At 34.7% G+C, this 72089-nt stretch overlaps 1 pseudogene; it reads left to right on the top strand.

Annotated features, from left to right (window-relative positions):
- The first annotated feature begins 34412 nt into the window (after positions 1-34412).
- LOC149564197 (uncharacterized) lies at positions 34413-43801 on the top strand (annotated as a pseudogene).
- The last annotated feature ends 28288 nt before the right edge of the window (positions 43802-72089 follow it).

The following is a 72089-nucleotide window of genomic DNA, read 5'->3' as shown; positions in this document are numbered from 1 at the left end:
ATCCCTCTATCTATTTCTTTATATCCACATCTTTCCCTCCCTTTATATGCATCCCTTTCTATACATATTTATATATTCTTATCTCTCTCTCTCTCTCTCTCTCTATATATATATATCACAAAATGCATATCTTTACCATGGTATCTTCCCTCTCCTTATAGATCTCTCCATTAGTTCATCTACATCCTTCTCCATCTCTCCCATCTATATCTACTCCTCTCTCCTCCCTATCTCTATCTGTCCATTTCCTCTATCTTTATCTCCATCTCTATCTATCTCTTTCTCACCCACCTCCTCCACCCCCCACCCCTGCAATATCAACTCAACTCAACGATTTTATTTTAGTTATGATTGAATCCTTATAAGTGGATGTATAAATGTTTTGATTCAATCACTTTTCCATTGAAACCTTTATTATGTAAACAACATCATGGCCTACCAATTGATCTCATGTACTACATAAATTTATGAAAAGTAGACCATGAGGATGACCATCACTATAAACTTGACCATTGATTTATGTTATTCTAATTGACTAAATTTTTTCTTGTCAAACATCCCACAAATTTTGATGTAGTCATTTACATTGCCATACTGATGAGGAATCAAATATTATTATCTTAATAATTATAGATTATATATATCTCAAATCCATCTATTAAAGAAAAATATCAATTTAAATTAAGTTATTTTATTTTATTTATAAATGTTTTGTTGATTTTTTTTTTAGCTATTTAGAAAATACAATTTTAGCATAACAATGTACTTGTATCAATAAATTTCTTTTATTTTTATAAATGGTTTTAAATTTTACTATACTACTTTTTAAAAGCATATAAGTAAAATTATATATTTAATTATTCTCTAAATAGATTTTTAATTTTTATTCCAATCAACCACATTATTTTACCACTTCAAAATATTAAGGACAACAATAGAAAAAAAATTAAAATATGGGGAAGACGTCAACTACATACTCTAAAGATGGGAAAAGGGAGGATTAATGCATTGTTTTCAAAAATCTTTTTAATCCCTTATTGGTGTGAATGGATGCATTGTCACCATTTCTTCTATGGTTTGTGTCTTGTTGCATGTAAAAATAGCTAACCTTCAAATCGCAGTGGATCATCATTTCAGAAGCTCTTTATACTATAAAATGCAAACCCTTTTATGTCTTCAAACCCTAAAATTCATGCAAATTTTTACAAGGAATATTCATTGGAATGGAGAAAAAATACAATGAGAAGACAAAAATCATTTGAACAACCACAATTTTTTTTTATGATCGTCCATGTCTCTAAGCAATTTTACACTATTGATTGAAATTTTTAACGTAATGGAAACTCGACAAGTGACAAAATCCTTTGTCGATGGAATCAATATAGTCAGCAAGAAATACCTAATGTGAATATCTCATGCGTGACAAGTCACCTAGTGCTTGCATTAATTCCTCCACTCCCAATTTCGTATATGGTTGAACAACTTAGATCTCTTCGATGGTCATCCACCCTTACCCTTTACTTATGACCATTGATTTTCAAAATTAGGTCATGCACGTCATGTTGGGAACACCCATAGAGTAATTAAAATTTGGTCTTTTAAGAGAAACTTTTCTAAATTTATTTTTATTAATTTCATATGTATGAAATCTTTTAATTTATTATTTTATTTTTTAATATTTATTAAAAAAAAATAAAATTAGTGGGAACTTTGTTACCTTAAAATTAGTATTTAGGCCAAAAAATTGTCAGCCCTTGTCGAATTTTATTTCCCAGTCAACATTTATGTCAATCCCCTTTTAAATATGATTTTTGGTTTTAGTAGATGTTATGGGTTGCTTTAAACTTGTCATGAGAAGTCAAAAACTACACACTAATTGGAAAAATAATATCATGATTTTTTAAATTAATTTTTTAATCTTATTTTTTAAGCTTTATTAGTTGTTATGGGTTGCTTTAAATCGTTAACCATTGATTTAAGACAAATTATCTTTATAATCAAAGCTAAGCTAGATATTTCTCATTAATTGCTTAATAAGACAACCATTCTTCAACTTTATGTGATCTACACATATGTTTCTTCATGGGAATTATTCATATTTAACTTACAATATATTTACATATGGCATAAAACTTTTTGATATTTTATCATTGTTACTCATTTTTATTATATTTTTATTACCAATTATTCTCATTGTACAAAAAAAATACTCACATTGGCTCTTTGTTGCATGTATAAAAATGTGCAACTATTAGTATATATTTAAAATTTTACGTTATTGTACTTTTTGTAGGCTTGTACTATTGCATTCACTTTGATCAATTAGTGAATTAGTTCAATATCAATCAACCAATAAGAATGAACTATTTTTTACATAATGAAATATTTATAAAATTACTATATTAATTTGTTGTTTTAGAATCTTATATGTATTATTTATCTCAATGATAATTGGTTGATTGCTTTAGGTGTTATAGGATCCCTTCTTCTAGAGGCTATCTCATATTGATTTTTTTTTGCCTAGATTTTCAGCTAGTTAATACATTTTATTAATATTGATATTTTTACTTTTTATGAAATTATTTATAGATTACTTTAATATACTACTATATAAATAATTACTTTTAATGTTGAAATTAGATTAGCTCAATTTAAATGACTACTATCATTTTAGTGGTAAAAGGAATAATTTAAATTAACAAAACATATTAAATTAATAAAAAGAAACTTTATAGTACTAAAATATAACATAATACATAATTCAAAACTAATAATAATTTGACTATACACCTATTTTTAAATCTTGCTTTATCTTTAATTATTACAAATTTAATTGTGTTTGGATTTACTATAACAATTTTATTTTAACAACTATTATCCTACATATTGTTTTTAACAATGCACTTTAACAACAAGTGCATGCCACTATGGAGCACTTGTTTGTTAATATTGATCACTACATTAGCATTTTTAATTTTTTTGTATAATTCACAATTGTAAAGATTTGTAATATATATATATATATATATATATATATATATATATATATATATATATATATATATATATATATATATATATATATATATATATATATATATATATATATATATATATATATATATATATATATATATATATATATATATATGTTATTTTGTTTAAATGTATTTTTGAAAAAAATGGTTTGAGACTAAAGAATAATTTTCCAATATTGGTGAAATAAAAAAATGAAATTAATTAACCTGAATAATATAAAAAAACTAAAATACTTCTAAATAACTTGACTTTATAATAAGACTAGAGATAAACTTTGTCATTATCTAAATTCTAATAAATAGTTGTTTTAAAAAGTGTGTGAATATTTTCATTAATAAATAATTTGTTTTAAATTATATCTACATGAAAGTCTTTATATAATCATATTTTAATAACAATATAGGTGGGGCAATCAAAATTTAAAATGTGTATTTTAAATGATAATAAATAAAGAAAAATGTGCCTTATAGAATAATGTTCTTTTACAAATTAAAATTAAAATTAAAAAAATTAAATGTTGTAATTAGAATGACCCTAATAAATATGATTGCAAATGTGAAAGAATAGACAACTCACATAAATCTCCTTGTAGGGCAACACTCAACATTGTAAGAAACCCAATTTGAATATTATTTCTATATTATATTATTTTAACTATGCATACCGAAAATAAAATATTGTTACTAGGATTAAAATCAATAAGATAATAGTAAATTCATAGACAAATGTGCTAAAAGGATAGTTCAAGGTTTGAATGTCCTTCATAACATAGCCCATAAATGGAATCTAATGAATGAAAAATCATCTTCAAGAATAGAAATTAATTCATTTACATTGTAAATAATTATCATTATTAAAGGAAGTTTATGTAAAATGTATATTCTTATACATTACTTAACTATATTTTACTATGACTTGACTATTTCACCCCCTTTAAGGGCAAATGCTAATTTTAAGAAGAGCTATGTTCTAGCAAGAGTCCCGCCTTAGGAAAAAATAGAGATTTGTAATTTGAAAAGGTTGGAAGTATGACGAATAATAAATTAATTTCATGGATTGTGGAAATCTACCCACTCTTTTTGAGATGTCACTCAAATGTTATTCAATAATTTCTAATGGGAAATTTTTTGAATTTATACAAATATTTTAAAACATTTGAAATATTCAAATCAATGATACATTTTGTAAAAGAATATCTTAAAGATTATGTATGTGCAATATAGTTTATTGAACACAATTATTTCAATTATATGTTTCGAGAAATGACATGTATGTATCTCAATTGCTTAGTGCTACAAATGGATTAAATTAATCTCTAGAATTTTTTCTCATTTAGTGAGATGTACATTCCATTCAACTCTTGACATTCCACATTCACATCACTGCATTTTCATAAGAAACTAACAATGTCCACAATTTAAGTTTTATAACACTAATTAGATATTATGATATTACCATGAGTTGTGGTTTTCGACTCAAACTTATTGGAGTTTTTGACTGAAACTTATTGACCCATGTTTCATAAGGCACAATACTAGTTGAGTTTTTTGTGAATGCAATAACAAGCTAAGTGGGTAGTACTAGGATGGTGAGGTGAGCTTCTAGGAAGGGCCAATGGTACAACTATAGACTAGAATCACCTATGTGCACAACAAGTGGTAAGGGTCACTGAGTTTGACTTATAAACCACACAACTTAGTCTTGGTGGTAATATCATAATTTGACTATGGAGTTACTAGATGAGTAACCTCTTGAGAAGGTCCAATGCTTACCTTTGTGAGCATCACCTAGATGTAATGAAAATGTCTATAGAGGCATCAAAAAGTGTTTGTCTATATTTAATAATTAAATTGAAATTGTAAACATTATTATCATTTGAATTTTAACTGAAGTGTTAGTCTACTAAAATATATTCTCAAAACCCTTTTGATTCTTGGATACACATTTTTGATGCAATGAGCATTAAGATAAGATTGCAATAAAAATATTTAGTTTATTGCATAAAATATAACTATTAATAATGAACAAAAAAGTAAATAATGTATAATATGTATCAAGATAATACATCTCTTTGAATATTTATTTTAATTTAAAGATATAATCTTTAAATTATTTAATATCAATTTCATACATCATATTTACTAAAAATATTAAATAATTAGGTTATTATTGAATAAAATTTATTTTGAAATGAGTAAAAAAGAAACCCAAAACAAATGTTAGGAAGGTCTAAGTGTCACAATTTAAGAGTTAAGGTTTGGTTTGTACATTACTTTAAAAAAAAACTAGCATTCATATCTAGCAAACAGTAAGTTGAAATTGCTTGGAAAGTCAATTAAGGGGCAAAATGGTCTATTTAAAATATTTTTAGTTTAAATTTAAATATTTTTTATTTACAATTTGTGTTTAGTTTCTATATTCAGCAATGTATTTGTATGTATGAAAATAATTTAATTTTTTTTGAGATAGTGTACACATAAGTAACTATTCTAAAACTATAAATATTTGTCTTATTTCTAAATTAACTAAAAATTTATTATTATTTTTTTAAAACTTATAATGAACTGATTAGTATAGAAGATTGAAATAGTAAACAAATTGTTTCTATTACTCCCAATCAACAAGCTAAAATAAATTTCAAAATTTGTTGTTATTTTTGAACTTTATAAAAATAGAAGAATTATTTTTTGGTTTTTGACAGTGTATTTTTTATGTTTAAAAATAAATGATGTTCCACATTCTATTATATATATATATATATATATATATATATATATATATTACAACACTTTATAGAAATTTAAAAATACAAATATTTATCTATAACAAAAAATTAAATAACTAGTTAACTATACAAAGAAGAAAAAAATAATTTAAAAAAAATAAAAAATTACTAATAAATTATAATTTAAATTTTATTTAAATTTTTTAATATAGTAATAATTAATTGATTTAAATAAAAAATATATTTATTAAAAGAAATTTAACATAATTTAAAAATTATAAAAACTCTATAACACTTTATAGAAATTTAAAAATACTAATATTTATCTATAACAAAAAATTTAATAACTAGTTAACAATATAAAGAAGAAAAAAATTACAATAGTAACTAATAATGTGCATGAATAAAAATAGTATTTAATAAAAACTACTAATAAATTATAATTTAAATGTTATTTAAAATTTTTAATATAAAAATAATTATAATTAATTATATATATATATATATATATATATATATATATAATGAAATATTAATTTAGTAGAATACATATTACAAAATAGATGTATTGTATTATTAGGGAAAATTCAAAATATTAACATGTTTGTCAGTTCCTAAAATATAAGGTAGAAAGAATAACTACATGTCAGGGCTCAACAATTTGACATGTCAGTTACAAAAAAAATTCTCAACGTCAAAGTCACATGGAGAGGCTTAGAAGTCAACATTTTTTGAAGGCATTTTGTCAACATTCTATGTCCCCTATTTGTGCTTTCGTTTTGCACACGTTACAAACATGCAAATCTAAACTTCATGCAAGGAAAAAAGTGTCAAAAAATGAGTTTTGTGTGTTCATGTTCATTCTCTTGACAGTTGGGGAGTGAAGGCAAGCCCTGAGAAAATGTAAATTAGGAAAATTTGTGCATTCTTTGTATTTCTGTCAAATGGGTGGTCGAGATTTGTAGGTTTTTCCAACTATAGGAAGGGGAAGGAACTATGCATAATTGATAGTGGAGTGGGCATTTCAACTCAGAATTGGCCTATATTAAAAAAGGGGGGTTTAGTTCTATTCTTTTATGATTGAATTTAAAGGTTAATTTGGCAGCAATGGACATAGAGAGCAATGGAGAAGATATTTACCTATCCAATGGAGCTAGCTACATAAATTTGGTTGGTAATGCCCATATAACCCAAGCCATTTGAACGTGATGATATTACACATTTATGCTAATATGGAAGTGCTCTGTGTTGCAATAGCTGCAAGCATCTAAAGGGTGTGTTTGGAAAATAAAGTTTGTTTTTTTTGTGGAAGATAACTCATCAGTCAACTAGATTGTTTCCTATCTTAAGAATAACTAATCTTGTAATAGCCATTTGGGGGTAATTCAAAGTGGTATTTGGGGGCATTAATGAATAGAGTAGAAGTGTAGAAATAGAGCATTTATTGATTGATGGTATGTAATGTATAGCCCAAAAAGATCAAGCTCAAGCTCAAAGCTACCACTGAAATCCTCTTTATCTAGGTCCACCTCCAATGGAGTCCAAGTGGGTTCTTCTTCTTTAATCCAAGTGGAAGATAGTGGCAGCTTCAGACATTCTGTTGGTAGTAATAGTACTAGTAGTGACATGAATATTGATAGTTCAACAGACGTCTTCAGCGGACTTGTGAGATGCAGGTCTACACCTAGTTCCTTTCTTGCTAGTTTGGTTGAAGAAGCAGATGATTATTTGCCCAAGGTTACAGGGTCACATGAGCCTGATCATACTTACATAGCCCACTACTTCAGTTCCAATTTAGAGTCAAGTTTTGGAGTAATTCAATCCAATGGGCCTGAAAGATCTGGTGTGGTGGAGAAGGAAGGTGGAGGCAATCAGTTTGGCAGCATGAATGGGGCTAGTGGTGCTACTAGGGTTAAGGGCGGGAACAAGGATTTTGTTAAGCATCATCTTACTTTAGTACTTGAGAATGGACCCGAGGAGGCTTCCACCGATAGATTCTACAATGTTTACTAGGCACAAGATCCTCGATCTAGGATGAAGCACATCTTCTACAACAACCTCCTTCTACAACCATCCATGAAGCATCTAGTGGCTGCTTATGCTGTTATGTAGGTCTCTATTCACAAAAGAAATTTAATTACATAATTCAAAACCTCAAATGTCCTACAAATTGCAGAGAAACATATGAATTTATCACTAGCATAGTGACATCAAAACATGGTAGATGTCGGGGCATCCAAAATTTCTTATTAGTCGATAGTTTATTTATGAGGGAGATTTCAGTGGGATTCTCCAGTGTCTTATGCCTAATTTTTTTTTAAAGATGATCAATTTATCCCCATGCTATTTCCAGTGCAACAATTCCTAATCTGAAGACATCAAACTCAGCTCAGTTTTACTGTCAAAGTTGGTCAATGTTCAATGCTGTATCTGAGGTTCTAGTAAAAAATAGGGGAATCCCCCAAAATGTGCTTGTCCAGACTTCCATTTGGCATTAATTCAAAGACTAGAATAAATTTTCCCTTTTCATGAATCCATCCTAAAAGCTACACTATTTTGCAAACTGTGTGATTATTCTTTCCTCTGCAACTATTCCTTTTTACCCATACCAATGCCTGAGAAATATGCTTCACGACAACTATTTCCCTAGATTCCTAGAAAACCCCTTGCTCTAGCTTCTCTTCCTTGTTGAAGCCTCCTGTGGTAGTGCTGAGCTCGGAGAATGTGAAATTCCTCATCCCTCACCAAATCTACTTGTGAAGGAATACAATTTTTCTTTCATTCTCAATTCTTGATGAAAATCCCCTTCCACTGATGCATCACCAATGCTAGATGCCAAGAAACCCTAGCGCACAATACAACTAGGCCTAGAGTGATGACTGCCATGAAAGTTTTTCTTGAAGCTTCTAAAGGGTGTGTTTAGAAAATAAAGAAAGTTTGTTTTGGCATATGAAGATTCAACTTTCAGAAAGTGAAGTGGAGCTTTTTGAAGGCTTAATTCATAATGGAAGCCTCTAGAAAGTCTTGGACTACAAATTGAATATTTTTACTAAGGATACCGCTTTAACACTAAAGATATTTTCTTATGTTTGTTTTTGATTGGTGCTGAAATATTCTTTCAATTTTCAAATAAAAAATTTAAAAACTGCCAAGAAAATTAGGGAGGACCAATAAGAAAAAAGGAAATATTCTACAAAAATTTAAAATAAAAATAAAGAGACTAAAAACTTTAGGAAACTTTGATTCATATTTTTTTAGACATAGATTTTGATGCAAATTAATGTATGAAAGAGGAGGCGAAAACAATAGTCTCTGCCTATATATAGGTGGGACTAATAAATATTTGAATAAAGAACACATTCAAAGTTTTATCCTCTTTTGTCTTTAGCATCATTTTCTATCTCCATGAATTCTGTTTATTTTTACCACCTTTTCTATATGAACGGTGCGCATTGGAACTTATAATTAAAAAAAAAAAAAAAAGGCAAAACACTTTGATGTCACATTAGGTTTGGGTCTTTATCTTCCCTTTTCTACCTAAAAGGAAGATGTGACATGTATCATACATTGGTTCGCAAATATTCCTCATTTTTATTTGTGTTATTAGCTTAGCTAAAATTAATATTTTATTGTTGCTATAATGCAACAAAAACAAACTTTGATTGTGTTAGAGGGTCTTCAACTCGATTGTATATATATATATATACTTTTTCTAGTTTAATTGTTATATATTTTTGTTATTTTTTTATTAATATAAAAGAATTATATAAATATTATTGATTTAATGAGATTTATGCCATTTTTAAATGTGCACTCATAAAAAGTCTATAAATGTAATTGATTTGATAAAGTTTGTGTGACTTTAAAAATATGTAATAGATTTTATATATAATATGAATGTGTTTAGGATAATAGTTTGAATTCCTTAAATATTTAAGAAATAAAGAAAAATAAAAAATATAGTTAATTTGAATTCAATGTGTTGATTAATATTTTTTATTGATATATTATGATAAGGGTTTGTAAAATAATGTTGTTAAATTAATAAGTGGATAATTTGATAGATGGATTTTGATAATTTAATAGTTTGGATTATGTCTTGTGATTTGGTTGATAAATTTTTTTCTGAGGGAAGCTTTAACATTTGGAGAACTTCATCTTCATAAATTTCAGATTATTTACAAGTGACTAAACACATTTAATGTCCTACTAAGTGTCGAGAAAAAGAGTATTTGACTTTCTTGATAGCTATATAACCTTATTGTGTAGTTTGATATTAATTTTTCTCCATTGATCTTAGAAAAAAAATCCCTATCCACTTGTGATCTTGATAAAAGCAACCACCCTATATTCATCTTATAACCTAAAATATTCTTCTTATTCATCTATTTTAAGACTATGAGTGAAAAAGTGATCCACAACACAACTCTAGCTATTAGATTTATATGTCACACTTTTCATAGCGCCTCTAATTTACCGAACCTCTATATATGATGATGATATTTCCATGTTTAGTGCATTATGTAACATGTCTCTATATTTTCATCAAAGATTACAATGATAAACATAAAAAATGATTGTATGAAAATGTGCAAGTATTTACTACGTAATATCACACTCATAACAATTAAAATATTATACATAATATTCAAGACCAAAATGTAAATGTATTTTTGTTAGTAATGTAGAAAAACATAAAATAACATATGATGCTAATAAAGAAAACACAAGCACACAAGAGGAATTGTATGCAAGAAAACCTAATCTATCGGGAGCACACATAATTAAGAAAACATTAGTTGTAACATGTGCATATGAAAGATTAGAAAAAAATTGGAATACAACTAAAATGAGCTTGAGTTTAAAAACTTATGCAACTAAAAATTAAAAGTCCGCATGCAACCTCAAAGCACCTCAACAAGGACACCCATGAGAGGCCTTGTTAGTGTGCTTTAGATTGGAGGGATGTGAGTGTGCTCTCCCCAAACACAACTATTGAATCTCTTGATTGATAGATGATATGTAAAATGAAATGAGTGAATCTAGACTAAATAAATGGAGAAAACCTTCAAGAAATGGATATGAGTGAGTCAATCCTCAAAGGATTCTAAGATGTGAGATGGAAATACAAAGAACCAAACTAGCAATGGCAAGCTAATATGAGATGCAAGAATAAGTGCAATAAATCTAACATCTATCAAAAGGGGTTAGTAACATGAAAATCTCTAAAATCACTAGAAAGCTCTAACTCTAAACTAGCATGATAACAATGCAAAATGAGGAGATGAAAAATTCTTGAGACAAGGGCTCTATTTATAGGTTTGAGAGAGGCCTTGGGGAGGTGTCATCTATGTGGCATCCACATAGGTGCCACAAGGGAGACACATGGATTAAATGACAAAGCCTTGCAAAAGCCAAAACTAGCCTTTATGATTGAGAGACTCAAGGTTTTCTCACACATGTGTGAGCAACCTTGGGGGAAAGAGTGGGGGACAAGGGTTTAAGAGGAGTAAATAAAGTGGAAGCTTTATTGGATCATGAGATTCTCACACATGTGTGAGAAAATATTTAGGAGCTAGAAAGGTGATTTAAAAAGGTTTAGGATAATAAAGTGGGATTAAGTAGTGGGTAGGCTTAGAAGGATGAGAGTGATGGGTGTAGAGTAGGTTCTAGGATGAGACTAGGATTAAGTTAAATAAGATTTGACTTAATCACAAGATTAGAGAATTTAATAAAGTGGAAGGGATTAAATAAATTAGAATTTATTTAAAAGGAGATCTATGGAGCACTATGTATTAAATGAATTTAATACATTAGAGGGGGAGTATTCAAATTAGATTTAAATACCTTAGGGAAACGAACCTATTTAATTAAATAAATTTAATTAAATAAGTAGAAGTATATGACAAATATTATTAATTAATTAATAATTAACTATAATGTGAAAGGAAATATCAAAGAAACAACATTATATCAAAGAAAAAAAATAGAGGTTGCCCCAAAGAGGATAGCAGTCCTAGGAGTTGTGTCATAGTGACAATAGGGGAGGAGGGTGCCCTCTCGAGGAAATGGGGATTAAAAAGGAATATATTTTGCCCCATTTTCTTTAAAATAGTCATGGGAAGGAAAAGGGAAAGAGAAAATGCTTAAAAAATGACATTGCATGACTTGTTGGTAAGAGTGGAGTGAAATAGGGTGAATAGGATAATGATTAATCTAAATGCAGTTGAACTAAATGAATGCATGGGATTCAGTTATGTTCATATGGAAGAGCACACCCTAGTTTGATATTGCGAGATGAGTTATGCACCAAATGCTATAGAAGCATAGATGAAAATATTCCTTTGCATGGACTAGACTCTCAATAAAATAGAGACTTTAGGAACATAGATGTAGGTTTCATAGTCATGATGGAACAAATGATATATATGCACTAGAGAGGTCTAGCACACCCAAATTCTTTTTATGGATCTTGGTGGAAAGTGTGCTAATCCATTGCCTCTAGTGAGCAATGCATAACCATAACTTGAAACCGACATAGATGAGCTACAGAATCATGAAAATAGATCATATCAAAAAATGACACGTGTAATCGGGTTAATTCATTCAAAGGATACCAAGATATTGAAGATCAAGGCACACTTGGGGAGACTACCACTGATACACAAAGATAAAATCACAAAAAACCTTAAGACCATGTAGTCATTTAGTCTTTAGTTGTTGCCATGAACTTTATTTTGATGGTGAATTTGTTAAGCCTATATAGTAAGGATTCATCCTATAAGGAAAAAATTGAGTCTTTGATTGAAATGTATTAAAATGTTTATGATTTTTCACTGGCAGTTGTGTGAAAGGAACAAGGTTCTCAAATCATTTAGTCTTAGTGTGAATTTATGTAAGTTTTGTTTGCAATCACTATTTTGATAAGCTCAGTTTGATGGATTGAAGCTTAGTGTCATGAGATTTGATTAATTTGGATAAAATATGATAAGATAATGGATGAGTTGAGTTGGAATGGAAGGGGAATGTGAGAGAGCTAGCGATAAATTTTCTCTAGAGGAAAGTTTGTTTAATGGAAGACTAGAAATTTGATCAAGGCATATACAAATAGATGGAAAAATGAAGCAATTAATTATGGAAAATGATTTGTATGAAATGATGAGAACAAGGGAATATGATTAGATTAGAGGAGAAATGAATTAATTGAATTGATGAAAATAACTAGATTGGGACCACTGACAAGGGAGATCCAAGGAATGGTAAATGGATGAAAAGGATGGGGATATGTAAATGGAGAAACAATATGGGGGACTAAAGGATCTAAATAGGAAAATTGGGAGCCAAGGACCATGTTTCAGAGGAGTTAAAATGCCCTATGCCAAGGATATAAAAATGGAAGAAAATATGGTGGGAAAGGATGCATGGAAATGGAAAGATGGTGTTAAGGCTATTGTATGGAGGAAGTGAAGGCATGAATATTTCCAAGGCATGTATGAACAATTTTTTTGTTGTGCCTCTAGTTTTGATCACGAGCATAGGCCTAAAAGTGGAATGAATAAGGGATATGGGAGGGAGGGTATGAAATAAGGATAATGATATTAAGGGTATGTATGAAATGTGGGACATGAAATGGATGGGATGGATGGGATAACTGAGACCGAGGACATATGAAAAAAGGATGGAAGTATATAGAAGTATGGATGGAGGATAAAGGAAATGAGTCTAACATGGATGAGGGATACAAGATATGGATATGATATCAAGATCGAAGATGTGAAAGTGGATGGAAATATGTAGGATAATGGATGGATATGAAAAGTGAGCATGGAGGAATGAAAGGTATAGGATAATCGAGATCAAAGATGGAAATGGATGATGAATGGTAGAGAGGAATATGGAAGATATTTAAGGTAGTGTAGTATGGATGAGGCTTGCCCCCTATGTAGAGTGCAAGTAGAAGGATAAGTGAATTGTTTGATACATGAATTCAAGAAATGGTGGATACATAATAGGGAAATGGGGGGAGGAATCAAGCATCTATTTACATGGATGGTATCCCTTGATTTTTATTCTAATTTTTTTCCTTTTTTTCTTTTCAAGGAATTTTTAACTATTTTCTCATAGATATTGGTAGGATAGTGAAAAGAAGGATGAAATGGATTGGAAAATGAAAGTCAAGGACTTATGAAAAAGATTGGATTAAGGGGGTGGAGTGGTGGGAAGGAATACAAGGTTGATGGATTCTAGTTTGGATGATTTGTGAATGAGTGGATGAAGGATCTAGAAATATTTTCATTGACGCAAACCTTGAAGGCTGATCGAAAGGTGGGAATTTTAGAGGATATATGGGAGAAAGTTCAAATTTTGGGATATAGGGACCTAAAATGGATGAAGAAGATGATGGAATTAGGATGGTGATTTTGGGATATAAGGACCCAAAATGGATTTGGTAAATGGAAGTTCTAAGGATTTATGGATGAAGAAAGCTTTTAGATTAGCAAAATTGGATGCCATTTAAAGTTTTCATTGAGATTCATTGCTTTATTAAGTAGCTTTGGAATCCACATAATTTTTGGAATTTTTATTTTTAGCCTTTGTGGCCTTTTGATTTTGTGTTGGATCATATTTTTCTTTTCTTGAACATGTTGTTTAGAGGAGACATGTTGATTCTTGGATTTTTGTAGATTTTTCACTTTATTCACTTTATCTTTGGCATCCAATGTGCTTCCATTGTCATGGGATGGGTGTATGAAGATAAATGGTATGGAGAGATTATGGGTAAAATTATGGCTTGGAAATATTGGAAGGAATTCAAGGATGTGTGTCATTGTTGATCTTTACTAGGAGTAGGAGGGGATGAGGTGGAAAACATGGATATGGTGGCTAGATGTATGTAACGACCTAAAATGGATAGAAGGGATGAATGGTTTGGTTTTGGAACATAAGGACCCCAAAGGGATGGAAGTGAGGAAGGAATGGGAATATGAATATAAGGGCCCAAAATGGACTTGGAATATAAGTGATCAGAATATTTAGGTTTGGATGGAGGAATTTTAGGTTTGGAAGGAGTGGAAGGTGTACCAACATATTGAAACAATATTTCTTCAATGGGATACTTATGATTTTCAATACAAGATGCAAGTCCATGTAAATGGGGTTCATGAGTGGATTGGATAGGTGTGATAGCATCATGTGGAAGATTAGGATCATGAGGGGGATTATGAGGGATAACAAGATCATAAAATGGATTCAAATCATGAAATGCAAATGAAAGGGTACTTTGATCTTGACTTAAAGGAGGATCATGTAGTGGGATGGAAGGAATTATTGGATCATCTAGTGGAATAGGATCATATAATGGAGCGGGGGGAATGGAACCATGAGATGGAGTGATTTAATCTTGACATGGAGGAGTATTAGTGGATGTAGTGGAAGGAAAATTTTCATGAAGTGGAGGATAAATGAATGTTAACTCTTGAGATTGAGGGGAATCAGTAATGTGTGTTGTACATGAAATGTCTTGATCTTGATTAGGAAGGGGATCATGAGATGAACTAAGAGAGATAAATGGATCTTGAGGGATAAGGGAATTATGGGATGGGGAAATGCTTAGATCTAGAGGAGAAGAGGAATCTATAATGACATGTTTTGGAGTAAGGTCTTGAGATGGAATTCAATGTATGACTTTGGGTGATCAGATCACTTTAAAAAAAATAAAAAATTTAGACAAGATTTCTAGTGAGATAAACCTATTACAAGGTGGGGATGATGTTGATTATGGAGGATTAGGATTGTGTGAAGATTGAGGCATGGGTAGGGGATTGGGATTATGGTTTTGGACATTAAGCTGGAAGTACGGGGAACTACATGGAAGATTTGGGTTGGATGGGACATGAGGATTATGGTCTTCAAAACATGGGAGAAGAGGACATATGTCTTGGAAGGTAGATTTTGACTTTTGATTCACTCGGCTCAAGATATAATTCTTGAGTTCCTCAATTTATTTGGCAATGACATTTCTATTTGAGGAATTGTCTGGGCTATGAATGGAATTGTATGTGGTTGAGGGATAATGAGGTGGATTTCCCTTGTCAAAGGTAGAATAATAATAAACATGAGATGGATTAGAATTAGATATGAAGTTTTGAGGATTGATTTGATATGGAGGTTGAAAGGGAGGTATAACTCCAAATTTCCTTTAAATATCTTCAAACATTTGGTTAAGCCAACTCTTATCCATGGAGCTTAGATGAAGAGTGATGAAAGATTTGATGATGGATGAAATATGACCTTAGGACTAGGAGAAATTTTGGACTTTATTTTAATTTGATTTGATTTGATTTGATATTGGATGAAGGTTTGAGATAACCTTGATAAGATTTGGGTCATTCAAGCTAATTAGGATTAAAGTCCAAGGATTATGATGGTGCTCCTAAGTCCAAAGTAGAAGATTTGATGAAAAAATTAATTAGAAGAATATTTGAATAGATGAAATTAGAAAGATTGATTTTGGATTGAAGATGTAAATGGATTGAATTAGTAATTGATTAGAAGGAAATGAATTTGGCAAGAGATTGGATTAAGAATCATGAGTATGAATCATTGAATGAGGGAATTGGATCTTGATGTGAATTATGAACCATGATTAGAATGATGATTAAGAAGATGAGGAAATGACTTGGATGGTTAGAGATGATTAAAATTTTGAGGAATGATTTGAATGATTAAGAAGGTGATTAAGACAAGAGATGCATGATTATGATGGGATGAATGGATAGAAGAAGTGATGGGGAAAACAAGAGCTTCTTTTTGTTTTTTTTTTTTTTGTTTTTGAAATGTTTTTGGATTTTGAACTTTTATGATGTTTTTGGATTTTTTGAAACATAACATGCAAAGAATACAACAAAATATATACAAGAAAAGTTTAGATGGTGTGTGTCCCCTTCAAATGGGTAGGCTTTTGAACATTTAGCATGTCAAACACACCAACAATCCTATAATATTTTGAAAAGGATGTACAAGCCTAGCTAGGTGTCCTTGATATACATAAGGTACATGAGGCCCAAATCTATAGATGAAAGAAAATAATTCCACGCACCTAGGAGGAGATAGTAACCCAAATCTCCACCTTCACTTACCAAAGGTATAAAGTTCTTTGGGGCTTAGCCAAGTGTGACAAGATTATGCTTCCAACATAGGTGTCTTTTAATTCATCTCCCAATATTTATACTCTTCCAGAATGCTAGAGTTGAGGTCATCCCAAGGGGTGATGAAATCCCCAAGCAGGCATCCTAAAAAGTGTAAAACAAGGCCACTTATTTCTTGTGCACTCAAGATCACCAAAAGGCATGAGAGGAGTGAAGACATAAGTGGTCCTAGGTTTAAAAGACACTTGTTCATTTCTAATTGAGCTTTAGGTTTTGTAAGCTATTCTTTAAGACACTCATGTTTATAGCATACAATGTTCCTTCCAACTTGACAATATCATCAACATAATAAAATCAAGATTTTGCTAACATAAGAAAATTGAGCATTGTCAACATAAGAAATTCCATAAGGAAAGAGTCAATTCCTTTATGCATTCAAAATTGAGTGAGAATTTGTTTTAAACACCAAATCTACATGTTTATTGCAATGTTCTTTGATCGTTGAACATTCAAGATTTCATGAGATTCATTTTAAACCCAAATTAAAATGTATATCATAGCATTGTTCTTTGACCGTTATGCATTCAAAAGTGTATTTGACTTCTAAGAATTCATTCCAAAAAATGTTTGTGAATTTTTTTAAGGCATTCAAGATTGTGTTTTAACAACATTCATCTAAATGAAAGGTTTTATTCAATTGATTATGCATTTAAAATTGGATTTGCTTGTTTTAAGTTTTAGTCATTCAAGAGTGTGCTTGATTTATCCCATTAAGTGCAACATTCATTCAAAGACAAATGATTAAGCATTCAAGTTCATTCCCAAGAGAAATAAAAAATTAAGGAAAACCTACAAGAAAATATGGTTAGATGTTTCTAAAATTCTCTCATCTACAATGTTGCAATAAACAAGTTGATTAGCTTCAACAAAATCTCAAAAAATGGAAGCTAACTATGAGAAAATTTATTTTAAATTTTTTTATCAATTTTTCTTTACTAAGCTAGGAGAATTTTTTAATAAATTATTTTACAATGTTGCAATAATAAGCTAGGACCATTTTTGAGTCATAGTTCCTAGATAAAGTTTTTTTTTTAGAAATCTCTAGTTTGAAGTTTCTTTCACCAGTGTGAAAAGTTTAATTGCACACATCGAAGAGGAAGATGATAAGATGAATATGGTAGATTTCTTCCATGAGGATCTCTTAATTTGAATGAAGAAGTTGAAGAAGAAGAAGAAGTTGAGTTACCTTTTGAAGATGCAAACCCTATTTTTCCTATAGTATCATTATCAAGAACTGAACCAATAGATATATCTGGTCTTCAACGCTTCAATGAAGTATTGGCTAGCTTTCTTAACAACACTACTTTGAAACCACCAGTTGTTAATCATCCAGTACCTTATGCGCATTTTCAATAGCAACCTCATAATTTGATACCTTCAGTCATGGCATAACCTACTTTTCCATTTCCTCTTCCAGGTCTTGTAATCAATGCTAATCTAAAGAACATACCTCCCATTGCTCTTCCAAAGTTCTATGGCCTTGCAACTAAAGGCCCTAATACTTTATTATTTGAATTTTGTATCCTTTATCGTAGTTTTGACTACAATACTGATGCCCATAAGCTTAAGTTGTTTCCAGCAACATTGAAAGAAATAGCTTTATGATGGTTCATGGGCTTAGGAGCCAATGCAACAAGAAGTTGGGATGAAATGCACGCTTTGTTTTTGGATAAATATAAAGAATATTGCAAAGCATCTAGTTCAAGAGGGGATGATATGTTCAGGATATCACAGAAGGAGGAAGAAATATTGGAAGACTATGTTTCATGTTTCTTATACACACTACAAAAGAACCCTTAGCATACATTGTCTAAAGATTCACAAAAGCTAGTATTTTTGAGAGGTGTGAATGACGATTGCTTAGAAGCATTGGACCTGATGGGTGGTGGTGATGTATATCAAGCTTCTCTGGATGATCTCCAGAAGATCTATCAGAACTATTCAAGGTCAACCATGAAGAAAGGCCAAGGATCTCGTTCCACAGTCACTAAAGGAATCACTCAAGGCATTTCAAAGCTTGAGATATCTAACCTATTGTTAGATTTCAAAAAAGATATCATCAATGATATTGCTACACATCTAGATATAATGACTGCAAAGAAGAAACAAGAAGAAGTTGAATTACAACTAGCTAAGTATTGTCCTCATTGCCAAAAGCAAAAGGAGGATTGCCAATGTAAACTAGTCACAAGCATGGAGAACTAGCATCTTCCAACTAAGTATGTCAAGATATATGGAGATGATGAGCAAGAATTCTTTGTTGCTCAATGTTGACCATGGGCCCAATGTCAAGATATACCTTAGGACCCATTGAAAAGTTCAAATTGATATGGTAATCAATGGAAAAATTGTAATTCCAAGGTTCTCCACAAAATCAATCCAATTGGAACAATGTTGGGAAAAATAATCCACAACAATCCCAATGGCCTCAGAATTCCCAACCACCCTGGCCTAATCAACAGAGTAACCAATGACCACAAAATAAATAGAGCTACTAGAAAAACCAAAAAAACCAATGGAACCACCCTAAGGGAATTGGCAATCTACGAACCAATGGAAGGGATCTCAACAATGGCTTAGCCAAAATACTGATGCTCCACAATTACCCCCTCTAATTCAACAACCTAATTTAATGCCACCACCTGCAAATTATGGACCTCAAAAGCAAACACAATCACCAGCACAACCTTAGCTAAGTCCAAATAGCCAACAACCACAATAGCCCATGTATAGTGTCGATGCTTAGTAGTATCTGCTTACACCGTGAATGTTGCTAATATACATATGAGATCTAGTACAACTTTACCAGTGCCTAAACTGCCTCTTATAACTAAAATACTTGATTTTCCTGCAGCATCAGAACCTTTAGTTGCTAAACCTATTGACTCACCTAATGTCACCATGTCAACCCCAACTCAACTAGTAGTAGAACCTCCTTTTCTAGAAAAACTGATATAAAAGAAACTTGAACAAACTAAGGAACAACCTTTTGACATTGTTGATTCGTTGAAAAATATACATGTCCAAATACCACTCTTTCAAGCTATTAAGGACATTCTAGTCTATGGAAAAGCTATTAGGGAAGCCTACTTGAAGAAACCTGGAAGAGGACCCCACCATAGTCCATGTTGTGGGACAATTGGCTGACATCATGCTAGGAAAAGTGATTACACCAAAATATTCTAATCTAGGAAGTCTAGTAGTGAATGTTAGTATATATGGTCAATTTGTTAAAAATGTTTTAATAGACCTTGGAGCTGTTATAAATGTTATGAACAAAGATACCATGAAGAAGTTGAAAATATAAGGACTGAGGGCTACACCAACAATTCTACCACTTGCAGATAGTTCTTCAGTCACCCCTGATGGGATGATAGAAAACATAGTTGTAACCTTAGATTCTTTGGAGTATCCTGCAAACTTCATGATTTTGTCCTCTAAAGTTAATCTATTTGGTTATCCTATCATCTTAGGTAGACCATGGTTAACCACAACCAATGCAAATATAAGTTGCAGATCAAGGAATATGACTATATCAAATGGCCAAGCAACAAAGCAATTTGATTTATATCCTCCAACCAACCATTACCAAATTTAAGTATGTCTATTTGGCTAGATTTAGGAGATGAAGAAGAAAAGTTAAATTCTATAGTACAAATCATGATGTTTCATAGATAGCCTTTTATAAAATTGCAACAGGAAGATTTGGTACTTCAGAGTATCCTCACTAACACCTGTGTGGTAGAAAAAGATGTATCTGAAAGTTCTATGTTAGAATTGATCACATATGAGGAATGTGAAAAGAATTTTACTTTTCTCAAAGAACCCAAAATTCTTTATCCACTTTTACCTTGTGAATTAGAAGTAATTTCAATTTTTTAAGCCACTATGAAAGACTCCACTACTACTGTTGAATTGACTAAAGGTCATAAACTTCATGTTAACCCCAAATTAACACCCACACAGATGGAATAGTTAAAAGGATTGCTTCAAAGGCATGAAAAGGCCTTTGCATGGGATTATAGTGATATGAAAGGGTTGAGTCCTACATTATGCACTCATAGGATATACATAAATGAAGGTTTTCTACCACTTCATCAACCCCAGAGAAGGATAAATCCAAGCCTTAGAGAAATAGTTAAAACTAAATTGCAAAAATTGCTTGATGCTGGTTTTATTTATCCTATATCTGATAGTAGATGGGTGTCACCCCTAGTTAATTAGGGATGAAAATGGAGAATCTATGTAGATTATAGAGAATTGAACAAGGCTACTAAAAAGGATCACTTTCCTTTACCATTCATAGACCAAGTTTTGGACACACTAGCTAGAAAGAAGTATTTCTCTTTTCTAGATGGGTATAGTGGTTATAACCAAATCAGTATGGATCCTGAAGATCAAGATAAAAGCACATTTATGTCTCCATGGGGTACTTTTGCATACTTTTTTTTACCATTTGGTCTATGAAATGCTTTTGCAACATTTCAAAGAGCAGTTATTAGTATTTTTGTTGATATATCACATGATTGTATGAAAATCTACATGGATGACTTCACAACATTTGGAGTCACTTTTAAAGAGGAAATGGTGAATCTTGAAAAGGTTTTGGTAAGATGTCAAGAACATAATTTGGCACTTAATAGTGAAAAGTGTTTCATGCTCATGCAGGAGGGTGTCATACTTGGTCATTTCATATCCACTACAGGAATACAAGTGGATCTAGCTAAGATAGAGGTGATTCAAACATTGCCCATACCTACAAAATCAAAAGATGTAAGATCCTTTCTAGGTCATGCTAGATATTATATATGTTTCATAAAAGATTTTAGAAAAGTACCTAGTCCTTTGTATAATTTACTCACAAAAGAAGATGAATTTAGTTGGACATCCGAATGTGATGAAGCCTTCCTACAGCTTAAGAAACTTCTGACTATAGCCCTAGTTTTACAAGGCCCTAATTGGAATTTACCTTTTCACATATATACAGATGCCTCTAATTATGCCATAGGTGTAGTCTTAGCACAACAATCCTAAAATCTTGAAAATGCCATCTATTATATCAGTAAGAGCCTTCATGGTCCAAAGTTGAACTACATAGTAACTAAAAAAGAATTACTAGTAGTAGTTTATGCCCTCAACAAATTTTGGCACTACATAATTGGCTATTCCATATTTATTCATACTGATCATGCATCAATTAAATATCTCATGAAAAAAATTGCTATAATAGGTAGGTTAGCAAGATGATTACTATTGTTGCAAGAATTTGATATAACGATTGTTGATAAGCCTGGAAAAGCCAATGTTGTAGCTGATTATTTATCAAGAATCCATCATGATGATGCTAACACTACTTTGGTCAATGATGCATTTCTAGATGAGCATTTTTTTTATATTTCTGTTCAAACTCCATGGTATGTAGACATCGCTAACTACATTGCAACCAATGAAATACTAGCACATTTTTCTTACAAAGAAAGGAAGTTGCTTGTAGAGAAAAGTTTTAATTTATCCTAGATAGATAATCTCTTATTTTACACTAGACCTAATCAAGCTATAAGAAGATGTGTGAGAGAAGATGAGACATATGACATTCTACATGCATGTCATAATGAACCATGAAGAGGACACTTTGCAGCAAAAAGAACAACTTTCAAAATCCTGGCAACTAGTTATTATTGGCCTACATTTCATAAGGATGTAGTCAACTATACAAGAAAGTGTGACCAGTGTCAAAGGATGGGCTGACCAACTAGAATAGATGAAATGCCTTTTAATCCTCAGATGGCATTAGCACTATTTGACAAATGGGGAATGGACTTCATTGGTCCAATTGATCCTCCATCTAACAGGAAGTCCTATATTCTGGTGTGCACTAACTACCTGACAAAATGGGTTGAAGTTAAGGCTATGAAGCATGTCCATGATGAAAAATTTGTTGAATTCTTGTATGAAGAGACTTTTACTTGCTATGGTGTACCCAAAGAGCTAGTTAATAATCAAGGTGCACAATTAACCTCTAATCTGATTTCAGAATTGATGAAACAGTATAACATTAGGCACTAGAAATCTAGTCCTTATCGTCCAAAAGCTAATGAACAAGTAGAGGTTACAAACTGAGAGCTAGAAAATATTCTAACAAAAATAGTCCATTTGCACCATTGGTATTTGACCAATAGATTACAAGAACCTGTTTGGGCTTACAGAACAACCTAGAAGACTACTATAGGATTCACACCATTTGAGCTTCTGTATAGAAAAGTGGCCATGCTTCCAATTGAATTTGAACATAAAACTCTAAGGAAAACCTTAGCATTAGATATTGAACTTCTTGTAGCACAAAGAGAATGTCTTATGCATCTTAACTCTTTGGATGAGATGCAAAAAGTTTCTTTGGAACATACTAAACTAATAACAAAATAAAGGAAACACTGGCATGATTCTCATATTATGAGTAAACAATTTCAAGTTGGTGATTGGGCATTATTATATGATTCTTGATTCAAGGATATGCCAAGGAAGCTATAGACAAGATGGCTAGGACCATATGAAATTAGTCATGTCTTTGATAATGGAACTATTCAACTAACTACCATTGATTTGATACCTTTCAAATTGTTAGTAAATGGTCATAGACTCAAGTTATACAAACGGCCACAAAGAAAAGTGGATTTCCTACAATAGTTCCAATAGCTAGATTCAAATACAACACAACTAACTCTTCTTGTAGCTAAAGGTGTCAACCTTCTGATTGCTGCTCTTCAACATTAGTTTTTTTTGTGTGCATGCTCATAATAACGACTTTATGTTTGCATAAAGTTCATTTTTCTATTCACTTTTTCTTTCCATCTTATCTCTTTACCTTCCACCCATCCACCTCATCTCATTTCTTTATCTCCCATCCACACACTTTCCACATCATCAAATTTTCCATGTTTTCAATAAAATTATGTAAAATGTTGATGTATGTTGCCACTAATATTATTTCTATGACCTTTTGGTACGTGCAACAATCAAATTGATAGTTATAACATTTTCAAATTATATTTCATTTATAGTCCATAGATTTTGATAATTATATTTAATACTGCATAATCTATATAATGGTGGTGTTATGCCAGTCCCTTACCCTTACTGGGTCCAACAAGTGAGGACACTTGTCTAAATTTAGCAAGGGGCAGAGAAGGTCATAATATCCAAAGTCATGTCTATTTATCTATGATGATTTTCTAAATTTTCACATTACCCTTCATTAATACAAATTTATTTCCATAAGTACGCAAAGTGAGGTGTTGTACTCCCTATTTTTGAATGATTTTCTATGTTAAGCTGTGATGTAATCTATGTTTACATTTTTTCGTCATCTGAACCCTATTTCTAGATGATTCTCACACAAATTTATGATTTACCTTCATTCAAAACTTAAATATTGTGCATAACAATTTGTTATGACAATTAATTGCATCGTAAAACAAAGAAGTGTGATGAGTTTGAAGAATAACACAATAGTTTAAAGCTTGAATCCAAAAAAGGAGAAAATAGAGAAAATAAAGGAAGTGTTAAGGAAATGGGTGGGAAGGTGCAAAGGAGAGAGCCGGTAGAGCACACTATGTTGCTCTCAGACGTAGAAGTTGTAAGAAGGTTTAATACATGTGGATGGCTAGGGTATTTTTTGAGTTTAACCACATATGATGAAGGGATGACTACAAAATTTACAAGGACATTTGACAAGGGAGAAGCTTCTATTTGGGGCTTAACAGTAGTTGCAACAAAGGAGAGTATTGCTGAGGTAACTTGGTTACTTGCAGTTGGAGAACACTACCCCAACACACATGACGCTAGGTTAGTGAGAGCTTAATTTACTAGGCTGCCTGATCCTCAATTGGACATCACAAAACAAGGGTGCAAGAGAATGTCATTGCTGCCACCATACAATGAATTAGCCATGAAGATAATCAAGTATTTTCATACCTGCATGCATATCATTTCAAGCTACTTAGTTGTGTAAGGCATAATCTTGCTGTGAATGTTCCAAATTTCTTGTATAATATGCTTTGCATTAGTGCAGAGGAGACTCAGAAAGGAAAAGAGAATTCTATTACTCATCATGCTTTAATTAAGTTGTTAATAGAGTGGTCTCTTAGGAATATATCCTCCTTAACGTGGGATGAATTCATGCAACTTAAAACCCTACAACCCCAAACTGACCCTACTGAACAACATAGTGAGGGAAATGTAGCTCCCACTAGTGAGCCTATTGAACAAAACATTCAAGAAGTTGAAACTGAAAGGACTCAAGGAAATGAAAAAGAAATACCCCTATTCAGAAAATTTGCCTCCACCTGTACAAGAACTTCCTAAACCTGCTACTAGAAAAGTTAAGAGGAAATGAAAACTACCAGAAGAAATTTCTATTCAACAAGAAATGAAGCCTATAGTTGTAAAACAAAAGAGAACAAAGAAGGGTCCTATAGCAACTGCTCCTGCAACAAAAACACCCAAGGGGAAAAGTAGGCTAAAGATTGTAACATAGGAAGAAACCCCTATAAGGAGAAGCCCTAGAATGAGAGGGCTAGTTTCTAAGAATCCTATTCTATCTAAAACATCCACTAGGGAATCCCTTGTGCAAATTGTTTCTGATCATTCTCCCCATCATCCTGAGATTACAAGAACTTTTAATAATTCTACTGAAGAGTGTAGGGAAGAAATTAAAGAAAATCTAGATGATACCCTAGTAGACTTACCAGGCACCTCTAGCTGTAGGGATGAGATAGTTCTTGAATATGTTGATCCAAACACTGCCCTAGTTACACATAGATCAACATGGATCACTGGTTTAGCAGAACATCTATGGAAGGAACAAAGAAAGAGGAAAAGGGATCATGAAGAAGACCACAATGTTATCACACTATAGAAACTCCTCTTTCAAAGTATGGACAATATTTGTTTGTTGAGGCATTATGGAAAGAAGAAAAAAAAAGATGAATAAGATTAGAGTATCTCAAAATGAGAAAATTTTAGTATTAAAGGAATAACTAGAAAGACAAAAATAGTGCATGGACCATGCTCTTAAGCAATCTGACCAGGACCTTACTTAAAGGCCACCACCTAGAGTTTATGCTCTCCACTTTAAAGAGAAATTTATTTTGTTTCAATTAATGTTAACCTTCAAGAATGTGAATGTAGAGTTTAAATCAACATAGAAATTTTATGGACTCTATCAGACTCTGCCACCATGGAAGCATAACTTATTGTGTGAATTATATGTTCATAATTTTTTTATTCCTTCAGAGACTGAATGGAATCCTTTGCTTTACATAGGAGATGTACACCTAAAAGCCCTTATGTCATGGATGTCCAATGAAGTGAATTATGACAAGTACTTGAATAACTATAGGGATGAGGAAAAAATAAAACCTTTACCTTTAAGAGCATAAAGTAGTAATTTGGATGAAATGATTAGGGATTGGTTCACATTGACCTATGGAAAGAGGAATCCACAAGTGAGGGAGAAGATCTTTGTTGCTAGAACTAAGGTTTATGTGGAATATGAAAATTTTCCCTACTTTGCATTTTATAGAGCCATAACTGGTGCTAGGAGTAGGTGGACTAGACTACCTAAATCTCTTAAGAAGTTAGAACCACACAACCCTATTAACTTGGAAGCAACACTTCACAAAGTTCCAAAATATGTAGAATTAGGGAAGCAACCTAGACCAAAGTTGTGGTGTCCCTCAACAATGCAACCTCCAATTTTCCTATGGTCCTTGTTTGACATTAATGGTGATAGACTTGACAAGTTGTAGGAAGATCATAGGAGAGAAGTGTGGGAGAGAACTAGAGGATTTTACTACACTTTTAAGAGCAATAGAAAGGGAAGAACAAAAATTGGAGAGTTTAGGTCACTAACAAAGAAGTGCAATGCTTAAGGAAAAGCATTAGTTTGGCAAGGTGTAGATGAAAAGACCAAAATTTGCCTTTATTTTATGATGTTTAAGATACTTTATTGATACTCTATTTATCTTTATTAAAAAATTTGTGGACCTATGTTTACTGAACCTATGATAAACCTATGGGGTAAAAACTATGCCATATTTTGCTAATATTATATATAGTATGGAGTATTTCATATAGTTATCAAAATGTGCATTCTTATATTTGAATTTAATTTGATAAATGTTTACTTGCAAACATGTTTTGTGTTATAACTAACCTATTAATGAAGACTGAAAGATGATTGGAGGAATTCAAAAGCTAAGCGTCAACAACATTTAAGGAGAAGAGAACGCCAAGGAGCAACCATGGTGGAGGAAGTTGTAATAGTTCTAGAAGACACGACAGCAAGTAATGAGGAAATGTGAAGACTTATTACCTTCTTTGCATTTACTCTATGGTGAGTGGATGTTCAGACTTTATTATTCCCAACTTAAGCAATTATTCCTTCTTCTAGCCTTCAATTGTATCTTCCTATTTTCTCTCTTATGAATTTTAAGCTAGGTCATTTACTTTTCTGTTATGGAATAAATGGTGATTTCCTATATATATAGGAATCGACCCAACTGTGTCAAGTTTTAGAACCAGTTAGAAGAAATAGTTTCAAAGAATAGACTGTTAACTTTTACAGTTGTGCTTTTTTATAGTTCTATGTTATGTAATGAACTTCTAAATTGAATACAATAGTTTTCAGCTTTTATCTTGTGTTCGTATTTTAGAGAAGCCAACCAAGGGGGCCCAATTGGAATGTGGATTAGATTAGGATAGAATAGATTAATTTCCAAGCATTCATAGTATCTTAGTTAGAAGTTGTGTGTTCCTTCCTATAGCATCACACTTGGTGAATATTCCTGCAGCATATGTGAGAACAGTTTTAGTGGATGAGCCAAGTTGGAATATTTTTTATCTTTTCATTGTATTTCCAGTATTCATAGAGTTAAGTGTGTTAATTTTCTATAGCATAAGCTTAGTGACTCATTAAGAGACCTACTGCACATACTGTGCCAACCATTTCAAGTATACATCCCTGGGTTGATAAGATTAAATGCACCTCATAGTGGGAGAAATAGTCCTCAGTTTGAATATATTATTCCCAAGCAAGGCCCAGTGCATGACTATGATACACCTATTGTGAGGTAGGTTAGAGATGATAGAATATAACTTTGAAATGGGGAAACAATAGAGACAAAAATATTTTTTTCAAAAAAAGTGTAGATGACAAATTATGGAGAGGACAGAACAAAAAATATCAATTTTGTTTTGCAATTTTTGTGGGTTGAGTCTAGGAGAGATGTAAAAATATAGAGACATTCATCTATGGAGACAATGGAATGTCTACATAGATGACACTGTGTCCTAATGGAGATGATAGTGCACAGTTTTCTATAGAAAAAAGGTCAAGTTTTTGAGCAAATTTGATAATGGAAAGGGATGTGGGTCCCATTGGGCATGCCAAGATGTATGCAAGAAAACTTAATCTATTAGAAGCATACATAAACAAGCAAATGTTAGTTGTAACATGTGCATACAAAAGATTAGAAAAAAATTGGAATAAAACTAAAATGAGCTTGAGTTTAATAGCTTATACAACCACAAATTAAAAGTCCTCATGCAATCTCAAAGTAGTTCAACAAGAGCACCCATGAGGGGCATTTTTGGTGTGCTTTAGATTGGAGGGATGTGAGTGTGCTCTCCCCAAACACAACTATTAAATCCCTCGATTGATAGATGATATGAAAAATGAAATGAGTGAATCTAGACTAAATAAATGGAGAATACCTTCAAGAAATGGCTATGAGTGAGCCAATCCTCAAAGGATTCTAAGATGTGATATGGAAATGAAAAGAACGAAACTATAAATGATAAGATAATATAAGATGCAAGAATAAGTGCAATAAATCTAACATCTACCAAAAGGGGTTAGTAACATGCAAATCTCAAAAATCACTAGAAAGCTCTAACTCTAAAATAGCATAATAACAATGCAAAATGAGGAGATGAAAAATGCTTGAGATGAGGGCTCTATTTATACGTTTGAGAGTTTCCTTGGGGAGGTGGCATCTATATGGAATCCACATAGGTGCCACAAGGGAGGCACATGGATTAAAGGAGAAAGCCATGTAAAAGTCAAAACTAGCCTTTATGATTGAGAGGCTAAAGGTTTTCTCACACGTGTGAGCAACCATGGAGGAAGGAGTGGGGGAAAAAGGTTTAAAAGGTGTAAGAGGTGTAAATGAAGTGGAAGCTTTATTCGATCATGAGCTTCTCATACATGTGTGAGCAAACATTTAGGAGCTCAAAAGGTGATTTAAAGAGGTTTAGGATAATAAAGCAGGATTAAGTAGTAGGCAGGCTTAGAAAGATGAGAGTGATGGGTGTAGACTACATTTTAGGATGGGATTAGGATTAAGTTAAATAAGATTTGACTTAATAATAGGATTAGAGAATTTAATAAAGTGGAAGGGATTAAATCAATTAGAATTTATTTTAAAGGGGATTTATGGAGGACTATATATTAAATGAATTTAATACATTAGAGGGGAAGTATTCAAATTAGATTTAAATACCTTAGGAAAATGAATCTATTTAATTAAATGAATTGAATTAAATAAGTAGAAGAATATGAAAAATATAATTAATTAATAAGTAAATAATTATAATGCCAAAGGAAATATTAAATGAATTAATATAGCATTTGGGACAATTTTAAACATCTACATGAATGAAGATAGATACTTGAAAAAATAAGAGAAACAAGGAAGGGAGAGAACTAACTAAACATAATAACGATATACATACATGGCATTTATAGGAACCATAAATAGGACACCACCCACATTTGTATTATTTTTATGTGGAAGAGCCATATACTTATGTTATAATATAAGTTCATGTTGGCATGATTCAGCTACAAGTTGCTACAAGTTATTGATGAAGATATAAGACTTATGTATTGTATATTCATCAATTATCGTGTGTTTCATTGATTTCAAATGTTTGGAATATTATTTCATCTTGTTACCATACACTTGGCACATACATTATTAGGGGCACCAAGGAATTTAGAAAGAATAGTGTGAGGATACTTATCAGATTTATGTTTTACTTAAGTTTACTTAGGTTCATATTAGTAGTCATGTAGACACCTAGGAGTTTGCATATTCATATGAGTTGTCATGTTGAAAATAGAGTACTTCGCATTTTATTTTAGCACATGTTATCTAGTACATCTCTTTATGAGATACACCTTTGTATTCTTATCCTCTTATCGTTACAGATATTTACATGCACAATGGAGGACAATCCACCTTTAGTGGACATGTGCTTAGCTATTATGTTAACTAGTTGCATATCTCCTATTCATCTTGATTTCCTTTATATATAGGCACTTCTGTGATGTATTCATCCAATTATCTAAAATTCATTATTATTTGATCATTATTGACATTCTCATTTGATCATCTCTTATCTCTCTTGTGCTATCTCATGTGCATCTAGATCTTAGCATTGCATTATTGTCTTAGGAAAATTCTTACATTGTATCAAAGCCATAGGAGTGTACATTTTCTATTTGTTGGAGAGCTTCATTGTTTCACATCTTAGAGGACCACAATTTAGATCTATGGTATCAATAGTTATTGGGAGCATCTAAAACAAGATCTAACCCAACCATTGTGTCTCGGTGGTCATTTTCATGAATTTTGACTATAAATTTGCCTATATTTGGTGAAGTTCAAAATTGAGGCAAATTTATTTGCAAATTTTAATATTGTGTAGTAAAATAATTTTCCTATTAGGCCTTCCTACCAATGTACCTATTGGCACTGAGAGTGAGGAGTAACAAAAATCATTAGTGCACAAAAACCTCTTCCATAGTACCCCAACTCAAATAGCCAAGCTCTACATTTGTAACAAATCCACACATCTAGAGGGATACTAACAATTCCACTTGTCCATTTATTCATCCACATACATGTGCAACCAATCTTGAGTCTAATTCATGCATCACAAGCTTGATCCACCAACCAATGCATGTGATCGAAATATAAAAAAATAGTGATGTATTTCATTTGATCTCAATCCACCTCATATTTGTGAGCTTCATTCACCCTAAGGAATAACCTCCACATGGCACCCATTATCTATCTTAAAAATTGAACCTAGATCCACCCTTCAAATCAAGATGACAACCATGTGCAACATCATTACTGGTCTTGTCTGATCCACCAATTGAGAAACCCCAGGTCAAGCAAGCCAAAAACATTTTTGTGGACCTAACATGACACTTTGAATTTCTATAGTGAGTCCATTGTTAGACATTCCCATCCCATAGTGAGTCTAAAGGATGATATGATTTGGATGGTGATATTTCACATTGCATTGGATGACACACAAAACATTCACTAAGGTCCATATATGTAGATATGCAATCATCAATTAATCCATGAGCATATTTGACAATACTCTTCATGTACTTGTGGGTGTCATCATAGGGAAATTATTGTGTAGCTAGTTATTTTGATAACTTACCAATGGGAGGCATTTAAAAAAAAAAAATTATATCAATTCTCCCTTGGTAATTTATCTAAATAAATGGTTGTATAGTCATTTTCGTCATCACAGTCCAAATGTAAGTAGATCTATGGCTTCCTTACCAAGACAAATTTTGGCAATCAGTAACATTTTCATCATAAAACATTTACATTTTTTCCAAATATTAACTATTTTAAATTGACACCCATATGAGTGTCATCAAAAGCATTTGTTCATTCCCTTGATAACTTCAAAACCATGAAATTTAACATATTCTTTTGGTGATTTCATCACTTTTTGAAAAGTAAAGTCCCCTCTCCATTTTCAATTTTGAAATGTACCCCAACTTTGAGAGGCTATATCTCACTCATCTAGGATCCAAATTGGGTGCAATATTTTTTCATTTGGGTTAAATTTTCTTGAACTTTTTAGTGGTGGTGTTATTTTCTAATTTTGACACAGAAAATTTACATGAGTTCTATTTTTTGGTGATTGTAGCTAAGCAATCCTCTATTTTGGAGCTTCAATGGCATTGTTTGATCTCATTCGGGTACATTATTAGGTTCTATCAAATTCAAAACTTCAACACATCTAAGGAGATATGGGACAAACTTCAACAATTGTTTGGTAAGGTGAATGAGGAAGATGCATACAAGATTGATGATAAGATTGTTTCTTTGAATCCTAAGAACTTTGACTCCATTCAAGACATTTCCATTAGAGTCAATGAGTTGAGAACACAACTTAAGGAATGTGGAAATCTCATGAAGGGTGATAAGTTGCCACTAGAGTATGAAACTTTTGTCTCTAGTTACAACACTCATATGACTACCATGGGAAATGCCTTCACAGAACCTAAATTTGAGGATTATTCACACCTTTTAGTGTTGGAGAAAACCAAGTTGGTAGATATGGAAATTATGAAGTTTACAAAGTCTAAGGCATCGATGGCTAATATTGAGAGCTCAAAAAGTCAAGGGGGTGAAAGTTCCAACAAGAGCAAGAACAAGAACAAAGAAGTGGAACAACAAACCATAAGAGGACACACAAAACTCTACCTGCCAACAATAAAAACAAGGAATGTCTTCTCCTAACAAAAACAATAAGGGGAACACTTCTAAAAAGGAAAAGAAAATTTGTGCATATTGGAAGAAGAATGGACATGCAAAAAATTATTGCTATAAGAAAGAAATTGATGAACTAAAGAATCTTATCAAGAAGAATAAAATAAGTCTACCCTCAAGATTGACCACTGCATCCTCTTCTTCATATTCAGATTTTGATAATGAGAAAGATCACAAGGGAAAAGCTCAACTATTAATTTCTACTATTGGGACTCAAAATCGCCTTCCCAATTTGAGTACCATTCCAAGCTTTCAAGCCCTGTAAGAACTTTTTAAATGCATGTGTACCCAGCTCTCCTTTTTAGGCCTAAGAGGTGTTTAATGCTTCTAACACCTTGAATTTAGTATATCCACATGTCCCATGAAGATACATTTCCATTCTGAGTCATTCTATTAAGTTTTGTTTTGAGCAATGTCCAAATCTTCATTTTTGCCTAAGTGTCAAACAACAACAAGAGGCCTAGTTTGCAATTGAATATCATGCATCGAGTTATGTTTCATGACTCACCACTTTGGTAATATTTAGTACACATATCAAAGAACATAGGTTTCAGATTTTGAGACATTTCAATATATTTTGACTAGGTTTTTAATCCCTCATAGTCGATTACTTATTGTTGTTATGCTGATGTAAATTGTTCACAATTCTGGAAGGCCCTATTTGACTTGTTATAACTTTGACCCAGTTGAAAAAAATGAGAAAATTCATTTTTCATTGCATTCTAGAGGTTAGGGACTTGCTGTGTTTCTATTTTGAGGTTATGAGAAGTCCCTTTGATCAGTTTTCAAATGTGATTCCATATGCAATTTGCAAAATTTTACTAGTGTCAATAAGCACAGATTGGTCAGTACCCCTATTCATGATGTCATAACTCTGAATCCATGATAGGTGATATCAAATGGATTGTACTATTGTTTTCTACTTTTAAAATTCTTTAAGTGTGCCAATTTGTAATCCTTGATGAATTTGTTTGCACATTTTACCAGGTCCATTCCATTTGTGAAAACAACTTTTCTACCAATGTTTCTAGTTATGCAAATGTGAGTAGCCCACTTTGACCGCTTTCCAAATGCACCCAATTATTTTTCATGAGCCCTAATCCCAAATTTATACTCTCCTCATGATAGTGAACCAATCTCCCAGATTTCATTCCCCCAAGTATTAGTTTGTCTTGTTTTCAAAGCCAAATATGAATGTGTTTTATGGATTTTTGACTTGTTTGCTTGTAGGCAATTTTGAGAAGGCTATTTTGATAGTCAATATATTTTGATTGAGAATTCATCATGAGATGAGATTTGGTAGTGTGCAAGAATGTGGAATAGAGAATTAGTGTATCATATCCCAAGGCTCGGTTACCTATTTCAGTCAATTTTTAAAGCTAGTCAGAAGACCCCTTGGCAAAAAATTGACAAGTTGCTGGAAGAGGAAAATTGAGTTTTAAAAGTTGAATCAATGATGCAAATTGATTTCAGTTGGTGTTAGGTAATTAATGGAACAATTTGACAATTCAGTTGTTTGAAAATTAAAAAAATTTAGGTAGACCCACTTTGGGGCCCAATTGATTGCATCAGTCTGACAAGAAGCACGAGTATGTGAGCATATTAGACAAAGGAGATGATTTAGGCTTAGAGATGTATGTTGATTGAACATAATGAGAATCAAAAGACTCAAATAAAATGGTTTATATTGAAGAGTGCAATTTTTTCTTTAAAAGATCTCTTAGTAAATCAAGGCAACCTTTTATTTGGTATGCGGATGTACTCTTTGTCCAATGCAGTTTCCTCCAAAAGATGATTTACTTCAAAAAGATTGAGTTAGTCAACCATCTTTGAAAGAAATATGTTTTTGAGACATTGCTAAATTATGGTGTGGAGTGTATATGAGCAATGTTAGTATGCTAATAGAAACCAAATTTAAATAAAGCTTCTACAAACTAAACAAAATTCATAAACTTCAAGATAGACTAAGATGAGCTCTCAATTGAGAATATGAGCCATTAATGGATTCTCTCAATAAGAAGCTCTCTTGTTGAGTAGCTTTATCTAAATTTGGTTTCTATTAGCATACTAACATTGCTCATATACATTTTGGCACGCCCGGCGGGACCCCGCATGGGTCATATTCATTAGCTTTTTTAGTCAAGTTTTGCATGTCATTTGCTGATTTTGGCTAATTTTGCTTGTTTTTGTGATTGGTAGGATTGTATAAATTGGTTTTGTAGGTCCACATGAGCATGAATAAGACAAAGGAACTCATAGTCTATCTCATAGTATTTGCAGATTTTTCAAGCTTATAGGTGGACAAAGCACTTGGAATTCTTCTTCCTCTTCTTGTCTATATTCTTCTTATTCCATCTACTTCTTCTTCTTCTTCTTCTTGGCCATTTTTTTTTTTTAAGGAAGCAAAATCATACAAACTTCTTTTTAGTGCTTAAAATGAACCCCCAAATCATACTTAAATCCATTAAAAAATTAAAAATTTGCAAAAAAGAAAAAATCTTTTAACAAGTGAAACTAAACCAATCTAATCATTTGCATCCTTACAACATCAAGGTTTTCGATGCATTCATGCAAATTTAGGAACACTTCATTTTTGGGAATTTAAAAAGAACTTCAAGCTTCCATTTCAAAAGGCTCAAAATCAACAATAAGTGCACACTAAAATCTAAATCAAGCTCAAAGCATCAATCAAGGATAAAATGAACCTCATTTGAAAATATTTTAAAATTATTTTAAAAATCTCATGAAAACTAAGAGTCCTAAAAATTTTGTTATTTGTTCCAAACAAATGTCTTGTTGCAAAATCTTGAATGTTTCTTAGGTTTTTCATGCATCAAAACAATCTAGGAATATCATTTTTGGGCTTAAAACATGCAAACTAGAACACAAAATCTTGAATGAAAAGCAAAGTCCAAAGAGTCATTCTCACTTTTGAGTCCAAAACAATCTTGAATGATCTAAGGTTAAAACAAAGCACTTCAAAGTTCTTAAAACAACACACAAAATCTCAATCTTGAATGCTCAAAGGAAAAAACTTGAATGTTTAATCACTTGTCTTTGAATGCATGTTGCTAAACACACTCTTGAATGCCATGGATTAAAATCAAATTTTCCTTGAATGCATGATTAAAAGAACAAATCCAATCTTGAATGCCAAGGATCAATTAACCATTTCAATATCAAACACTTCATTTGGAGCTTCTAAAAACTGAACAAAACAAATCTCTTTTCCACATGCAATCTAGGTAAAGTTTGATTTTTGGACATTTAAGAAACTTTGTTAAGTTAAAATACAAATTTGCAAAAATCAATTTGAGTAGTTCCTTGGACTCACCTCTTTTCTAATCACCCATCAAATATTAACCATTGGTTGCAATCTCAGCGCCATTTATGGGGATGGGTCAACTTGAAAAAGGTGTTAAATGTTCAACAATCTAACTCACTCACTTGGCCTTTGAACGTTTGCTTTAACTTTATCAAAATTCTTAAATGATCAAAACTCTAGATTAAATCGATCACACTTCAAGTTTGGGCACTAAAATTGAACAACAACTAACGTGGAGAGCCTCCGGGCGCACGCTTGAAATCGAATCTCACACACTTTTGTTTTGGGCTTAAAACAAACTCACACTCAATCTTGAATGCCTTAAAGAAAATTAATCGATACTTGACGTGGAGGGCCTTCGGGCACGCGAGTTTTCTTTTGTTGAGCCTAACTCTTCTTATTGTTTGCATTCTTCGATCGATTTACTTTTGTTGGCACTTCAAGTTGGAATTGTCTCTTAAACATGAGTGCTTGCAAAGTCTAGATCAGAAAACTTAAGCGTCAGTTGGTAAAAATCAAGCGTTTTTTTTAGCCCAAGATCATCCGAGTCTTCTCTCCCCTTGTCGTCTTTCGAGTCCATCTTGGGTGCATAAGATTAGGATCCAAAATCTTGTCTTAGCTTTTTAGGAGGCCTGCTTGGGGATTTCATCACCCCTTGGGATGACCTCAACTCCAGCATTCCGGCGGAGTATAAAGATCGGGAGGTGAATCCAAAGAAACCTCTCTTGGGATCAAAATTTTGTCACTTCGGCTAAGCCTCAAGGAACTTTATACCCTTGAGAAGTGAAAGAGAAGAAGTGGGTTACCGCTCCTCTCAGCTGTGTGACATCTTTTTGGTTTCATCTACAGATTTGGACCTCACGTACCTTGTGTATATCGAGGACTCCCTAGCTAAACCAAATTTCATCCTTGTAGAAAGCTTCCTAAGATGTTGGTGTGTTTGACGTGCTTGCTCAAAAATTTTGTCTACTTGTTTGTTCATAGCTTTTGAATGAATGTTTTCCAATTTTGGTCAAAATCCTAGAAAAGCAAAAATCTCCCAGCTCAAGGCATACTTAGCGTAGTCACTACCTTATCAGAAAATTATCCAAGCTCCCCCGCTGCAACCAAATCTATCTAGTTCTTTGCCTTAGAACAATCCCAAATCCAAAGACCATCCAAATCATCCCCCTAGCTAGCTAGCAACCCAATCCAAAATCACCCAAGCCTTTAAAGAGTTGTTGTCACTTTGCCAAAATTTGCTATCCAATCAATCCGACCAATCCACCAGCCTCACCAAGGTTATCCCTTTGACAGAGCATTGTCTAGGGTAATCCAGCTTTGTCACTTGTATCCCTCATCACCTTGAGCTAAAGGTTGGGATCCACAAGTGGTCAATCTTGTGTCATGCCATAGGATCACTAGTCTATCCTTAAGTTGCCACAATCACCATGAATCGTGCACATAGGAAAGCAAAACTCTCACTTTTTGATAGCATACCCTTGAAGTCTTCCACCCACAAGAAAGCCAAAAATCTCCAGCCAATCCTCCTTAGGTCTGTCATACAGCTTTGACTCTCCCTAGGAAATCTTTCATCAGCCAATCCAAAATTTGTGCTTAATCCAAATCCAACCATGAGCTTCTATGTTCATCCATATGCAAGACCCCATCCCCATCAAACTCATCATCAAAGAATGAAGTACCAATCCTATCATGATGTGTTTGGTCGCATTGTCCTTGCTCCCACCACCTCCTATTCCAATGATGATGAAAATCTTGTTGACCATGACGGGTATATTGAAAGCCTTGGAAACATTCCCCCAAGCATCCCCCAAAATCCAAGAGTTATTCCAAACTATCTAGTCATGCCATCTGATATTCCAGCTTCCCCTCCATCACCCCATCAACCAAGCTTCCAATCTTCCACCCCCATCACACTAACTATTCCTGTCAATCCACCTCCACCTTCGACACACAAGTCTCCAAGGAATCTCCTAGAGGAAATACAAGAAAAGTTGCCTCCAACAGTCGATAAGCCATGTCATCTAATCCAACCATGTGAAGCAGTCAGTGATGAAGCTTCCCCATCTATAATATCACCTCCATCTCCCATAGCTATCAACCCCATACCATCCATCAAATTGCTTAAAATCCTTCCACTTCCCGCAAGCATCAAAATCCCACCACCTATCAAATCCCTCCAAATCCTATCCACATCGCCTCCAAGCATTTCCCAAATCTCTCATAATGACCCTTATGCATTCATCTTCTACTCACCCATCTCCACTACTGAATCTCCCATCTATCCATCCGCTGCCTTTGAAGAATCAATCCCTTCACCTCCTATCGCACCATCCACTCCAAACCAATCCTATCAAGATCCTACCCAAAAGCATGTTGACATCCCCCAAAGCATAAATAAAGATATCATCATACCATGTCTTCCACCCGTAGTGCAGTCACCATCTCCTCCATCTCCAAAACCTCAAGCCATATCTCCTCCACTACAAGATATGTTGTCATCCCACCAACTACATCAAGATCCTATCCTTCCATCTCCCCCACTCCATGCTTCCATCTTACTAGCTATCCAAGCTATTCCACCATCTATAATCTACCCTCTTGGTTCACTTACATTCATCCACGGTGGCCCTCTCTCAGCAAAAGAATTAAGAACAGTATCTCCCCATTGCAATACACCTAATAAATCACTTCTACTATTTTCTGCAAGCAAAAAGTTTCCTCGGCTTGTTCAAATGCTTAATCGATGGAATTATCAAGGTCAAGGTTTAGGATCACAAGAGCAAGGAATCAAAGAGCCTATTATTGCACAAAAAAATCTAGGATTTCATGGTCTTGGATATGTATCCAAAGGCTCACCATCTAAAGGTGTTGGTACACCACACCCCCAAACCAAGCCTATCTCCAAGCCCACCATGCCAGTCTCCCATCAATCCTTCAAGAAATCTTATGTCATCCCCCCTCCACCATCTTTACAACCCAAAACAACCTACCATATCCCCCCTTCATCCACTAAATCCATTTTGGGTCCCTATGTCCCAAAATCTACCATCCTCCATCCTCCTATCAGCCATCATAAAAATCCTATTCCATCCATTTCTATGCAAGATCAACAAAGGCACATATCAGGGCACATCATCCATCATCATCCCCCTACATGCTCTTTCATATCCTCTCCATCTCACAAAGCTTCTCCTAACCATCTTCCCAAAGCTTACCATAGCAATGTGAATGCCAACTTCAAAATGCATAAAGCTAAAAATCCACATCCTAGGCAATCATATGTCTATTCTAAAAGACATACTCCAAAAAGGAAAAATCCAATCAAAGAATGCAAAACAATGCAAAAGCCTATGAAAAGAAAATCCAAAACCATGTGGATCCCCAAGAAAAAATTTGAAACCCAATGCATAATGGCATCCACCATTGCTAATCCCCCATCTAGTGACTCATGTCACCCATCTCCTAACTCCATCTTGGGTGCCTATATCCCCAAGCATGCTTCCACAAATCCTCCATCATGCCCGCATTTACCATCTATCCCCCATATGCTCTTTTCACACCCGTTCCAACATGTGCCAATTTTTCTCTTGCAAGCATCCCCATCTCATGCTCCTTTCCAGCATTTTCATCCCTCCATCTCCTACCATCAATCCCATCTAATCCGATCTATTGCATAAATCACACATCCGGTGTACCAACAACTAGCAACAAAATTGAACATTCCAATAGCTAGTGAAAAATCCCAAAAAAGCCAAAATAGCTAAAGAAAGCCAAAATCATTCCAGCTAAGTCCAAAGTCAAAAAGCCAAAAAAGAAAAGAAAAATAAAGCATCCACTGGTGAAGACTTGGCAATTCAAGTGCCTTGGACAAGTATCATGATGAAAACTTGGCAAACAAGCGTCATGCGTAATCCCGCCATCCCCAGCTTAGCCTATCACCCTCATGCTTTTGGTCATCTCTTGACATCCAACTCCATCTTCCAATCTATCCACCTATCCTCCACCCTCCATCTTCCATCTCACACCATCCACTAATCTCCTGCAACTTCAGCCAATCATCCCAGCTATCATCCATCTCCCTAGCCCCTTAAGCTTTTTCCATCCTAGCTTCAATCCTATCACATCCATCATAAGACCTCCTTTTGCATGTTATCTTCTGATTGGGGGCACTATATTCCTTGGAGATCTTTTCTTGTCCATCCTCCCTTTTCATTGGTATCTAGCTCTAGGCTATCCTCATGCAAACCCAATGTCATCTCTTTATATCCATCATAATCCTAGCTATCTAGCATCCTATCCATCCATCTCATCCTACTCCTCTAGCTATCCTCGGTCACATAATCTCTCATCATCATTGGATGCATCCTACCAAATCCATATCTTTTGCTATCACCCCACCCTTAGCTTTCGCATCTTGCACAACATCGAACCATCCCGCTATCCTATCATCCTGAGCTTTTGCCTGCTTGTAACTATCTTGGTTCGTTAGCTTGTACCATATCTTGATTAGCCCACTTGTAAATATCTTGGTTTGTCAACTTGTACATCCTCTTTAGCTTAGTACCATTGTATCTATCTAGCGTTCGTGTCAGTTCTTCCTTGATCAACATCTTGCACCCATATCACATCTTGGTTAGCTATTCCAATGCATCCTTTAGCTAGATTTCCTATCACCAAAGTGTTATCTTTCTTAGTTCAGCTTGCCAGACGCATCACTCATCCAAATCCACCAGCTTAAGTGCACTCCGATAGGTCCTTGCAGGATATAGCTTTCCTCATGTCTAATCTTGGTCTGTTAGTACCTCGTCCTACCCATCTCGTTGGCAAACGATTCTCTTTTGGATTTTCACTTTCTTTTGATTTGGAATCTTCCCTATTGGGTCTTGAAATATCTTTTCCAAGCAATCTCCTTGTTCCCTCCTCAAGGTTGCCATGATCTTCCATATCATGGTATACTATGAATGGGGCAATCAGAGCATAAGGTCTTGATCATGTCTTTTGCTTGTTTTCTTTTTTGCTTATGGGTTACCTAGTGTCGTTTCCACACTGCTTCCTTTGGGATTCATGTGTGATACTGGGGCAATCCTTGCATGTTTGTTTTGAGTCAATTTGTCAGTCCTCTGGATAGTTGGTCAAAAGGCCTTGATGTTCTTGGTAACCTTGGCAATTAACCAACAGTCCTATAGCAAATCTAGTGCTCAACTACGTGGTGGTACTTCTCTTTGAAGTATCTCCCCCGCTCAAAAAGCTTCAATGGTTTTCCTTCATCTCCATTATCCCCCATCCATATCCAGCATCTGTCTCTCCTACCCCAGATTATTCATTAGTATCTCTTTGAATCACTCCTCACCTTTAGCTTTAGGGATCCACAATCCTATTGTTAGGGATCCGCCAATCCAAATCAATCCACCAAGCCTCATCTTTCGAGATCCACAATCCTAGTCCTAGGGATCTCTGAAACCCATCTTCCACCAATCTGACTCTTTGAAATCCTCTTGCATCAGCTTTATAATCCCCTCATCCATCTCCCTATCCTGGATTCCTTTTTATAGCACTCTACTCCTTCATCCTCCATCTTCCCTAAAGTCTTAAGCTTGCTTCCTCTTCTGCATCTGATTCTCCTTTATCATTCTCCCATAGTGAGAGTTTGAGCTAATTCAGCCCCTTCTCTTTGCCAATCTGAGTTTCCTTGCTCATCTGAGATTCTTGTACTTTTCAAGAATCCATCGAGCCTCGCTTTCTCTCCCTGCTACTTTCTTGAGGGGGCATCTCACAGTCCATTCTCTCCTCTTCTGCTCTAGCCTTGGGCATCTTATTTTCTTATCTTTGATGCCATGCCACTTGCGGCATCACATCAAAGAGGGGCAAAATGTAGACACCTAAAAACCTTTAGAAAATAAATTATTTTTATTTTTTGAAAAAGTCATGATGACATCATCATTTATTAATTAATTAATTATTTAATTAATTAATTAATTTTTATGCCATTAAATCCCTTTATCTTAATTAAAAATATTTAATTAAGGAATTCCTCCCAAAAATGTTTAAATCTTATTTAAATATTATTTCTTTATTTATTAATTATTTAATTAATAAATTGACCAAAAAACCCAAAATAAATAAAAAATTTATTTTTTGCCCAAAACTTGGCCAATTTCCTTAAGACCACTAACCTCTTCCAAAATCTTCTAATCCTTCTTTAATTTTGATTAAAGGCTAATCCCATCATTTCCTACCCCTAATCCCAACTCAAAATGTTTAATTAAGATTAAATATTAATCCTCATGTTTATTAAAAAAGTTTTAATAAATATCTCCTCAACCCAAACCCTTGAAATAAATAAAACTTTATTTATTTCCTAAAAATCTAATTTATCCTCATCCTAAGAAGTTCTAGACTCTTCTAGAAAGTCTTCATCCTCATCCTAGGAAATTCTAGACTCTTCTACAAAGTATTCATCCTCATCCAAAGTCTAGACTCTTCTAGAAGATGTCTTTAAAACCTAATCCTAATCCCCTCCTAACCTTGTCACATTTTCTAAACATGAGTTAAAACTTCATAACCCAAGCCAAAGTTAACAAATATCTCCTCCTTCACCCACCCTCATTAAATGCCATCCACTTGCCTATCCCTAAGCTAATCCTAAACCATCCTAATCCATCCTCTAATCATTTGCACAAGCCTAAGCAAGCTTAAAACCCTCCTAATCAGGTCCAAGTCAAAATTGCTCTCATCACCCTCAAAATATCTCAACCATAAAACTTTATGAAGTCCACTAGGCCATAAATGACTCTTCCAAGCCCTTTTATTGCTCTTACAAGTCATTATGAGGGTCTTTATGAAGATTTTATCCCTTGAGCCTCCTTTGTTGACTCATCCTTCCCCTTTCCTCCATCCTCTCAACATGTGACATGTGTCACTCTTTGATTGTCTATAAAGAAGCACAATCCATGTGCTCTCATCTCATGCAATCTGAGCCCTCCATAAGCTTTTTCCCATCCTTGCATCTTAGCCTTCAATCCCTCAAGCCTCTTGCCTATAAATTGGATCCTTCCCCTTTTCAAAATAACACAATCCATGAAGTAAAGTTATAATGCTATTTTGAGAGCCAAATCCATACTAAAGCCATCTATCCACACCAAAAATCCACAATCATCCATTGAAGCCTTTGGAAGCATATTGAGCATACATCCTATCCATTTAGATAAAGCTACTCAACAAGAGAGCTTCTTATTGAGAGAGTCCGTTAATGGCTCATATTCTCAATTGAGAGCTCATCTTAGTCTATCTTGAAGTTTATGAATTTTGTTTAGTTTGTAGAAGCTTTATTTAAATTTGGTTTCTATTAGCATAATAACATTGCTCATATACATGGAGTATGACAAGAATTGGATATATGGCAAAATACATCATGAAATCAATCACTTTTACAATGCCCATTATCTATAGGAAGTGTATATTGATGTGTTTTCCCAAATTGATGAGAAAATGAAAGAAGCAATTTAGGCTGATTCTACATGATATGCCCATGACATTGAAGTTATTGGTGTGAGGGTGACAAAAACAAAAATACCAGTGAGCATTGCTCAAAGTTATGAACAAATGGGGGAAGAACATACAATTTTTTTTAATATCAATTGAAACGCAAAAGAAAATGTTTGTAACAAGAAGCTAGAAAAAACTTGCATGTTAGCAAGATTTTAATGGAGCAAATAATGATGATGAAAGAGAGTATAAATTTCAAAGAATAGCTTGAGAATGGAATGTACTTGGGTCATGAAAAAGTCATGTAGATTCCAACTATTATAGCATCTTGAAGGAAGTTGAAGCAAACAAACTAAAATCAAACTAATAAGATAACTAATGTACCATGTGGTATAAAGGCTAAAGTGTTGGCAGTGATGTCAATGATATTGTGCTCCTAGATGTCACCCCACTATCAATTGGGTTGGAAACTCTTGGTGGTACAATGACAAATTTTAGTCGACAGAATACCACTCTACCCACTTTAAAGTCTAAGCTATTTTATGTAGCTACTGATGGTCAAACAAGAGTTCAAAATCATCCTCCATCAAAGCATCAACCCACAACAATTGTAAGGGGACTCCTAATGAAGGGGAATGATATAGAAGGCACGCTCATTGTAGAAACTATATACTTTGAAGAAGATATGTCTAGTAAGGAAGAAACAATTTTGATTATTGAGGAGATCACTTGTAGACTAGCCGTCAAAAGCAGATGAACCTCTTAATTCACATCAAATGCTTGCTAAAACATGAGCATTATCTGAATATCCTTTAATTAGCCAAGTGTAAGGTGTGTGTAGGGGTCTCTTAGATAGGAGGGACACATATCTTGAATAAAGTGAAATGGAATGGTGGAGTGTGATTAGGTAGAGAGGACCAGCAGATAATTTGAGAATCTCAAAATGTCACCTTTACTAGAGAAAGAAAACCACACTGTTAATGAGGACTTGTCATTTGATGCCTTGGTAGGATTGAGGACTTTTTCAGTGATTAAAACCATATGCTTGCCATGAATGGCCATTGGTGATGCACTAGTTAATAAAAATTTGGTATCCCAATCTGCTACTTAAAATCTTCATAGGTGAAATTGTAGTTGCAAGCTGAGTAGAGGTTTTCCATCTGACAAGAATATTGACAGATGTGGTCTATCCCTTAATGATATTTTTTGCAGCCTCTAACGCCATGTTGTGAGTAAAAGAAAACTAAAAGGTAATAATCCCACATTGGTAAAGTGTGGAGGTTTTTCAATGTTAAAATACTTTCTATGACAAACCTTGAGTGTCTTAAAGACACAAATCTTTTGGCGAGCCAAGTTAAACTAGCATGGGCCCCACATGACTAGCCTATTGAAGACATAGCAAAATTTTGAATGACATGGTAGTTGACTAGATAGTGAACAGTCTAGTTTGACCAAATGAATCATGCCACATGGCAACCAAGAATGAATTTTGTAATGACAAGTGGTAGGGTGACCCAGCTTAACATGCTTCTTGAGGTGATGACATGGTAGATAGTGCCATGTGTCATGACATCACTATGTCATGATGATGTGGCACCATGCTAAGGTGCCATGTGACATCTTGACCAATCACATGGCAGGATGACATGGCACAATGATGAGGCAATGATGAGGTGGATGACATGTTTTAAGGTGCAACTTGTCATGATGGCACGGTACCATGCTAAGTGGGATGGTGACATAGCTATTGGTAATGCGGTCACCAAATGGCATGATAGGGACCAATGAGATAGTGACATGTGGCACTCAGGTGGTGGGTGTCAGGTGACTATGCAAAGATAGGCTAATAAGAGTGTGACACATGTCACAACTCAGTCAAACCCTATTGACCCAAATGGAAAATGAGGAAAAATTCAAAAATGATTTTTTTTTTATTATTTTATTATTTTGTCCAAAAAATCAAGTGTAGGGCTTTAAAAATCAAAAGGATTATAAGCTAAAGTTTTAACTTTAGGATATTTAAAATTTTTGAAAATTGAAATGTATATTTTAGACCTAGTCCAGGAGCCTACTTTTCATTTTGAGATTCTAGGCATTTTTGTTAAGAAAGTATAACACTACTATATATTGTCAGAATCACAAGAGAACAAAATTTCTATTTTTGGATTTTTTTTTTGCACAAGAAGCCACCTCTTCAAGTTATGCTAGGATTTGTCTCAAGTGTCCATTTTTCAGTTTCATTTAGTTGGGGCAATTCAGATTTGATTTCTGTTGAAATGGTCAACTGAATGAATATAAGAGATAATATGAATGTAGTTAGGGGTGAATTTTGTCACCTCCAAGTTAAATGGAAATTTTATTAGCATTTTAGATATTTTTGTAACACAAGGGTTTTAATCATTGAAGAAGAGATATTTCATGTTTGTTACATAATAATGATGAAAATCATATCAAATTTCAGTTATAGAAAGATGAGAGATGATTTACAACAATAGGTAATGAAGATTAAAGTGGACACATGTCACTTCTAGATTAGATCTAGGATTTCATTCCTTTCCAATATTTTTCTCTTTTTGATTCATTGCAAGGGTTGGTTATAGTTTGTCTATGAGACCACATTGTTGGATCTAGAGCTATGTTTCCACCATTTTCTTCAGCAATTTCCATTTTAATGAACAAAAAGAAATAAGAACATAGATAGTTTTGATCTATTAGGTAGTTTTACATTTCAATTTCATGCATCTTATTATATTTGTTTCAAAGAAATGAATAAAAATGTAGTAGCAAGTTAATCTTTATTTTGATATCTTGACTTCCATTCGTGCTATTTGTGATCTTTGGTGTTTTGTTAACAAAGAGTATGGAATTTAGTTACAATATATTGGTTGTATATGTTGATTTATTTTTCTTATGACTCAAGGAGTTATGTAAATGCTTGATTCATCATTATAGGATTGTAGATGTCATGAATGGATAGGTCGAGTATGAGATTTAGAAAGATACAGATGTCTAATTCACAAGGTGAATAAATAGATTAGGAAGTCCTGATGTATGGGATATGTTAATGACTTTTAGAGATGTGTGTTAGGGGTTTATGGGATTTCCCAATCGATAAGGCACTAATAAACTATAGGATTAGAGTGTTATGTTGTTCATATCATTTTTTTGTTGAAATCAACATCATTAATCAAATATCATTTCCTTTAATCTTGAAGGAATTGAAAAGGATGCCCTCACTTAGCTTATCAATTTCCTAGGTCATGTCATTAGCTATTTCATGCCTATGATCTTTGCATAAGTGTTAGAAGATTAAGGGTATAATTTGCTTTGTTAGATTAAAGTGTATTTTTTAGAATTGGTACCATATAAGTGAACTTGAGGTCCACCCAAAAAGTTTTTACAGAGCCTAAAGTAGAAGAAGGGTCTAGCCTTATAGTTGGCCCAGTGTCTCAAAGGGTATGTTGAAAATGGAAAGTAGTTGCCCCTAGATGTATTTTTTTTTATCATTGGGGTAATTTGAAACTATAATGTTTCAAAACACCAATAACTACTTCAACTCATGATTCAGGGAGATGGTTTCTAGATTCATGGGCTTCTCATCATATGGCATCTTCACATTCTATGTTTTCATCATCTGATCCTTTTCATACTCCACCTATTTTTATGGGTAATCATACTTACATGAAATTGATTGTGAAAGGAAATATTGATAAGGGGGATGTATACTTCAAATATGTGTTGTGGATACCTCACCTAAGTCGCAACCTTCTTTCCATCTATCATCTCACTTGTGTGGATAGAAGGATGATTATGGAATTTACACTTGATTCAGTGTTTATCAGAGAATTGAAGACTAGAGAGATCATTTCTATAGGGGTGGTTGATCATGCATCTCAACTATACTACTTTGTAGACTTTGGTCATGATGATGACAATGATTCTTTTGCACTTTCTTCAAAAAATTTTGATCAAACTTCTAGTGTAGATTCAGATTTAAGGAGGAATTAGACTACCTAAAATTGGGTATTTTTACATGTGAACAAGTTCTTGAGCCTTCCATTTCTTCTCCTCCTATTGAGGTTTTATCTATTTTTGTTCTTGGTGATGATTGTAGAGATTACTTATTATCAATCATTTTATGTTTGTTTGTGGAATCCTATATTACAAATTTTGGAGATACTATTGATGACATTCATCTTCTCTTTGTAGAAGATGGTCCTTCTTAATTTTTTGCAAGGGAACACTTTGACCCTCTTCTTCATTCTCTACTTGATCATTATTTCAAGGTTGATATAATGGTTGATACTTTGATACAAGGGTTGGACAAGGTCACTTTATCTTTAGAGGAGAGACTTGAGTATTTGATAAATGTTTTACATTTTTCCATAGTTGAATCTTCCTTGTGTTTTTCAATAGAGCGGAATAGTACACATGATTTGGAGGATGCACTTTGTAGTACTGAAATGGGGACACTTGAGCATCTTTCAAAGATTCCAGACATTTTGAGGTTTCTTCCTATAGAAGGGGAAGGCTTCATTGGAACACCTTTGGTTTTGTTTCTTCCTAAGGGAAGGAATGTTTTTCTAACTCATGGCACAATTTCTACATCAAACCCAGAACATCTACCCTAGATGTACATTCTACATTAGGGAGGGGCTACTTGGTCTCTCTTTCTCTTCTTCTCTCTTATTAGGGGGATATTTTCCTCACACGACGTATTCTTCTCTCTCATTTTATCTTATTAGACTTATCTCTTTTTTTGGAGGGTTCTTTTTCCCATGTGGTTCTCCCTCTTTCTCCACTTTATGAGAGATTTCTTTGCATCTTCTTTGCACTTGCATTTTTACATGGGTACCTAACATGGCCTAGTAGGTGGGATTGATCTTGTATTATTATCTAGTTTTTGTGAGCTTAAGTGCATTCCCATAACTTGCACTTAAGGGGGTGTTGGTGTAAATAGGTATTTACTATTTACACTTTAATTATGTTTACTTATGTTAATGCATATTGATATTATTTATCATGTAGACACCTAGAAGTTTGCATATTCATATCAATTGTTAGTTTGTATTTTATTTTGGTGTATGTTTTATACTATAGCTCTCTATGAGATACACCTATGTATTCTTATCCTCTCAATTTTAGAAAAACTTTCATGCAAAATGGAGGATAATCCATCTTTAGTGGACATGTGCTTAGTTGTTATGCTTACTAGTTACATAACTCCTACTCATCTTGATTTCCTTTATAAATATGCACTTCTATGATGTACTAATTCAATTATCTAAAATCTTATCATTTGATCATTATTCAGATTCTCATTTGATCATCTCTTGTCTCTCTTTTTCTATCTCTTGTGCTTCTAGATCTTGACATTACATTATTTCCTTAGGAAAATTCTTATAGGGTAATAGCTAAAATAATCAATGGCACAGTTCTAAGTGATGAGATGTCTTATTTGACTATCAGGGAAAAAGGCTTATCAAAAAATTCAATCTCTTATCAAAGAGGAATTTTATGTGTAAATTTTCTACAAGGATGAAATGATGTAATGATGATTATTGGATCTAGGTTTTATGGTTTCAAACATACTTAAGAAAAAGAGGAAGTCAAGGAAGGGGTTGTTGATTATGGGGGAGTAAACTAGATGCTGAGAGGGGGTGAATCAAAATCTATGATAATTTATACATTTTCATAGATTCACCCACATTCAATAATAACTTATGCATGCAAATGTATAAATGTAAATTTTTTGTAACTCGTAAATCAATTCAATCATATGCATGAAAGTAATAACACATAAGACAATATTTGTTACCCATAAACCCTCCAAGGTGAAGGTAAAGTTGGGTGGGGATGACACCTAAAAATCTTCACTATTGCAGTAGTAAATTCAACAAGTTAAGGTTAAAATGTTTGACCATTAATAAATGATCTACTCTATGAGGTGTTTGGACTATTAAAGACTTAAGAAACTATTAGGTTTCACCTTTTTAGAGGTGTTGATGTTTTAAAGCTACTAGGTTGCAAAATACCCAATACCAAGATGCAGAAGACATAACTTAGTCTAAAGATTAGCCAATTTTTCTATTCAATTGAATTCATCTCAGATCTAGACCAACTTCAATAGAATCACAAAGACTCTCTACACTTTAAGCTTTGCAGGCCAATGCAGGTGCACCTTATGGATGAAAATGACTAGTTGTTTGATAATATTTTTTCGGATTTCCTTCACTCATTCTCTTCTTTTTAGATCTATCCCATAAAATAGAAAATGGTCAATAATCTTCTAGATTTTTAATGAACTCCTTGATTATAGTAGCCAACTATAACTTAGACAAAAGCTATTACAAATAAGTAATGACCAATAATTTGATTCTTCATCATAGAAAGTAAATATTGATTTTATTTAAATGTGCTTTGTGCAACCATATGAACTTATCAATTTGCATCTAAATTGATGATCAATGCCTTATCCATTTATATACAAAGTCACACTAGTAAATAATTGACCTATTTAATTTACTTGCAATTAAATTCATCAATTGTTAACCCTACACTCCATTCTTATGATATCCTTCTCATATGCCTAGAAACCCTATAAATTTATGGAAGAATTTACTTAATTTCCTGAATTAAAAGTAAAAATAAATTGACATACAACCTATCCATACTGTATTAAATTACATGAACTTTTCTCATTCAATCCCAAAATAACAAGCATATGAAAATTTAGAGATAATTTAGAGACATAGATATTCAAAACTCCCTCTTTGTATTAATATTCTTTAAAAATGATACATCACTAGTGTAAACTCAAGAATAACTCAAGATATGACAAAAACTATCATTCAAGATTCAATTGTATATTCTCAGATTTGCAAAATTGAAACAACACATAAAATTGAGACAAGATTGGACTGACTGCAAATAGCATAAACACTACAATTACATAGACTTCAGACCCTCACTCCACATCTTTGAAATCCTTTTATAGGAAGGATTAAAACAAGCTTTAGATGGGAGGACACATGTCAAAAAGAAAATACAAAGATATTTCATACTGTTACATTACAAACATTCTTTGCATTTTGAACACAATATAGGATGTAGTTGCAAAATTGGCAGGTGGCTCTTTTTGTAGGTATCTTTAGCATATTTTTGTTTGTGTTTAGCTATATGTCACTTTCCTTGCCTTTTTTCTACTCTTTTTACTCTACCATTCCATTGTAGTACTTCAACTTCTTTGTGTTGGGATAGTTTTGATTTCCCTAACTGCTTCCCAAATGTATATCTCCCTTTTTGTGGGCTAGTTAGTGCCTTTAACTTCATCTAAATGTTTTGTTTACTTATTCCACCTAGAATCAGTTATGGCCCTTGATTCTAATGAAAATTTATTCAATTCTATTTCAACCTTGAATAATAAATCAATTAAGTTATTAAAAGGGATATCACTATCATCTTCAAAAATAGATACTGTGCCTACTTGAGTTAGCAGTGTACTAAAACAATCTAACCATTCTTTATAGTCCTTTAGTTTATTGTCAGCATCCAAAATTGGAGGAATGTAGGGCTCAATCCCCCATGATAAGATTTCATTTACCTTATATAATTTGCAACTTGCTAGTAAAGAAGCCTATTATTTCTCTCACTATCTCCATACCTTTCTTTACTGTGGTGATCTAATTTTTTTTAACTTGGCTTCCTTTCCATTAACATGATCAACCTTTCTAGAAATTGAGTGTATGGCCCCCATAGGGTAAAAGTGGGTGATAGCCATGCAAGCGTTTCATTCAAAACATGCCTAGCATCTTGTAAAGAAATATATAGAGCATGAGCTTGATTAAAAAATGTTTTTCAAAGTATCTACTATGTTGCCTATCATGCTTTTCAAGACAATTGTCCTTACCTCAAAACCTTGCTATGGAGATGGACAATTAATTCTCATCCTTCTAGGCTTGGTTTCCTTTCTCTCCAACTCTTCAATCTGACTAGGCTTGGTTTCCTTGAGTATGATATTCATTTTGAAGCAGATGTCTATTTACAAGGTGAAAGATAGATTAGGGATCTTGATGTAGGAGTTATGTAAAAAATTTCAATGAGATGTATGATTGCAATTCACTCAATTTCCCAATAAATAAGACACTGATCAGATATAGGATCATTAGGTTTTGTTGCTCATACTTGGGTCTTGCTATTATCAACATAATAAATCAATTTTTGCTTTTATGTTGAAAGTTATTCAAAGTTTAACCCTCACTTAGCTTACTAGTTTCATGAGTTATGTCCTTAGCTATTTCATAGTTAAGTGTAGAAGATTTAGGGGTTTCATCTATTATTATAGATCTTGATTATGCTCATTGCACTAGTCACATAATCAGATCTTAAGAGGTTCACCTGCCTAGGTTTTGTAGAGCCTGAAGTAGAAGAAGGATCTAGCCTTATAGTTGGCCCAGTGTCTGAAATGGCATGTTGAAAATGGGAGTTAGCTGCCCCTAGACATGTCTTGTTCTCATTAGGGTAATTGCAAACCTACAACATTTTCAAACACCAACAGGATGATCAAAAGACCAAACACTTCAAAACACAGACCCACGATGCTATGATTATATGAGATATCATAAGATTAGGAGACTCAACATTTTACCTTTATGATCCTCCACTAGCCTTAACTTCATAACATTAGAAGAAGGACAATTTAAGCTTATGAATGGATGCTAAAATACTTGATTTTAAGATTGTAATGTAAGATGGAAAATATAGAAATGACATACGATTTCCCACTTGAACACAAAACCTAGGGTAAAGGTCACATTTGATCATGGATTTAGGAAATCTCTCCATGATAGGGTAAAACTATAATCCTTAGCACATCAAAATATCCTACTAGAGCAAGATTTCAAACTAGGCTAGGTCAAAATTTTACTTAGGTTAGGGTTTTCACCAAAGAACTTGACACCAATAAATAAGAATCCCTAATAATACAACACATTTCAAAGTATTTTCACAATAAAATTCCAAAATTTTGGTAAAGTGAAAATGAGGGCTATCAAGAGGATTTGACACTTACAACTAAGTAAGGAATCTGTTAGGAGATTTACAAAGATCTATTAAGATATTTAACATTATTCAAGTATGTTAAAGATGACTTCATACCTGATTCTCTCTTTTCTTTGTAAGCTTATTTTCAGTGTTGTCATTTCTAACTAATCCTCTTCTTTGATCTGATACTCTTGTCTTTCCCTTCCACTTCTACTTTCACTACTTATGAATAGGTCACTTATTTTGTTAGATGATAATAGAAACCTTGAATTAATTTTGATCTTCTCCTCTATTTTCTTCACATGCTCGCACATGATCACTTCCACTCTCACACATGATCTAGGTTAACATCATCATTATATAAAGATTCCATGAAGAGTCCTCTAGATGGTTCCATGTTTTTCCTCTTCATCCTGATCATTGAACATACACATGGGGATATGTGATCCACACCATGTAAATATTCTATAAAAAACTCAACAAGTATTAAATGTTCTATAACAAGCTCTTCAAAACTTAACTAATCCTTCCAAGTTGGCTTGATAATTATTTTTCCTAAAACCACTCCTAACTTTTATGCAAACTTTGCATTTCTTGATCTCTACTATTATTGGTACTTGACATTATTGCTTCTTAGCCTTTATCAATTTCCTAATGCTTGACATAGTTGCTAATGACTTCCTCAGTCACTCAATGAGCTTGGTCCATATAAAAATTTATCTATGACCATACTTACTCAAATTCTATAGAATTACTTGATGCACACTATCTTATGTACATAACTCGACCTATATAGAGTAGCTCAGTCACAATGATGACCATATGACAATGGCTTATAAATGACTAAGTGATTGAAACTGATAGACAACAACAATTAGAGGTACCAACAAGGGTATCGTTATTGGAAGAAGTGGCTAAAAGAAGGAAGAAGGGAAAGGTTGGTGATAGAGATATTAAAGCACAAAACATGACAATGGGTTGCAATCATAGAAGAATAGTTAATGGTGTGTAGATGCATTGAAAGAACTTTATGGGATCTAATATAGAAATTCATTTGTAATTATAGATCATTTAATTTTTGTTACCTTCTCACCATTGTAATAGTTGAAATTCCTTCAAAGGGTGGCCTTAATTGATCTATCATAAAACCTATAATAAGGTAGCATTCTTATACTAGAGTGTCAAAATCCTTTAGAAAGGTACTCCTAGTAGAGAAAAGATCCTAATAGATATAGAGAAAAATTATGCTACAAGGTAAACTTGACAGTTTTTTGTAGCCCTTAATCAGGAAAGCTTCTAATAAAGTGTATTCTAGAAGAGTACAACATTTCTGAGCACCATTCTCACACCATGGTTTTCACCCAAATCAAGCTTCCAAGAGATAAATATCCATGTTACTATTGTGTGGATTCTTTTACTATTTCATGTGTTTGTTTATGCACTTAATTGACAATAACTTTATAGGTTAAATTCATTCTTATTGATCATCAGTATTGGAAAGTGTTAGAAGAAAATGAAGTTAGTGATTACTAATTCACCTACCCCCCCTCTTAGTAATCAATCATATACCTATGATTGGTATCAAATATTTGTGTTGGAAATGAAGAGAGTAACTAAGAGGGGAGGGGTGAATTAGTTACCAAAAAACCAATTCCCTGTCCCCGGATGTTAAATCAAACTTTTCATTGATAATGCAATTCTTTCTCCAACTTGGTTAAAACTAATTTTTTGATGTAACTTGGTTAACAAAGTAATCTTATGAATATTAATATGTTTTAACCTTTAGTAACTTAGTTGTAGAAACATAAGCATTGTTGGCTCTTGATTTAATAGATTTAAAAATAATCAAGAAACCAAACCAATACATCTAAGGCTAGCAAATTCCTATAATGGATGCACTTGACCACAGTCTTGGGTTAACTATAAGGTCTAACTCCTTCTTCACTTTAGGCTTTGTAAAACCTAGGTGGGTTAACCTTGAGGTTCTAATATATGGTACTAGTGCAAATAAACATAAAATTTGAACCTCTTTACAATAGATGAAATTGTTATCTCTTCTGATACTTATGCAATAATATAGGAATGAAATAGCTACTATGAACCCATAACATAAGTGAGGGTTAATTCCTTTTAGCCCACTATAAAACATGGAAAATTGAACTAATTTTATTGAAATGATTTATGCAAATAACCTTCATCTCAGCTTGCATCTAATTTAGTGATCAATGCCTTATCCATTGTGAGATAGAATTGTTACTAGTAGGATGACCTAACTTGATTGCCTTAAAATTAAGTTTATCAACTAAAATCCCCAAGCTCCATTCTTACTAGCATCCCCTCCATACACCTAGAAACACTATCAAATCATTGAAGCATTTACTTAGCTCCTTGAATTAAAAGAAACAATAGATCTAACACACAACTCATCCAAGCTATCTTAAATTAAATGAACCTTATTCATTCAATAAAAAAGTTAATAGCATATGAAGAATTAGGAGAAAAAATAAGAGAACACAGATAATTCATTGTAAATCCTATTTTGTATTCATCCTTGGAAAGATAGAATACATTAATTGGTAACAGTAAATGAAACTTAGGATATACTACTTGATCTATCATCAATCTTTATTAGATTAGAGAAAACAATACATGAAATGAAAATGAACTTGCACAAGAGTGAATATGTGGCCTTTACAGCTAGAGCTTAGCTTAATAGATGGGAAGAAAACCCAACAACAACCTGGTCTCATGGTGAAAACTCGAACCCTACTGGTCTCATGGAGAAAATTGCCAACAACCACAATGAATGAGAGAAAAGGAAGATATAGAAGAAATGAATTCCCATATTTTCTTTGCAACCACCATGTGTCCAGTTGGAAAACTTCCCCAAGAAGCTAAAAACCTCTCTCTAATCTCTTGCAACAACTATTAAATCAAATCTTCACTCATTTTGCTTCCCAAAAGCACAAAATATCTTCAGCACTTGATGGAAAAACATAACTAATTTTGATGCCAGATCTAAGATCAAGGCAAAGGCAAAAAATTAGTCGAATGACCTCTAGAGTCAAGATAAACTTTTCAGAATCATTTTTCTCCACATTCAGGCTTCAAAAAACTTTCATATTTGCCCCCCAAGGAACTTTGATGCTCAATGATAAATTTTGTCCAATCTACTGTGAATACCCCATAAAATACAAATATTCTTATAAACTATACTAGTAAATATTTGTACAAATTTTGACCCCATATTCAAAAAATTCATCTCCTCTTGGTTCCAATGGTATATTTTAGTCCATATTTCGGTTCAATCTCACCTCTCTAGTAGCCATTCAAAGTTCCAGGCTCCAACTATGTATTGCACATAGAAATGCAAAACATATTAAAAAATATAAAAACTCTATAGTATGAACTATAGTTTTTAAATTATAACCTTGATTTTTAATTTTTTCACACCCATTTGAAAATATTTCATAGAATATTAAAACAATTAATATTTTATTAGTCTTAAATCCACTCAAGTGCCAAATGTGTGCTATGTGGCACCATACCATTGGTCAGACCACAACACCTAAATGCCATGTGTCAACACTTGATTTGTCTACACCACCATGTCACTATCTAGTCACTACTATATATGAGCAATGTTAGTATGCTAATAGAAACCAAATTTAAATAAAGCTTCTACAAACTACACAAAATTCATAAACTTCAAGATAGACTAAGATGAGCTCTCAATTAAGAATATGAGCCATCAATGGGCTCTCTCAATAAGAAGCTCTCTTGTTGAGTGGCTTTGTCTAAATAGATAGGATGTATGCTCAAGCTTATGCTTCAAAAAGGGCTTCAAATGGAGTTGGAATTTGGGTGTGACTGTATGGTTTTGATGTAAAATGGCTTCTTAAAATGGCATTATGACTTTACTTCATGGATTGTGTTGTTTTGCAAAGGGGAAGGATCCAATTTATAACAAGAGGCTGGAGGGTTTGAGGGCTAAGATGTAATGATGGGGAAAAGCTCATGGATGGCTCAGATTGCATGAGAGGAGAGCACATGGATTGTGCTTCCGTATAGCCAATCAGGGAGTGACACATGTCACAGGGTGAGAGGATGGAGGAAAGGGGAAGGATGAGTCAACAAAGGAGGCTCAAGGGATAAAATTTTCATAAAGACCCTCATAATGGCTTGTAAGAGCAATGAAAGGGCTTTGAAAGAGTCATTTATGGCCTAGTGGGCTTCATAAAGTTTTATGGTAGGGATATTTTGAGGGAGATGAGAGGAATTTCAACTTGGGCTTGATTAGGAAGGTTTTAAGCTTGCTTAGGATTGTGCAAATGATTAGAGGATGGATTAGGATGGTTTAGGATTAGCTTAGGGATAGAAAAGTGGATGGCATTTAATGAGGGTGGGTGAAGGAGGAGATATTTGTTAACTTTGGCTTGGGTTAGTAAGTCTTAACCCATGTTTAGAGAATGTGACAAGGTTAGGAGGGGATTAGGATTAGGTTTAAAGACATCTTCTAAAAGAGTCTACACTTTGGATGAGGATAAAGACTTTCTAGAATAGTCTAGAACTTCCTAGGATGAGGATGAAGACTTTCTAGAAGAGTCTAGAACTTCTTAGGATGAGGATAAATTAGACTTTTAGGAAATAAATAAAGTTTTATTTATTTCAAGGGTTTGGGTTGAGGAGATATTTATTAAAACTTTTTTCATAAACATGAGGATTAATATTTAATCTTAATTAAATATTTTGAGTTGGGATTAGGGGTAGGAAATGATGGGATTAGCCTTTAATCAAAATTAAAGAAGGATTAGAAGATTTTGGAAGAGGTTAGTGGTCTTAAGGAAATTGGCCAAGTTTGGGCAAAAAATAATTTTTTAATTTATTTTGGGTTTTTTGGTCAATTTATTAATTAAATAATTAATAAATAAGGAAATAATGTTTAAATAAGATTTAAACATTTTTGGGAGGGATTCCTTAATTAAATATTTTTAATTAAGATAAAGGGATTTAATTGCATAAAAATAAATAAATAATTAATAAATGATGATGTCATCAGGAATTTTTCAAAAAATAAAAATACTTTATTTTCTAAAGGTTTTTAGGTGTCTACATTTTGCCCCTCTTTGATGTGATGCCGCAAGTGACATGGTATCAAAGATAAGAAAATGAGATGCCCAAGGCTAGAGCAGAAGAGGAGAGAATGGACTGCAAGATGCCCCCTCAAGAAGGCGACAGGGAGAGAAAGTGAGGCTCAACGACTTCTTGAAAAGTACAAGAATTTGAGATGAGGAAGAATACTCAGATTGGCTTAAGAGAAGAGGTTTAGTTAGCTCAAACTCTCAATACGAGAGAATGATAAAGGCAGAATCAAAGGCATAAGAGGAAGCAAGCTTAAGATCTCAGGGATTCCAGAGGATGAAGGAGCGGAGTGCTATAACAAGAATCTAGGATGGGGAGATGGATGAGGGAATTAAAAAGCTGATGCAACAAGATTTCAAAGAGTCAGATTGGCGGAAGATGGGTCTCGGAGATCCCTAGGACTAGGATTGTGGATCTCGAAAGATGAGGCTTGGTGGATTGATTTGGATTGGTGGATCCCTAAGACTAGGATTGTGGATCCCTAAAGCTAAAGGTGAGGAGTGATTCAAAGAGATACTGATGCATAAGCTGGGGTAGGAGAGATGGATGCTAGATATGGATGGGGGATAATGGAGATGAAGGAAAACCATTGAAGCTTTTTGAGCGAGGGGATACTTCAAAGAGAAGTACCATCATGTAGTTGAGCACTAGATTTTCTATAGGATTGTTGGTTAATTGCCAAGGTTACCAAGAACATCAAGGCCTTTTCACCAACTATCCAGAGGACTAATGGACTAACTCAAAAAAAACATGCAAGGATTGTCCCAGCATAACACATGAATCTCGAAAGAATCAGAGTGGAATCGATACTGGGTAACCCACAAGCAGAAAAGAAAAACAAACAAAAGACTTGATCAAGACCTTATGCCCAGATTACCCCATTCACAGTATACCATGATATGGAAGATCGTGGAAACTTTGAGGAGGGAACAAAAAGATTTTTTGGAAAAGATACTTCAAGACCCAAAAAGGAATATTCCAAATCAAAAGAAAGTGAAAATCCAAAAGAGAAACATTTGCCAACGAGATGGGTAGGATGAGGTACTAACGAACCAAGATCAGACATGAGGAAAGCTATATCCTACAAGGATCTATCGAAGAGCACCTAAGCTAGTGGATCTAGATGAGTGATGCATCTGGCAAGATGAACTAAGAAGGATAACACTTTGGTGACAGGAGATCTAGCTAAAGGATGCATTGGGATAGCTAACCAAGGGTTGTGCGATGTGTGCAAGATGTTGAGTAAGGATGATCTTACATGAAAACTAGATAGATACAATGGTACTAAGCTAAAGAGGATGTACAAGCTAACAAACCAAGATATGTTACAAATGTACAAGGTTGTTCATGTTTGGGTTTTGTGAGATGGAAATGTTTGTGAAGGGTGGGATGTCTACAATAGCTAATAGGCAGATAGGTAGATGGTTTGCGAAAAGCTTAAGTGAAAATGGGATTCTTTGTGTGCATGTGATAGGATACAAGCTAGGATACAAGATTTGGCATATAATACAAGCTAGAATATGGTACAAGCTTTGGACAAGATTTTGAAATACAAGCTATGATATAAGGGATGATACAAGATTTACAAGCTAGGGTACAAGATTTACAAGCTGAGGTACAAGATTTACAAGCTATAAAGGAGGTATTTACAAGCTCCATTAGATTTTGGATATTTGGTTGGAACACCAAGGGAACAAGAAGGTGTTTTATGGGATGGTGGGTGAATGGATGAGGGATAGGATAGTGATAGATAATGGATTATTCTTAGTACACAAGGCACCTAAATTACCAAGTTTTCACCAAGGTATCTATCCAAGGTACTTGAATTGCCAAGTTTTCACCATTGGATGCTTATTTCTCTTTACTATTTTTTTTTGTATTTTTCAAAAGTTGGGTGTACCAAGGATCTTTAAGCATAGAACTTCTTGAGATGAATGATGTTAGTAGGATCATTCAAGAGTTATCCTTCTGGTGTAGATAACTGATAGGTTCCAGAGCCGAAGGATGCAGTGACAACATAAGGACTAAGTGATGTAGGTTCAAACTTGCCTTTCTTTTCTCGATCTGCTTGGACTTTCATGTTTTCTTTGAGGACCATGTCACTTGGTCGAAAGTGTCATGGAAGCACCTTCTTGTTGAAATTCCTTTTGAGATGAGTTTGATAGATGGTGAGATGATCATAGGCTTGTTGTTGCTTCTCGTCTAAGAGATCTAGCTGGGTGAGCTGAGCTACTCTGTATTCTTCATTTGATATTTTCCCTTGCAACGATATGCACAAGGAGGGAAGTTCAACCTCTATAGGTAGTATCACTTTGGCACCATAGACTAGAGAGTATGGAGTTGTGCCTGTGGATGTACAGAAGGAAGTTTGATAGGCCCATAGGGCTGGATTTATTTGTAGATGCCAATCGCGACCGAAATCATTGACAACTTTCTTTAGGATTTTGAGGAGGGTTTTGTTAGTTTCCTCTACCTGGCCATTACCTTGTGGAAAATATGGGCTAGAAAAGTGATGATGGATGCAGAGGGAAGTGCATAACTCTTCCATGTTGAAATTTTCAAAGTTACCTCCGTGGTCGGTGAAGATGGTGGATGGGATGCCGAAGCGACAAACAATGTGGTATAAGATGAACTTGGAGACCTGAACTCCTGTAGCTGAGACAAGGGGGACTACTTCCACCCACTTAGTGAAATAGTTTGTAGCTGTTATTATCCATTTATGTCCATCAGATGAGAGGGGTGTGATAGTTCCAACTAGATCAAGGCCCCAGCAAGCGAAAGGCCAAGGTGGTGCAATAGGCTGTAGATCCTATGCTGGAGCGTGCACAAGATTTGCATGCTGCTGACATGGGAGACACTTTCTGACAAAGTCACAGGAGTCTTTTTCAATCGTAGGCCAATAGTAGCCTACTCTAAGGATTTTTCATGCTACGACAATACCACTCGTGTGGGCACCGCAAACTCTGGAGTGTACTTCTTTTAACACCATCATGGCCTCATTTTGGTCTAAACATCAAGAGAGAGTATTGTGATAACCCTGACGATATAGGGTATTGGCTATGATAACATAGCGAGATTATTTTTGGATGAGGTTTTGGCGTTGGGTATGTGTGAGGTGATGGGATATGATACCATCGTTAAGGTAAGTGTGAATCTCATGGTACCAAGGGGATTGGGGATCAACCAAGATACAAACATAGTTTGAATCCTTATTCGCATAGGCGGGTGTGAGGAGTTGCTCGACTAAAAACTCATACTGTGTAGCTGCTTGGGGGATTTCCAAGAGCGAGCCTATAGTAGCCATAGCATCTGCTACTTTGTTCTGTATTCAAGGCACTTGTGTAAACTGAAGCCTTGTAAAATGCTGGGTTAGTTGATCAACTAGCTCTTTGTAGGGTAATAGCTTTTCATCTTTGGTTTGACATTCATTTAGGGCTTGCTTGATAATGAGCTGAGAATCGCCAAAGATTTGTAACGCAGCAATGTTCTATTCTGCAGCTATCTTTAATCCTGCTATGAGGGCCTCATATTCAGCTATATTGTTGGTGCTAGGGAATTGTAGCTTGAAGGCTTTTGGAATTTAATCTCCTTGAGGTGTGGCCAACAATATTCCTACCCCTAATCCATGAGATGTGTATGAGCCATCAAAATAAAGTTTCCATGGGGGTTGTTCTTCAATTAGACAGATATGCTTATCTGGAAGTTTTGTGATCAACGGATAAGCATCTATTAGAGGTGCATCACCTAGGTGATATGCTATAGCTTGCCCTTTGATTTCCTTTCTATCCACATATTGGATGTCAAATTCTCTAAGGAGCATAACCCATTTGGCCAAACGGCCTGTAAGTGCTTTTCTAGAGAGCATATACTTGAGAGGGTCAATCTTGGAGACTCGTTGGATGGTATGACTTAGCATGTAGTGGCGAAGCTTTTGAGTTGAGAAAACAACTTCCAAACAAGCTTTTTCCATAGGAGTATAATTGAGTTCATAACCAACTAGGGTTCTACTGATGTAGTAGATGGCTCTTTCTCTGTCGTGGTCATCGAGCTGTGCTAGAAGTGCCCCTAGAGCAGTAGGCGTAGCTGATATGTACAAAATTAGGGGACAACTGGGAACTGGTGGAACCAAGATAGGGGGATTGGTGAGATACTACTTGAGCTGATTGAAGCTGCGCTGACATAAAGGATCCCATTTGAAGTTCTCATCCTTCTTTAGTAAATGTGAAAATGGTGTACACTTATCTGGAAGGTGGGAGATGAAGCACCATATGGATTGAAGCTTTCCTTGAAGAGAGTGAAGCTGTCATAGTGTCTAGGGAGGAGGCATGTCTAAGATAGCCTTGACCTTCTTGGGGTCGATCTCTATACCTCATTTAGACACTATAAAGCCTAGAAGCTTGCCAGATGTGACCCCAAAGACACACTTCTTGGGATTCAGCATGAGATGATATTTGGCTAACCTATCAAAGACTTTCTCCAGGTTAGCAAGATGATCCATGAAGGTATGAGATTTGACCAAGATATCATCCACATAATCCTCCAAAATGCTATGGATGAGATCATGAAAAATGGTTGTTATACCTCTTTGATAGGTAGCCCCAACATTCTTTAGGCCAAAAGGCATCATGTTGTAACAAAAGGTTCCCAAAGGGGTAGTAAATGCTGTCTTATGCTGATCCTCTTCTGCAATCTTGATTTGATTATACCAAAAAAATACATCCATGAGGGACAAAATTTCATGTCCAACTGTAAGATCTACAATCATATCTATGTTGGGCAAGGGAAAATCATCTTTTGGACAAGCTTTGTTAAGATCTCTGAAATCAGTGCAGATTCTGATGTCACCAGAAGATTTAGTGACGGGCACCATGTTGGAGATCCACTCTGAGTAGTCGATAGGTCAAATAACCTTAGTAGCTAACATTCTTTCTAATTTAGCTTTGACCAGTAATGCCACCTTGGGGTGCATTTTTCTAAGCTTTTGTCTGACGGGCTTGATCTTTGGATCAACTGCAAGATGATGAACTAAAAGCTTTGGATCAAGTCTTGGCATGTCCTGATATGACCATGCAAATCAGCCAATTTTCTCTATTAAGACCTCAAAGAGGAGATTAGCTTGGTCCTGTGATAGGGATGCAACAATGTGAACAAGTCTAGGGATCTCTGAAGAACCAATGTTGACTTCTCGAGTATCCTCAATTAGAATAGAAGACACCTCTGGTCAATTATCTTGAGGAGGCACTGCTAAATCTTCATGTTCTACTTGTGGCTCTAGATTTTCTTGCTGAGGGGTTCTCTTTATTGCCATAGCTAGTCTCAGATTCACCTTAGTTCCAGTTTTGGGTGTATCGGAACTAGGTTGGGGATTTTCTCCAAAATACCCCTTGGGATCTAGCTTGTAGATATAGGTAGAATCTAGCTTTGTTTGATTATGAGGAGTTTCGGCTCCCATGAATCTCAGAAGTGCTTCCTCTGATGTGAACTCATCAATGTCTATGACACTTGGTTGGTCCCAATCTATGAGTTGTGGATGGGCAAGTGGTAGGTCAATGAGGTGGATGGATAGTTCTTGGAGAACAGAGTCTCTGAGGGAGATTTGGTCTGGGATATCATCATAGGCTCTCTTTTCAACTTCCTCAAGAATGTCTTCAATTTTGACAAGGTCATGGTGAATGTTCAAAAAAGCATGACCATCCATATTGGTGCCCCCAGTTGTGGGTATGCCAAAGCCAAGACCTAACTTTGATTCCCACTTGTGTGCATCAATGGGGCACTGCATGCCTCTTTCTTCTAGTCCTAGACCACCACCTTGATAGTTCCATTTATCAGTGATGAGCTTATGTTCTTGGGGATACTTCTGGCTGAAGTGATCAAGGTGTGCTTGATTTCTTTGAGGTGCATCCTGATGTAACCAATTGTTGATATCTGGAGTGAGCTCCTCATGAAGAGGGATTTTTGAGGATATAAAGGTTGTTGGGCCAAACTGTTTATATCAAGGAGGTGGAATCTCCTTAGCTTTGTGATATGTTGATTGTCCATGGGCATGTGGATCAAGTGGGAGTGCCCCGATAGCAAATGCATCCAATAGACTATACTCTCCACAGCCTTTGTTATTGATCTTCACGGTAGACAGGGTAGAGGCAAGGATGGTTTATGGGTCATTAGAACTGTGGGATGAGCTAGCGATGGATGTGCCAATATCAATTCTAGGGAAATGGTTTGTATATGAAGCTTCAACTGCATTGCAGTAAGCAAAGGGTTCTGGATTGGCATGGATGGTTACCTTAGTGCCTTGATGCAAAAAATTGATTCATTGATGGTAAGTGGATGGAACGGCTTGCATGCAATGAATCCATAGGCGACCAAGGAGGATGTTAAATGGTAGGTTTAGATCAATAACATGGCAGAGTGTCTCTTAGATGACTGGCCCAACCTTGATTGGTAGCAAAATAGTTCCTTCTGTGGTTCTTTCCAAGTTGTCATAAGCTTTGATGGTGATAACCTCACCGATGATATCTGCCTTAGTATACCCAGCTTGTTTTATGAATTTTAGGGTGCAAATATTCAAGGCTGATCCATTATCTATCATTACTCTTTTCATGGCAAAATTGGATACCATGTGTATATGAGCAATGTTAGTATGCTAATAGAAACCAAATTTAAATAAAGCTTATACAAACTAAATAAAATTCATAAACTTCAAGATAGACTAAGATGAGCTCTCAATTGAGAATATGAGCCATTAATGGACTCTCTTAATAAGAATCTCTCTTATTGAGTAGCTTTATCTAAATGGATAGGATGTATGCTTAATATGCTTCTAAAGGCTTCAATGGATGATTGTGGATTTTTGGTGTGGATAGATGGCTTTAGTATGGATTTGGCTCTCAAAATAGCATTATAACTTTACTTCATGGATTGTGTTATTTTGCAAAGGGGAAGGATCCAATTTATAGGCAAGAGGCTTGAGGGATTGAGGGTTAAGATGCAAGGATGGGAAAAAGCTCATGGAGGGCTCAGATTGCATGAGAGGAGAGCACATGGATTGTGCTTCCTTACAGCCAATCAAGGAGTGACACATGTCACATGGTGAGAGGATGGAGGAAAGGGGAAGGATGAGTCAACAAAGGAGGCTCAAGGGATAAAATCTTCATAAAGACCCTCATAATGACTTGTAAGAGCAATAAAAGGGCTTGGAAGAGTCATTTATGACCTAGTGGACTTCATAAAGTTATATGGTTGAGATATTTTGAGGGTGATGAGAGAAATTTTGACTTGGACTTGATTAGGAAGGTTTTAAGCTTGTTTAGGCTTGTGCAAATGATTAGAGGATGGATTAGGATGGTTTAGGATTAGCTTAGGGATAGGCAAGTGGATGGCATTTAATGAGGGTGGGTGGAGGAGATATTTGTTAACTTTGGCTTGGGTTAGTAAGTTTTAACCCATGTTTAGGGAATGTGACAAGGTTAGGAGGGGATTAGGATTAGGGTTAAAGACATCTTCTAGAAGAGTCTAGGCTTTGGATGAGGATAAAGACTTTCTAGAATAGTCTAGAATTTCCTAGGATGAGGATGAAGACTTTCTAGAAGAGTCTAGAACTTCTTAGGATGAGGATAAATTAGATTTTTAGGAAATAAATAAAGTTTTATTTATTTCAAGGGTTTGGGTTGAGGAGATATTTATTAAAACTTTTTTAATAAACATGAGGATTAATATTTAATCTAAATTAAATATTATGAGTTGGGATTAGGGGTAGGAAATGATGGGATTAGCCTTTAATCGAAATTAAAGAAGGATTATAATATTTTGGAAGAGGTTATTGGTCATAAGGAAATTGGCCAAGTTTTGGGCAAAAAATAATTTTTTTAATTTATTTTAGGATTTTTGGTCAATTTATTAATTAAATAATTAATAAATAAGGAAATAATGTTTAAATAAGATTTAAACATTTTTGGGAGGGATTCCTTAATTAAATATTTTTAATTAAGATAAAGGGATTTAATGGCATAAAAATTAATTAATTAATTAATTAAATAATTAATTAATAAATGATGATGTCATCAGGGATTTTTTCAGAAAATAAAAATATTATTTTCTAAAGGACTTTTAGGTGTCTACATTTTGCCCCTCTTTGATGTGATGCCACAAGTGGCATGGCATCAAAGATAAGAAAATAAGATGCCCAAGGCTAGAACAGAAAAGGAGAGAATCGACTGTGAGATTTTTACCCCTCTTTGATGTGATGCCGCAAGTGGCATGGCATCAAAGATAAGAAAATAAGATGCCCAAGGATAGAGCAGAAGAGGAGAGAATGGACTGTGAGATGCCCCCTCAAGAAGGCAGCGGGGAGAGAAAGTGAGGTTCGATGGCTTCTTGAAAAGTACGAGAATCTCGAATGAGCAAGGTAACTCAGATTGGCAAAGAGAAGGGGCGAAATTAGCTCAAACTCTCACTATGGGAGAATGATAAAGGGAGAATTAGAGGCACAAGAGGAAGCAAGCTTAAGATCTCAGGGATTGCAGAGGATGAAGGAGCGGAGTGCTATAAAAAAGAATCTAGGATAGGGAGATGGATGATAGGATGATAAAGCTGATGCAATAGGATTTCAAAGAGTTAGATTGGCGGAAGATGGGTTTCGGAGATCCCTAGGACTAGGATTGTGGATCTCAAAAGATTAGGCTTGGTGGATTGATTTGGATTGGTGGATCCCTAAGACTAGGATTGTGGATCCCTAAAGCTAAAGGTGAGGAGTGATTCAAAGAGATACTGATGCATAAGCTGGGGTAGGAGAGACGGATGCTAGATATGGATGGGGGATAATGGAGATGAAGGAAAACCATTGAAGCTTTTTAAGGGGGGGGGGAATACTTCAAAGAGAAGTACTACCACATAGTTGAGCACTAGATTTGCTATAGGACTGTTGGTTAATTGCCAAGGTTACCAAGAACATCAAGGCCTTTTCACCAACTATCCAGAGGACTGACGGACTGACTCAAAACAAACATGCAAGGATTGCCCCAGCATCACACATGAGTCCAAGAGGAAGCAGTGTGGAACCGACACTGGGTAACCCACAAGCAGAAAAGAAAAATAAACAAAAGACTTGATCAAGACCTTACACTCTGATTGCCCCATTCGCAATATACCATGATATGGAAGATCGTGGCAACCTTGAGGAGGGAACAAGGAGATTGCTTGGAAAAGATATTTCAAAACCCAAAAGGGAAGATCCCAAATCAAAAGAAAGTGAAAATCCAAAAGAGAGCCGTTTGCCAATGAGATGGGTAGGACAAGGTACTAACGGACCAAGATCAGACATGAGAAAAGCTATATCCTGCAAGGACCTATCGGAGAGCACCGAAGCTGGTGGATTTGGATGAGTGATGCGTCTGGCAAGCTGAACTAAGAAAGATAACACTTTGGTGACAGGAAATCTAGCTAAAGGATGCGTTGGAATAGCTAACCAAGATGTGTGATGGGTGCAAGATGCTGATCAAGGATGAACTGACACAAACGCTGGATAGATACAATGGTACTAAGCTAAAGAGGATGTACAAGCTGACAGACCAAGATATTTACAAGCGGGCTAATCAAGATATGGTACAAGCTAACAGACCAATGATATGTATGATACAGGTGGATAAAAGCTCAGGATGAGAGGATAGCGAGATGGTTCGATGTTGTGCAAGATGCGAAAGCTAAGGGTGGGGTGATAAGCAAAAGATATGGATTTGGCAGGATGCATCCAATGATGATGAGAGATTTTGTGACCAAGGATAGCTAGAGGAGCAGGATGAGATGGCTAGATAGGATGGTAGATAGCTAGGATTATGATGGATATAAAGAGATGCCATCTGTTGCAACGTGCTTGTTTTTGTTCCAATACCTAGACTTGTCATTGGAATGTGATTGATTTTGGTTGGCTTCCTTGTAAATCTTGACCACACCATCTTTAATGAGTCCTTGCTCAAGGATCATTCCTTTCTCTTTGATGTCTCTGTAGGTCTGCAAACAGTTTATGGTCATGTGGTGAGCCAAGCTAGGATGGGCATTATCAATAAAAATTTTCACCAAATGGCGCTCTGGCAAGGTACAAGACATGCGGGTGGTAAGGGTTTTCCATCTTTGCAGATATTTAGGAAGGCTTTCTCCACCTTTTTGCTTAGTGTGGACAAGATCAACTACTGATAGCTCTGTTTCAACAAGATGGGCATATTGGGCTACAAATGCCTCAGAAAATTCAGCAAAATTTTTAATTGTGCCATAGGGGATTCTATAAAACCATTCAAGAGCTGGTCCGGCCAAGCTTTTGGGAAAGAGATGCAAGAGGAAGATGTCATCGTATGCCACTTCTTGGAAGTGCATGTAAAATTCTTTGATATGTGTGACAGGGTCTCCTTTTCCTCTGAATTTGTCAAACTTGAGTGTCTCAAAATGCTTGGGAAATGGTGTCATGGTAATGGCTCTGTCAAATGGGTAAGGACACACATTCTCAAACTTGAATGTTTTTGGATCATTTCCCTCTTGGATGTTCTTCAAAGCTATTTTCATGGCTTCCCATTCTTAATTAATGGGTGACATCTGGGGTGCCCCCAATGTAGGAGTGCCCTGAAGTAGGTATGTGCTAGATGGGGCAATGGAATATAGATGGCTTTGAGGTATGGGCTGGTAGGGATTGTACATGGCTTGGGCAACTGAATGGTGGATGATGGGTTGTTGAGGTGGAGGTGGCACATATTGCTGCATATGTTGCAAGGCTTGCTGCTGATATTGGATTTGAGGTTGGGATTGAGGAACATAAGCTGGCTGTGGGATAAATGGATTTCTTTGTGGAAGTAAGGTATAAGATGGGTGTGAAGCTTGGGGAAAGGATCAAGGAGCTTATGGAACTTGACTTTGGATTTGAGGAGTTTGACCAATATATATGGGTTGTGCTCCTATTTGGGAAGGTGTCTGCATGGCAAAAGAGGCCAAGTAATTGGTGGTTGGTGGTGGTGGATTTCATCCTAGAAGTGGCATAGAAAAATAGTTGGTAATAGGAGGTAATGGATAGGTTGGTGGTGGAGGTGGTGGGAATTAAAAGCTTGGGAATGGAACTAATGGGGTTTGATAGCTTGGTGGCTGGATTTGAAAGCTTGGTAAAGTGGTGGCAGGAGCTTGGGTCACTTGAGAGCTTGGCAGAACATTGGTAGTAGCTTGTGGGGTTTGATAGCTTTGTGGAGTGAAGGTAGTAGCTTGTGGATTTGTGGCTGATGGAACTAAGCTCCAAGGACCTAGTGGAAATGATGGAATTATGTTCTGAGTAGAGGTAAACAGTTTGGGGGTGATAAAAGGTTGATTACTTGGCCCCATGGGTGAAATCCCAGTTATATATTGTTGTGGTTGGCCAAAGATGCTAGCACTGATTTGGGAGATGGGTGGATTTGGAAGGTTGGGTTGGGGGCAGTAGCATCAATAGTGAAGGGAGTGAATGATGAGGTGTTTTGGGTGAAGGGGGTTTGGGATGAAGAGGTATGGACCAATGGTGGAGTGGTGGTGGCTGGATTGGCTTGTGGAAGGGAGATTTCAACTTGAGTGGAGGCTAGTATGTTTGGGTCTATTGGATCATATGGGGTGGGTTGAGGCTCTTCTTTTGGCACATATTGAGGATAATTTGAATCATAAGAGCCTATGGGTGGTGGGAGTTGCTCAAACAAGGGGTGAGATGGATCTAATAAGGGGTAGGTCTTCCAAAGTCGAAGGCTCCAATGTTGTCCCTTTGAAAGTTAGCCATGATTGTTTCCTTGTTTTTGTCTATAATGGCGTTCACCAATACTGCATTTCTTGGTTGGTTCATGACAGCTTCAATGTTAGTAGGTGATGTTATAGCGTTCTCTAGGCTGAAGGATGGTTGAGTGCTCAAGGGGAGAAATGCTATTGGATCCAAATGATAGGGCTCCATTTTTTCCTTCTTCTTCTTGCCTAAGCGAGTGATAGGTGGCATGAAAATGCAGAATGTTTCCTAGGGATGAGATGCAACAATGCTGATGGAGGCAAAAGAGGAAGGCTTTTCTATGCAAATGATTTCCTAGGTTGAGGCAAAGCTGTATGAAGAAACCTAAGGAGGATTGGGTTGAGGATTCTAACTTCAAAGATATGTTGCCAAATTATGAAAGGTCTTCTTTCCTATGTGCAAGCTTGGTGGTGATTGTGTCAACTTAAGGATAGACTGATGATCCTTTAGGAAGAACATGAGATTGACCACTTGTGGATCCCAACCTTTAGCTCAAGGTGATGAGGGATAAAAAGTGACAAAGCTAAATTACCCTAGACAAAGCTCTGTCAAAGGGATAACCTAGGCGAGATTGGTGGATTTGGAAGATGTTAGGAATGGCAAACTTTTGGCAAGGTGACAACAATTTTGAAGGCTTGGATGTGAAGTTTTTGGATTGCTAGCTAAATGGTTTGGTTCTAAATGAGATGGATGAGCTAAAATGCTTAAGGGGATGACTAAGGATGGCTAGATTACCTACAAGGATGATTCTAAAGTGAAGCTTATCCAAGACGATGTGGAGAAACAAGGGGGTCTAATCATAGAAATCATGCCTAGTTGGTAAGGCATAAGAAGGGTTAACTCGTGGATGTTGGTTAAGTTGGATGTTGTGATCTAACCAGGCATCTTGAAGGGCTTCATCGGTAGCTTTGTCCTCTGCTTTGTGGAGTTTGGCAATTCGAGGGCTTGGTGTTAGTTCCTTTCTCTTGGCTAAAAGTTCTTGGTATGCTTGAGATGGCTTGAGTTTGGCTTTGTGAAACTTCTGATTGGGTTTGGATTGTTTTGACATGAATTCCTAAATCTGCTTGGCTTTGAGAGATCTCAGTTGTTTTGCTTCGACTTGTTCAACTTTTGGAACAGGCAGTGACTACGCTAAGTATTCCCTAAGCTAGGATTGACCAAGTTTGGCAAACATTCATTCAACAAATAAAAAATCAAGCAATAGATAGGAACAACCAGATAGAAGTTTTTTTATTCTAAAAATGTGATACTTGCTCCAAGGAGTGTGTATGTTCTACAAATGTTTCGATCAGTCACTTCAAACACATTAACATCCTAGATGGTTGTCTACAAGGCTGACAATTGGTTTAGCTAGGGAGTCCTCGATATACCTAAGGTATGTGAGGCCCAAATCTGTAGATGAAAACAAAAAGATGTCACACAATCGAGAGGAGTGGTAACCCACTTCTCCTCTTTCACTTCTCAAGGGTATAAAGTTTCTTGAGGCTTAGCCCAAGTGACAAAATCTTGATTCTAAGAGAGGTGTCTTTGGATTCACCTCCCAATTTTTATACTCCGTCAGAACATTGGAGTTGAGGTCATCCCAAGGGGTGATGAAATCTCCAAGTAGGCCTCCTAAAAAGAGAAACAAAGTTTTGGATCCTAATTTTATGCACCCAAGATGGCCTCGAAAGACTACAAGGGGAGAGAAGACTTGGATGACCTTGGGCTAAAAAACACACTTGTTCCTTTTCCAACTAACTCTTATGTGTGCTGATCTAGACTTTGCAAGCACTCATGTTTAAGATGCAAATGTTCAATTCCAACTTGAAGCATTAACACAAGTAAAATTGATCAAAGAATGCAAACAAGAAGAAGAGTTAGGGTCAACCAAAAAGTAAACCCGCGCGCCCGGAGGCCCTCCAGGTCAAGAGTTGTTCAATTTTAATGTCCAAATGAAGTGTTAGAAAGCCTAATGTGCATTTAAGAAATTTTCTAAGTTAGAAAAACTAATAAAAACAAAAGTGACATTTGATCTTTGTGGAGCACTTAACACCCTCTTAGGTGGACCCATCCCCATAGATGGCGCTGAGATTGCAACCAATGGTTAAATTGATGGGTGATTAAAGAGGGTGAGTCCAACTACAAACTCACTTAAAGTGTCTTTATTTGGTTTTTATAATTTAGGAAGTTCCTAGAATGTAGATTCTTTTTATGCCCCAAAAATTGAAGTGTGAGATATTGCAATGGTTAGTTGATCTTTTGCATTCAAGATTGAGTTTGTTTGTTTTAAGCATGCATTCCAAGAAAGATTGATTTTAATCCATGACATTCAAGATTATGTTTGAGAAAAATTCATTCAAAAGAAAAATGTTTAAACATTCAAGTTTTTTCTTTTGAGCATTAAGGATTGAGATTTTGTGTGTTGTTTTAAGAACTTTGAAGTGCTTTGTTTTAACCTTAGATCATTCAAGATTGTCTTGGACTCAAAAGTGAAAATGACTCTTTGGACTTTGGTTTTCATTCAAGATTTTGTGTTCTAGTTTGCATTATTTAAGTCCAAAAATGATATTCCTAGATTGTTTTGATGCATGAAAAACCTAAGAAACATTCAAGATTTTGCAACAAGACATTTGTTTGAAACAAATAACAAAGCTTTTAGGACAATTTTGGCAACCATTTATGACTCTTAGTTTTCATGAGATTTTTAAAAGAACTT

This window comes from Cupressus sempervirens, chromosome 4 (genome assembly GCF_028749045.1).
Source record: "Cupressus sempervirens isolate cs-2001-9-10 chromosome 4, ASM2874904v1, whole genome shotgun sequence".
Taxonomy (NCBI): Eukaryota; Viridiplantae; Streptophyta; class Pinopsida; order Cupressales; family Cupressaceae; genus Cupressus; species Cupressus sempervirens.
The sequence above is the reverse complement of the archived record's forward strand: the minus strand, read 5'-3'. Positions and strand labels throughout refer to the sequence as shown.